This window comes from Oncorhynchus kisutch, linkage group LG9, assembly GCF_002021735.2.
Source record: "Oncorhynchus kisutch isolate 150728-3 linkage group LG9, Okis_V2, whole genome shotgun sequence".
In the NCBI taxonomy this organism is placed as follows: Eukaryota; Metazoa; Chordata; class Actinopteri; order Salmoniformes; family Salmonidae; genus Oncorhynchus; species Oncorhynchus kisutch.
This window is the reverse complement of record NC_034182.2, coordinates 26708114-26780202: the sequence shown is the minus strand read 5'-3', so window position 1 is coordinate 26780202 and position 72089 is coordinate 26708114. Positions and strand designations below refer to the sequence as shown.

The 72089-nt window shown below is 43.1% G+C and overlaps 2 protein-coding genes and 1 pseudogene across 2 annotated transcripts in view; all 3 read right to left on the bottom strand.

The window, feature by feature from the left end:
• Nucleotides 1-12694, bottom strand: part of LOC109879320 (claudin-7-A) — a 13351-nt gene extending 657 nt beyond the window's left edge. The window contains exons 1-4 of the mRNA XM_020471494.2: nucleotides 12030-12694; nucleotides 9503-9667; nucleotides 2816-2900; nucleotides 1-1481 (exon numbers count right to left, since the gene is read on the bottom strand). The exon at nucleotides 1-1481 is cut by the window's left edge and continues 657 nt beyond it. Coding sequence (XP_020327083.1) covers nucleotides 1307-1481; nucleotides 2816-2900; nucleotides 9503-9667; nucleotides 12030-12252 — 648 coding nt within the window. The 5' untranslated portion in view covers nucleotides 12253-12694 and the 3' untranslated portion in view covers nucleotides 1-1306. The remainder of the gene's footprint in view (nucleotides 1482-2815; nucleotides 2901-9502; nucleotides 9668-12029) is intronic.
• Nucleotides 12695-28290: 15596 nt separating this feature from the next.
• On the bottom strand, nucleotides 28291-30762 carry LOC109879304 (acetylcholine receptor subunit beta-like; annotated as a pseudogene).
• Nucleotides 30763-43209: 12447 nt separating this feature from the next.
• On the bottom strand, nucleotides 43210-70018 carry chrnb1 (cholinergic receptor, nicotinic, beta 1 (muscle)). The gene is made up of 11 exons (XM_020471514.2): nucleotides 69958-70018; nucleotides 66707-66840; nucleotides 65957-66001; nucleotides 65284-65393; nucleotides 63716-63824; nucleotides 61913-62057; nucleotides 61473-61661; nucleotides 54787-55010; nucleotides 50567-50742; nucleotides 44324-44471; nucleotides 43210-44002 (listed from the first exon to the last, which is right to left on the bottom strand). The coding sequence occupies exons 1-11, from the start codon at nucleotides 70016-70018 to the stop codon at nucleotides 43856-43858; spliced, it is 1488 nt and encodes a 495-aa protein (XP_020327103.1). The 3' UTR covers nucleotides 43210-43855.
• Between the last annotated feature and the right edge of the window lie 2071 nt (nucleotides 70019-72089).

Sequence of the window (72089 nt, the reverse complement as noted above, 5' to 3'; positions counted from 1 at the left end):
TCAAACACATAAATAAAAACCTGTTTGATGATAATAATATATATTGTGTATTTCAGTAATAAAAACAAACAAACACTCCTTAGTAATAGTCAAGGCACCTGTTAAGAGTGACTGTGGTGAAAGATATTTTATAATGGGATAGAGTATATTGCAGGCCTGTATGAAAAGCCCTCTCCCTTTTGGAGTGCAGTGGGGAATTGCTTGGGGGTTTCACCATAGTGTATGCAGTCACTCACAACTAGTGTGACGTCAACACTTGGCTTGAACGTTGAACGCCCTTGGTGACAGTCATGTCGACAGAAAACTCCATTGTAAAAGAACTGGTGGCGCGCTAGTCCCTTTTGCTATTATACATACATAGCTATCCCCTGAGTATGCCAAAAGTATGCCCTTAGCACCACACAGAGTTTAATTTATTACCTTCAATTACAATGGAAATGCTAAATTAAATGCACAGTGTTTCTTACAGGGGGGTGAGAGTGTTTGCCATGATGCTGCATCTTGGCTGTAATACGAGAAGTGTGTGTGTGTGTGTGTGTGTGTGTGTGTGTGTGTGTGTGTGTGTGTGTGTGTGTGTGTGTGTGTGTGTGTGTGTGTGTGTGTGTGTGTGTGTGTGTGTGTGTGTGTGTGTGTGTGTGTGTGTGTGTGTGTGTGTGTGTGTGCGTGTGTGTGTGTGTGTGTAATACGAGAACATACACCCTAAGACATGGTCTGTTAATATAAGGCGCTTCCAATAACCAATTACAGTGTATTTGTGAGGTCCACTCATAAACTCATAAACAATTGTGGAATGTTGGGAGGGGGTGAGAGACGTCACTCAAAAACAAACTACTGCATGATAGAGTCTTGTTGGGGTGGGGGTCGGGCGGTCTCCTCTGTAAAACTATATTCACATCCAGTAATTCTTTCTTTTTTTGTCATCCTGTCATATTATCCCGATATGCCCCCCAAATGCAAACTTCATGGGCAACATTTACGCTGTCCAAAAGAGCACAGATCTGTGCAAATTTCTTTTACAGTAAATCTCATTATAATCTGGCAGCTGGTTTAATTTGAAACTCATGCGTTACTCTTTATGCATTGCTCAGTTTACTAAACTCTAGTTAAATAACCGCATCCTTAATACACATTGTTGAAGAAAAGTTTCAGATGAAATCACGGTGCCAGAATATAATGAAGTTTACGGTATTTCTTGTACATATCTGTGCTCTTTTGCGCCACAAAAATGTCACCCCATAAGTACAACAGACTAGTCAGGTTCGACTCTGTAACCTCTGTTATTCCGGTTACGGGCAGTAGAGGGCACTCACACATACTCCTTGGTGCTGCTGGGGGGAGAGCGGGCGCTCACGCCACTCATGGCGGGGTATTTGGGCACCGGCTTTTTACTCCTGGGGCAGGAAGATGCCAGCATGGCTCCCCCCAGCACATCCAGGAAAGAACCTCCCCAAGCAATGAAGATGGCTGCTCCAAATTCAAACCTGTGAGTGGGATGAGGGAGAGAAGAGTGAGACATGGTTTTAAAGCAGTGTTCTTACATTCTTCGGTAACACTTTACACCTTAAATTGCCCCTATAGCCTTACAATAATAAAACATAGTTTTGTCCATTATCGCCCTTACGAAAAAAGATAGCAGTCATAGTGCAGTATAACTGCTGTTAAAGTGCAGTTTAACTGCAGTATGCTGCAATTACAGCGCCCGAAATACCAGTTGACTGCAGTTACTACACTTTACTGCAGTTTAAAAACTGCAATCTTTTTTTGTAAGGCTGCAAACAGGTTAATGTAGCCCTAAAAAGATATTCAGAAATTATGTAGGCAGCCAGGGCTGTCTCAGCCTCCAGTATTTATGCTGCAATAGTTTATGTGTCGGGGGGCTAGGGTCAGTCTGTTATATCTGGAGTATTTCTCCTGTCTTATCCGGTGTCCTGTTTGAATTTAAGTATGCTCTCTCTAATTCTCTTTCTTTCTTTCTTTCTTTCTTTCTTTCTTTCTTTCTTTCTTTCTTTCTTTCTTTCTTTCTTTCTTTCTTTCTTTCTTTCTTTTTCTTTCTTTCTTTCTTTCTTTCTTTCTTTCTTTCTTTCTTTCTTTCTTTCTTTCTTTCTTTCTTTCTTTCTTTCTTTCTTTCTTTCTTTCTTTTCTCTCTTTCTTTCTTTCTTTCTTTCTTTCTTTCTTTCTTTCTTTCTTTCTTTCTTTCTTTCTTTCTTTCTTTCTTTCTTTCTTTCTTTCTTTCTTTCTTTCTTTCTGAGGACCTGAGCCATAGGACCATGCCTCAGGACTACCTGGCCTGATGACTCCTTGCTGTCCCCAGTCCACCTGGTCGTGCTGCTGTTTCCAGATTCAACTGTTCTGCCTGCGGCTATGGAACACTGACCTGTTCACCGGACGTGCTACCATGTCCCAGACCTGCTGTTTTCAACTCTCTAGAAACAGCAAGAGCGGTAGAGATACTCTGAATGATCAGCTATGAAAAGCCAACTGACATTTACTCCTGAGGTGCTGACCTGTTGCACCCTCTACAACCACTGTGATTATTATTATTTGACCCTGCTGGTCATCTATGAACATTTGAACATCTTGGCCTTGTTCTGTTATAATCTCCAATCGGCACAGCCAGAAGAGGACTGGCCACCCCTCATAGCCTGGTTCCTCTCTAGGTTTCTTCCTAAACTCCGGCCTTTCTAGGGAGTTTTTCCTAGCCACCGTGCTTCTACACCTGCATTGCTTGCTGTTTGGGGTTTTAGGCTGGGATTCTGTACAGCACTTTGTGACATCAGCTGATGTAAGAAGGGCTTTATAAATACATTTGACTTACTTGGTGTTGACAGGAGTATAAGGGTTATAGAAGGCCCGGATGACATTGTGAGCGAACCACGAACAGGCCACTACTGCACACAGAGCTGAATGAGAAAGAAAAAACATTCACATACAAAAAAAGAGGGATCAGACGGATCAGCATTGTTTTACGTCAGACGGTGTCACTCCTAAGTGACGCTCATCCCTCAACCAATCAGTCTTGTAGGATGTGTAACTCATATTAACATTTTAATATTCCAGAGCATCCACCATTCAAATATGAAAACATATTTCCTAATTTATGATGTCACTGCGCTTTCATTGATCCTCTATGAAATAGGCAGAATAGCTAGCTAAATTATCAATTGCAATGGGAGAAAAAACTAAATGGTGGCTACCTCCTAGTAAAATGATGTGCAAGCACGTTAGCCGCAAGTGCCTTGATCAGCTGCTTAACGTTAGCTGACTCTACCTTACTGACATAATCGGATTTGTAGACATGCTGCCTCAAAAGTAAGAGGGAATGTTATCTGATTCTGGGCACAGACAGAAAAGGTAGCGCATCTGTCTGGTGGAAGCATTCAGCATTGAGTGTGCAGCACAAGGTAGCTGGTTGGTTAGCAGCATCCCATTATTAGTTTTATATGAAGTGACTGGCTCAGCTAGCAAGCTAATGTTGGACAAATTTAACCTCTATTGGCTAGGGGGCAGAATATTCACTTTTGGATAAATAGCGTGCCCAATTTCAACTTCCTGCTACTCATGCCAAGAATATAATATAACATATGCATATCATTCATATATTTGGATAGAAAACACGCTGAAGTTTCTAAAACTGTTTGAGTCATGTCTGTGAGTATAACAGAACTTATGTAGCATGCAAAACCCCAAGGACTAACTGTTCAGAATTTGTTTTTCTTCTCTCTTTTCCCTGACTTGTTATTGCCAAGGGATATTTCTTAGGAACCTGTTCTCAGTTCCTACCTCTTCCACTGGATGTCACCAGTCTTTGGAATTTGGTTGAGGTTATTCCTTTGTGCAATGAAGAAGTAGGCCATCTAGGAACTGGGTACACTTTTGTGAGTTGCGCAAGACGTGAAAAGTGGTGCTGGTTTGTTTTCATTCCTGTATTGAACACAGATTGCCCCGTCTACAATTTGATCGATTATTAACGTTTAAAAATACCTAAAGTTGTAGTACAAAAGTAGTTTGAAATATTTTGGCAAAGTTCATAGGCAACTTTTGAAATATTTTGTAGTGACGTTGCGTTTTTTGTAAGTTGTTTTTTTCTGGATCAAACGCGCTTTATAAATGGACATTTTGGATATATATGGATGGAATTAATCGAACAAAAGGACCAATTGTGATGTTTATGGGACATATTGGAGTGCCAACAAAAGAAGCTCGTCAAAGGTAATGAATGTTTTATATTTTATTTCAGCGTTTTGTGTAGCGCCTGCAGGGTTGAAATATGCTAACTCCTTTGTTTACTGCTGATGCAGATGGTGCAGGCTATCAGATAATAGCTTCTTATGCTTTCGCCGAAAAGCATTTTTAAAATCTGACATGTTGGCTAGATTCACAATGAGTGTAGTTTTAATTGAGTATCTTACATGTGTGATTTAATGAAAGTTTGAATTGTATAGTATTTTATTTGAATCTGGCGCTCTGCATTTTCCCTGGCAATTGGCCAGTTGAGACATTTGCATCCCGCCTATCCCTAACTCAAGCTAGCTTTCGTGCACAGTATTTTGACTTTCAGATGAAAAGCGTACCCAAAGTAAACTGCCTGTTACTCAGGCCCAGAAGCTAGGATATGCATTGGTGGATTTGGATAGAAAACACTCCAAAGTTTCTAAAACTGTTAAAATTAGTTCCTAGGGCTTCCACTATATGTCAACAGTCTTTAGAAAGAGTTTCAGGCTGGTTTTTGGAAAAATTAGCCAGAAATTGAAGTTTTTCTTGGTGGCTCCCATTTTGGCTGTAGTGTTTCCAAGCGTGTGGAAGAGAGCGTGTTCTTTGGTATTTTTCTCCGGTAAAGACAATAACGATTCAACGTCTTAAATTGTATCGTTTATTTATGTATAAGGATACCTAAGGTTTGATTATAAACGTTGTTTGACTTGTTTGGAAAAGTTTATTAGTAATGTTCGGGATTCATTTTGTATGCATTTTGATGGAAGGAATCTGGGTGGATTATTGACTGAAGTGCGCCAGCTAAACTGAGTTTTTATGGATATAAAGAAGGACATTATCGAACAAAAGGACCATTTGTGATGTAACTGGGACCGTTTGGAGTGCCAACAGAAGAAGATCATCAAAGGTAAGGCATTTTAATCCCACACAGTTATACATAAAGAGATCAATGATCAATTCAAACTATTTTACTCTGCGCTATACACCTCTGAATCCCCTCAAGACCCTTTGCTGATTGATTCCTTCTTTAATGGCTTGAATATGCCTTCAATTGATACAGACTCCCATGACTGTCTAGAAGAAGAATTTACACCTGAGGAGATTGCAACAGTAGTATCCACAATGAAAAGTGGTAAATCACAGAGTTCGGACGGTTTTCCAACCAAATTTTACAGGACGTTTTCTGGTCTGCTTTGCCCATTCTTGTCTCGATTATTTACAAGCTGAATCTAGGCAAGAGTGAGCTTTTTCCTGTAAATAAGGCTGCTTTAAAGCGCTCTTTTACAAGTTTTCAGTTTAGGATTGTCCGGGATCAATTCACCTACTTGGGAGTTAAAGTGACAAGGAAATATTCAAATTTATTTCAGGAAAACTTTGTTACTCTAGCAGACAGTTTGAAATAATCTTTTACTTTTTGGAATTTGCTACCTTTTTCTCTTATCGGAAGGATTAATGTCATTAAAATGAATGTGTTGCCCAAATTTGTATATTTATTTCAATGTTTACCCATTTTTATTCCAAAATCTTTTTTAAATTCACTGGATCAAACATTTATGTATTTTATTTGGGATGGCAAGGTACCACGGATTGGTAGAAAACCTTTACAGAAGCCTAAAGCATTGGGGGGATTAGCTCTACCAAATTTTCAGACATACTATTGGGCTGCAAATTTCAGATCCCTTCTATTCTGGCTGCAGACTGATCCTACTGGCCCTTGACCACTCTGGGTCCAGATGGAGTCTGAATCATGTAAACCTGCTACACTTTCTTCTGTGTTGTGCTCGTCTCTCCCAGGGTCCCTAGGCAAAAGGTGTGTCAACCCAATTGTAAAGCAGTCTCTTAAAATTTGGAATCAGTTCCGTTTTGCCTTTAGCCTCCAAGGCTTTTCTCTATCAGGCCCAATCAATCAGAACATTGTATTTCCTCCATCTTTGAATGATGGGGCTTTTGCCATCTGGCACTCACTAGGCCTCTCCTAGCCCAATTATTATTTGATGATACATTTGCCTCTTTTGCTCAGCTACAGGAAAAGTTCAACCTCCGCCAATCCCACTTTTTCCGCTATCCCTAGACTAGGAACTTTGTCAGATCTAACACACCTGAATTTCCCCATAGGCCTGCGAATACAGCTATAGAGAGCATCTTTGAGCTGAACAAGCTTCCTAGGGGCGCAATTTCAGATGTATATGCAACCATTCATGACCTACAGAACCCTTCTTTGGTGCCTTTAAAGCCTCAATGGGAAAATTATTTGGGGGAGGAACTTGGGGAAGACACATGGGAATCTGTGCTGCACAGGGTGCATTCGTCCTCTTTTAGCACGAGACACAGCCTCATTCAATTCAAGGTGTATCCACTGGTCCGGGGCCAAACTTGGAAGAATATTCTCTGATTTTAATCCTACCTGTGTCAGATGTAAAATGGAACCAGGCACACTATTGCATATGTTTTGGGGCTGTCATAAACTGTCAGGTTTCTGGGAATTCATATTTAAATGTTTCTCTGATATATATGACACTGTTATAGATATGTCTCCCCTTACAGCCCTTTTTGGAGTACTGCCCATAGGTACCCCCCTGTCAAGAATCCAGTTGGACACTGTTGCTTATACAACTCTTTTAGCTAGACGGCTAATACTACAGAACTGGAAGATGGCAGCTCCCCAATCTTATAAATATTGGTTGAGAGATGTGTTGTGCTCTCTGAGTTGAATATATTATTTATATCGCTTTGTGTTGTCTTGTGTGTGTAAAACTTAATAAACAGAGTTTTCAAAAAAAGGTAAGACATTTTTTATATTGCTATTTCTGACTTTCGTGCCGCACCTGCCTGGTTGAAATATGTTTTTCATGTGTTTGTATGCTGGGCGCTGTCCCCAGATAATCGCATGGTTTGCTTTCGCCGTAAAGCCTTTTTTGAAATTTGACACCGCGGCTGGATTAAAAAGATGTTAAGTTATATTTTGATGTATTACACTTTAGATTTTATGAATAGTGTAATAATAGTGTAGTTTGAATTTTGCGCTCTGCAATTTCACTGGATGTTGGCCACACAGAACCAATAGAATAGGTAAACTTATGTACTATGGGGATAGTAGATGGACATAGGTTAGTGCTTTTGCTGTTTGTTAGGCCTACTCATCTTGTTGGCTGATGAAAAGTAAATGTGGACAGTTCTTCTAACATCTTGAATATGCTCCTCGGAATGAGATAAGAAGGAAATGCGCAGTTGCGTCCCTGATGTGTCTGTCTTCACTTGTAGCCTACTTCGAAGCTAAGATGCCTGTGAAATGGACCCGATCACGCGACGGGCATTGGCTAATAAGAATTGAGATCTCTGAGAGAGCCATGTGAGTCAGAGGTGCTTAGGAGAACAGCGATTAGCAGCCGGGAGAAGGGAATTAAAATTATTATATTCAGCCCAAGGGCAAAACGGCCACACAAGGATGCTGCCGTGAAATTCAAGGCTTGGTGAGAATATTATCAAGTGCTTGTCAAATTGTGAATGAGAGACTGATGAAGTGTGTGCAGCCTGTGCAAGAAACAAAGCAGAGCTCATGCCTTTTATGAGACTTTTTTTCAAATCATCATTAGAGTCACATCATGCAGCCTTGGAATGTACAGTATGAAAAATCAAAACACATAGCCCAACGTTTGAATCACAACTAAAGGTGCATAAATAAATAACTATTTAGAGAACCTATTTCTTTGTTACCCGCTCAATATAGAATAGCCACATGTGCACACTCCCTCTGAAATCATTTGGAGAAAATATCCTTTCTATTTTATTCAGCTTTTTTCAATTGTGTTCTTCATACTATTTTGCCACAGAATTCTAAGCCAATCTTGTCTGCTAAATGAACTAGTGTATCCCACAGCCATATGGCAGAGCCAGATCAGGGCCTAACATAACGTCAGAGTATGCTATTCTGTTCTTCTGAAATAGACTACATTTTCTTCATATCATGTTTCTTTAGAACTGTCTAAAATAAATAATGGTTTTATTGTGACTATATGTAGGCTATATTAAATTGATTTATTATACTTAATGTTAATGTAGACATTCCAAAGGTCTGCATCAGTGGTTTATAGGCTATGCGTGGAAGCCAGGAGATGCTAAACGTGTTTATGTTAATTAACAGGCAATTACCATGAGACCGGCAGCTATTGGCTTGACAATCAACGGCTGACAAAATGTCATGACTGCAACAGCCCTATTATTGACAGAGTTGTTGTTTTAGCTTAGATTAATTGAGACGGTTTTGAGGCATAAATGGGGTTCAGCAGACAATGTTACCTAGGTAATGGTATGATAGCCCATTGTAGCCGGACTACTTTCGAGCTATCCCATTACGCTTTGCGAGATACGAGACAGATCAGTGCAGGAGGAATTGAAGCACTATCGGACAATGGCAGATCAGTACATTCAGGTAGCATCAATACGTATTTGAGAGAGGGGAGCCAAACACTTCTCAAGAAGTCAATGGGCGGCTAGCTATTAAATCCCCCCCCCCCCCAACCATACTGCCATTGTCCTATAAGAGTTTTCACATGATCTAAGATCGCATGCTAGTTTGTTCATTATAATCTAAATGGCAAAACTGATTCTAGATCAGCACTCCTACTCTGAGACACTTTAGACCTGTAAAATTGCAGGTAGTCTAGTACATATTTTTTTCTACTCTGAGACCGATTAGCTTTTTACTGGCATTGTTCTATGAGAGTTTCTAATGACCTCTTATATAACAGTAACAATCTGTATCCCAAATGACACCTTATTCCCTATATAGTTCCCTACATTTGACCACCAGTGACATTTGACTAGTGAAAAGGAGTGCACTAAATAGGGAATAGTGTCAGAGTAATAGCCACAGTCAGTAAAACGTGCCCATTCTCTCCCTCTTTGATCTCCAGGGGAACCTAGGTAGATGAGTGGGACTTTTATTGTGCAACATTTCGACCCGAAGGCCTTCGCCAGGTTTAGATGAGTGGGAGAGCAGCTGGTGGCCAGACAGAGGAACAAACCCCTCATTTATAATGGTGACCAACTGACTGTGGTGATTCTCTTGATCTCTTTCTATAGCTCCTGGTATGGACCAGAATGATCAAGTGATCTAATGAGCATGGATTTCAGACCAGTTTAGATTTTTTTTTTTTTACAAAAGTAGGGCCCTGAGATTTTCATGACCGGGTCATTTAATAATGTGGGGAAAACTCTGGACCCTAAGAAATAACATGTTTGTGGGGATTCTCCTGATCTCTCTCTCTCTTTCTCTCCCTCCCTCTCTCACCTCCAATCAGTAGGATGATGCCTCCAGTCATGGCGGTCCGAGACTTGCGCACTTTGTTGTTCCCTCCGCAGGTGGTACACTTCATGCCCATAGTGGCCACGCCCAGCCCAGCGATGGATACGATGATGCCAACGATCATCAGGGCACGGGTGGCCTGGAGAGCACCTAAGACACACACACACAAACACCAGGGAGGGGAGCGAGAGAGGGATAAGGGAGAGGAGGGAAAGGAGTAGCAAGATAGTGAGAGAATGAGGGAGGGTGTGTGTGTGTGAGAGAGAGAGAGAGAGATATGGTACAGTTATAGAACGATATTGTATAGAAAGCTTTCATTTATAGGCATGGGGGATATATTGCAAATGTCAATTAATAAACTTTAGTTTTTTATCAGCAAGTAAGCAAAGGTTGTGAACAAATATAAAATATGCATTATCAACACAATCCAACCCCAACCGTGGATCATATACAGTATGGTGTTCACAAAGTATTGGATTTAAAAAAGTGACTGTATAAACACAGCTCAATGGATCACTGGGGTTTAATGTGCGCTGACAGGATACTTTAATGTGTGTTTTTCCTGGATGAGAAACCCTGAGATACACCCTCCCTCTCCCTCCCCCTCTCTGTCTCTCTCTCTCTCTCTTTCATGCTCTCTCTCTTCCATCTGCTTTTGTTGAGAGGAAGGGGGCAGTGAAAGCTACTGTCAGGACACCCTAATCTGTCACCTCCCTCCTAAAACTGACAGAGGGTGGGAGACAGAGAGGGAGAGTACCTCCTTGGTCCACCCTGAACCAGTCTGTGCCAGTCCAGGCCATCCCTGAGCTCACAAACACAACCCTCCATCCATGAGAAAGGGAGGGAGGGAAGGAGAGAGGGGGAGAGTACCTTTCTTTTACTTTTAGATGGGTGTGTATTGATGTGAATTGTTAGATGCTACTGCACTTTTGGGGCTAGGAACACAAGCATTTTTGCTACACCCACAATAACATCTGCTAAATATGTGTATGTGACCAATAAAATAGGATTTGAGGATGGGGGTGGGAGAGAAGGCAACTGTAGGTGGGGAGGAGAGGGAGGAGAGAGGGAGGCAGAGAGGGGAAGAGGGTTATGAGGAGAGAGGAAGGAAGAAATACTCATCTTCTGCTGTACTTTAAACACACAATGAGGGTCCTTTCACCAGCATGCAAATTGGGGCTACCATGGAATATCACCCCATCACCTCTGTACCCCACCCCCTGTACCGTTCCAATAACCCCCAAACCTGCCCTCTGTCAGCAGGTGCAGTTACAACAAGTTAACCCCCCCCCCCCCTCAAGTGTTCTGAATCTGAACAAGCCTCTCTGTTCAATGAAACCCCTCACACCAACAACAATGACCAGAGAAACCAACAGGAGTAGATGGGGAATTATATCAAATCACACCCTGGTTCTCGTCATCATGGCGCCCTAAGGGTTTGGGGCGAACCAAAGTGGGAGGAGGAGGTCAAATTCCTGTACAGGGTACTGTGCTGCTGTCGCCATGGCTACTCCTGTGTTCTGTATTCTTCTGGTTGTTTACCGTTAGGTCGTTAGGACCAAGTCGTCTCTGGCATCTGGAGCCCCAGCCAGCCCCCAGTACCCTCTCTATGCCAGGGAACAGTGGGTGATGAATGGGCAGGGGCCTGCTTAGGGGGTGGAGTGGCCCAGCCATGTGAGAATATACAGCAGAGAGGGGTGGAGGTGGGTGGGGAGGTTGGTGAGAGGGTGCCAGAAGTTAACAATATCCCACTGTATGTTAACACGAAGGGTGCTACTAAAGGATAACCATGAGGGCCAATGACTGACTAACACCTCTGAGCCAACACCTTTATCAGCGGCACCAATGTGCTGTATTGAGGATGCACTACACCATAAAGGGGAGTGTGGGGAACCTCAGCTGACCGTCTCAGGTGTCTGCTCACCTGTATCACCTGTCAATCAATACTATTTACTGGTACAACATGAGACTTCCTGACACAAGTGAAGTCACCAACTTCCCAGAAATCCTCCTTTGATAATTAGTAGTAATAGTGGATATACAACAAAGTGCTGCACAGGATGCACATATAGTCAGACATTGGAAGAAAAAATAAGCATGGCATACATTTTAGATTTTGTTTAAACTGGCAATCTGCAGTTGCTACTTCCCTTTTTGGAATTTATAAATTCATGATATGTACCCATTGATTCTTGAAGACTATAACTTATAACTGCCTCATGAGCTTACTTCAACTGTCCTACCCCATCAGAACCCAAAATATAACATCGTTTTACTCCAGTAATGTAAACAAAGAAAACCTAAACAAACACGGTATAACCTTGAAACATGCTTAAAACCATAATGTTGATATCATGGATGGTCAGTCCTTTGTATCCATAGCTCTGTCTATGAATTTGAGAGTGGGTGTATCTCTCCAGCCACATCGATCAGCTTTTTACCAAAACAGGGGCCGGGATCGCTTTCTTATTGTTTCAACTTCTGATTGCCACTTTAAAGCATCTATACTTACTGTCGAGCTGCAGGATCGAGTCGTATATTTTACATTGGAGCTGCCCTGTGCTCTGAAAAGCGCAAGACATCCATAATCCTTGGTACATGGCAACCGCCGTTATGATGTTGTCTCCTATGTACGCAGACATCTTCCACTGTGGCAGAATAGTCCCCACGATCAGTGCAATAACACCGACGAGTGACAGGGCGAATCCTAAAAGTTGAATTCCCGAGTTTGCCATCTTGAATTTTTCTAAATAAATACGTTTCTGTTGGCGAAAAAACGAAGAATCCTTTGGGTGCGTGTGTCCAAAGGCTACGGTTATCTTGCTGCCCACCCTTTCTCACTACACCTGCTGTCGTTATCCTTCCAATTAGGTCTATCTACCTATGTTTCTTTTACGCGGCAGAATAGCGGAATCAAGTAAACAAAATCTCTGAGTTGTGAAAAGGTTTTGCTTGACTATCTCCTTTCCACCTGTTTTCTGTTATAGTTCGAGTCGCGCCTTGAATACTGTATTAGTGAGAGTGCGGGCGGAATATTTAAATTCTGGATGGTGTGCGCGCGAGAGGTGTCCGGTGCCCGGTCTCTTCTCGCATCCCCTCCTCCGGTGGCAGTTACCGTTATGTCACGCCCATTGATTTGGCTACTCCTGCACTCCGAGGAAGTTGTTCCTCAAGCTCTAGCGGTTCGGTAGTCTGTACTGTAAAAACCACGGTACAGTTCATATCGGGCTGACCTCCCCCAGTGGGTTCATCTTTTACCTTCAACAGTTGTCCAGCTGACAGTAATTGACCTTTTCTTAGAACTTGTTTAACAGTTAGTGATGCCTCTCCTTGTAGTCATAGACGTGCATTTGTTTAAAGAGAGATGGCATTATAGGCCTTGTTAATAACATTATAAAGGCTTATATGTGCTTATAACAAGTTAGACATCAGTGTACGTGAATGCTTTAAGTAAAACGTTACCAAAATATCCACCTGATTCTTTATAATACGTTAGTCTTGTGTTGAATCATATTGCATTGTTCAGTTCAGTAGGTAAACCTGGTTTGTTATGTAATTTAAACACAGGATACACCTCATTAGAATATTATCAATCTTTAATAAAATATTTTTGTCGGAATAATATTTTTTATTGTCTAGACTTTAGAAAAGCGAGCAATTACTAATTATACCGAATAACAATCACATTCCTTTCAATCTTTCACCCAGATTTTAGCAGCGATATAGAGAAGCATTTTTAGTTTCTTTAAAAAAATAGCCTCCATTAAAGCAGGTATGCTTACATATGCAGAAAAATACTTGGTTTAAATGTAATCTGGTACCTTATGATAATATCATGATATTTGTGTATTAATTATAATGCCAGGGTATGTGCCTGTATTGATGATGTGTGTTATGATCCCATGTGCTGTGTTGTAAATTGGATGTAATATCCTAGGCATGTTAGTGACACCGTCATTAAAATGACAATTGGACAGGTAAAGTCGTATGCTTAGATGACCTAAGCAGACAAATGGACATATTTTTTAAACACAGAATTAGGCATAATGATTATGGTTCTAGATTGCAGGAAACAGCTGTTTCAGGTGTTTGAAGAAATGCAAAATTCCAGTCAATTTAGTACACTTAATTGGACAATTCCAATTCTCTTCAATGAGGAACATTTGGAATTGGGTTTACTTTCTGAATTGACTTCAATTGAAATGGAAGCGACTCCAACCCTGGTGGGGCCAGTTGGAATCTGATGGTTTTCAGCATTTTTTCTAAAGGAATCATCTAATCTTTTGCGGACAAATTTGTCTCGATTTGAATCAATTGCAAACACATTTGAGTTCATATTTGATATATTTTGTCATTGGCTACAGTAAAGGAATCATTGCCAATTCTGTTTGGCACTACTTGTTAGAGTAGGCCTATAGTTGAATCAACTGACCCCAAATCTGATCCCTTACCCATCTAGTCCACATATTAATGATCTCCCTACAGTATTTCATTTGCATAATTCAGCAGACGCTCTTATCCAGAGCAAGTTACAATTGTGAGAGCATACATTTTCATACTAGTTCCCCGTGGGATTCGAATCCACAACCCTGGCAGTGCTAGTGCCATGCTCTACCAACTGAGCTACACGGGACTACTCCCAGAGCTGTCATGCTGGCTGAATCAATCAATCATCCAATGAGCACTTCACTTCACTTCCTGGTTGTGATTGGGCAGTAATCGTAGAACAATGACCGCCATTGTCCCAAGAGCAACATGACTGGCGCCACAGTGTGTGTGACTTCACACAGCTAGGAAACCCCGATCCACAGCCGGACACTGGGAGGAAGCTATGATCATAGACTCTCGGGAGGAAATCATATCTGCAGTGCCAGAATACTAAGATTTTTGCAAGCCACCAGTGGATTAAAGGTAAACGAATACATACTTAGAGCTTGATGGGTGTTTCTCACAGAGCATGGTAGGCTACAGGATGTCCCAAGGGCAGTGCTGAGTCCCCTCCCCAATCACCCCTCCTCCGTCCCTTGAATCTCCACCCTGCCCTCCCCTCCTCCACCAGCACCCTTCATCTCCCCACCCTGCAGCCAGTAGCCCTGTTTATACCTGGCTCTAACATGCATCCTTTGTCCTGATCTTCTCCACATTCTGATTGTTTTCAGACAGGTGTAGACGACTAAAAGATGAGTTGTGATCTGCATGTGATCAGATCTTCCCGACCACCTAAGCCAGTAGGCACCCCTTGTGTCTGGATATCTTACAAGTGCAGAGACATATGGACAGTGAAACCATTCAATCATCATTATCCCATCTTCTTAAATCATTGACAGGTTACACCATTGACTTATGGCATCAACATTTGACTTAAAATTTATAAATAAATATTGTAGCTGTCAAATAATTTCCCTAGCCTAAGGGAGTCACAAGGAAATCTGGTCACAATGCAGACACAGTGGACAGATATGAGACACATTTTAATACCATGTATTGACATATTTCATCAAATGTGGGCACAATCAGAATGTGGACAAGATCAGGACAAAGGACCCATGTTAGTGCCACGTATAAACTATGCTAGTGCTCAGCCTCTTCCTAGCTAGGCCCAGAGCCTTGATGCTGGGCTCAGAGGACCAACAAATGGCCCATTGTCACTGGGGAGAAGGTCCCTGTAAGGAATGTCCTCTAGTCCTGTAGCTTGACTCTGAGAAAGCATGGAGGTAGAGGAGGAGAGGGGGAAAAGGAGAGGGGGTATGTAACTTATCCTCAGGGTAACCCCTATAGCTATCTCAGTGCTGATCACCGGTGCCGTTGCTCCTGGTTACAGCATGCGATTCATCTATCGTCCTATTGGCCGGTATTGGAACCAGGGCACCAGAGTTGCCAGGACACACAAAAGAAACTGTTCTCTCCCTCCGTCTCGCCTTCCCGTTCCCTTTAACCCCCCCCCCCCCCCCCCCCGGAAAACTCACATTTGTCTTTTTTTTTTTTGCCGTTGCACTGCTCGATTGGAGAGCAAAAACAGCTAAATCAGCCCTTAAGAAGGGCAAGGCTAACATCTCTGCCTTTCTCCTGCGGGCCCCCTGCCCTCCTCTGGTGTTGGAGAAAGTGAAGCCCAGTGAAAGGCAGTGATTTAAGTCCTGCAAGCTCCCTTGGAAGCCACTGAACCGTTAACAATAAAACATGCTGGGTCCTATGGTTTTCCCTGAAAAGCCAACAGTCCACAACAGGGTACTGGGAAAGACTGACTCCCTCCGCCACTTTTCTTTTCTCCCTCTCTCCCCTGACTCTCTCTTTCTCTCTCCCTAATTTCTCTCTATATTGCTCAGTTACATTCTCTCTCTATTTCTCCCTTAGTCTTCTTTTGCAACAAGGTAAGCCTGTAGTCCATAGATCGCAACATAGTCTGGGGGAAATTGTCTTGATCTTTTGGGTTCATTTCTCAGGTCAAACTACATTAAGAGAGTTGTTCTTTCCATTTAGTATGTGTGTACTCAACTTCATGGCCAATTGACCATCTAACCTGTATGGGAGTGAAAACATGTTTTGATGACTGGTTAAACAGAAGAATACAGTATGTAGCGAATGTCATGGTAGTTTGTACTCGTACCTCAGTTGGTGGTTTGTATTGAACTTTCCTTTACCAGGTTGTCCCATTGAGATCAATATACCTCTCTTTCAAAGGAGACCTGGCAATGAAAAAACATTACCACCAATTGATCCACATCACTCGGTGTCAAGAACCTTATTCATGTTTACATACTGGTTTCCCCACTTCATATGTACAGTTGAAGTCGGAAGTTTACATACACTTCGGCTCGAGTCATTAAAACTTGTTTTTCAACCACTCCACAAATTTCTTGTTAACTAACTATAGTTTGGGCAAGTCGGTTAGGACATCTACTTTGTGCATGACACAAGTCATTTTTCCAACAATTGTTTACAGACTGATTATTTCACTTATAATTCACTGTATCACAATTCCAGTGGGTCAGAAGTTTACATAACCTAAGTTATACAGCTTGGAAAATTTCAGAAAATTATGTCATGGCTTTAGAAACTTCTGATAGGCTAATTTACATCATTTGAGTCCATTGGAGATGTACCTGTGGATATATTTCAAGGCCTACCTTCAAACTCAGTGCCTCTGCTTGACATGGGAAAATCAAAAGAATCAGCCAAGTCTGGTTCATCCTTGGGAGCAATTTCCAAATGCCTGAAGGTACCACGTTCATCTGTACATACAATAGTACGCAAGTATAAACACCATGGGACCATCATACCGCTCAGGAAGGAGACACATTCTGTCTCCTAGAGATGAACATACTTTGGTGCGAAAAGTGCAAATCAATCCCAGAACAACAGCAAAGGACCTTGTGAAGATGCTGGAGGAAACAGGTACACAAGTATCTACATCCACAGTAAAACGAGTCCTACAGTATATCGACATAACCTGAAAGGCCGCTCAGAAAGGAAGAAGCCACTGCTTCAAAACCAGCTTAAAAAAGACAGACTACGGTTTGAAAATGCACATGGGGACTAAGATTGTACTATTTGGAGAAATATCCTCTGGTCTGATAAAACAAAATAACTTTTTGACCATAATGACCATCGTTATGCTTGGAGGAAAAAGGGGGAGGCTTGCAAGCTGAAGAACACCATCCCAACCGTGAAGCACGGGGTGGCAGCATCATGTTGTGGGGGTGTTTTGCTGCAGGAGGGACTGGTGCACTTCACAAAATAGATTGCATCATGAGGGAAGAAAAGTATGTGGATATAGTGAAGCAACATCTCAAGACGTCAGTCAGGAAGTTAAAGCTTGGTCGCAAATGGGTCTTCCAAATGGACAATGACCCCAAGCATACTTCCAAAGTTGTGGCAAAATGGCTTAAGGACAACAAAGTCAAGGTATTGGAGTGGCCATCACAAAGCCCTGACCTCAATCCTATAGAAAATGTGTTGGCAGAACTGAAAAAGTGTGTGTGAGCAAGGAGTCCTACAAACCTGTCTCAGTTACACAAGCACTGTCAGGAGGAATGGGCCCAAATTCACCCAAATTATTGTGGGAAGCTTGTGGAAGGCTACCCAAAACATTTGACCCAAGTTAAACAATTTAAAGGCAATACTACAAATACTAATTGAGTGTATGTACACTTCTGACCCGCCAGGAATTTGACGAAAGAAATAAAATCATTCTCTCTGCTATTATTCTGACATTTCACATTCTTAAAATAACTGATCTTGACATGGAATTTTTACTATGATTAAATGTCAGGAATTGTGAAACCTGAGTTTAAATGTATTTGGCTAATGTGTATGTAAACTTCCAACTTCAACTGTAAGTGGAGAGCCTGTTTACAACTCTAAGTATTTTCCTGCTGCCGCCCCCCAAGGTTACAAAGCACATAGTGTAGTCCTGTGTTTGCTAGGTAGCTGTGCACTTCAAAGTAATCAAGGGGCAGGGCTAGAGATAAGGAGAGGGAGGAAAGAAGGGGGAGCGTTCAATTAGAAGACAATGTTATGTAACAGTTTGAGAGTGTTGAGGACAGTTATCTTTCAACATGGGCAACTTTTTTGGAATTCTTAACAATAGGTGGAAGATTATATGTGAAAATGAAAACAAAGAAATCCTACATAAATAGTTGAAGTGTGAACCACACCATGAACCGAAGTTCATAAATAATCTATTCATTTACAGTATCTCTAGAGCAGGCAGATTTAACCATTATCTTTGTGAAAAGAAAACATACAGTACCTACTCATTTAATTGTTATTTTTTTCATTATTTTACTATTTTCTACATTGTAGAATAATAGTGAAGACATCAAAACTATCACATAACACATATGGAATCATGTAGTAACCAAGAAAGTGTTTAAGTAGCCACCCTTTGCCTTGATGACAGCTTTGCACACTCTTGGCATTCTATCAACCAGCTTCACCTGGAATGCTTTTCCAACCATCTTGAAGGAGTTCCCACATATGCTGAGCACTTGTGGGCTGCTTTTCCTTCACTCTGCGGTCCAACTCATCTCAAACCATCTCAATTGGGTTGTGGTCGGGTGATTGTGGAGGCCAGGTCATCTGATGCAGCACTCCATCACTCTCCTTCTTGGTCAAATAGCCCTTACACAGCCTGGAGGTGTGTTGGGTTGTTAAAAAAAAAAAAAACGACAGTCCCACTAAGTGCAAACCAGATGGGATGGCGTATCTCTGCAGAATGCTGTGGTAGCCATGCTGGTTAAGTATGCCTTGAATTCTAAATAAATCACTGATGGTGTCAACAGCAAAGCGCCCCCACACCATCACACCTCCTCCTCCATGCTTCAAGGTGGGAACCACACATGCAGAGATCATCCGTTCACCTACTCTGTGTCTCACAAAGACACAACGGTTGGAACCCAAAATCTCAAATTTGGACTCAGGGTTAGGGTTAGACTTGGACTTTTACCAAGAAGGGCTTTCTTCTGTATACCAACCCTACCTTGTCACAACACAACTGATTGGCTCAAACGCATTAAGAAGGAAAGAAATTCCACAAATGAACTTTTAACGAGGCATACCTGTAAATTGAAATGCATTCCAGGTGACTACCTCATGAAGCTATTTGAGAGAATGCCAAGAGTGTGCAAAGCTGTCTACTTTGAGCCTACTTTGAAGAATGCCAATTATAAAGTATATTTTGATTTGTTTAACACTTTTTTGGTTACTACATGACTCCATATGTGTTATTTCATAGTTGTGATGTCTTCACTATTATTCTACAATGTAGAAAATAGTAAAAATAAAGAAAAACCCTTGAATGAGTTGGTGTGTCCAAAATGTTGACTGGTACTGTACATATTACATGATGTAAGTAATAAAGAAAAATGTGTTCTACAAAAACTCCTGTTCTGAGGTGTTGGGTGTCTACTCAAGATTTTGGAAATAGCTCAAACTCAAAGTGAAAGCAACAGTCATGCAGTCACATGCTCACAGACCCAGCAGAGTGGTGCTAATACCAGTAGCAGGTGAATATACAGTGCAGTCTGCTGCCCTCCTCTGTCTAAATGACCAACTGCAGGCGATGAGAGGTTAATCACCATTATTTCGCACTCCCAAAACATCTGTTACTTTTTCATTTCAACCTCTATAAATCATTCTAGGGCTGCACCCGAAACAGAACCTTATTCCCGATATAGTGCACCACTTTTGACCACAGGTCTATCACTATATACTGAATAAGGTGCTTCTTTAGATGCAGACTGTTTGAATGGGTCATTGGTATAGCTTGGTATAAGAGGATGTTGAGTTTAATAACGCGGCCAACAATTGAGTCAATCTGCCAATACAAGCATGGGAACTTTACACTCAGACTATAGAAACTACTATACCCTTCTACTATAGCCTGGTCCCAGATCTGTTTGTGATCTTGCCAACTCCCTTTCTGTCATTGCCGAGCCAAACATGGCACAACAATTCCATAAGGAGATTGCAAGATAGCAGATACAGACTGTCATCCAGCAGACTGGCACCAAGCAGACTGGAACCCAGGCTAACCTCTCTACGGAGAATAATTATTCGACAATGGTTGGTACATGGATTCAGTCTTGAAATATCACACGAGGTCAAACCATATATTAAATATATAACATTCATAACTTATGTAAATAATACATTTGCACTATATAAAAAGATGCTAATCTATAAACCGTATATATTAGATTAGAATTGGAGAAGGGGACTATAAAAGTACATGGTACTGTGTCATTCCAAACAATGCAACAGTGACAATTATACATAGGGCCCTGAGTTTTACCAGGGAATACCTCTGGCCCTATTCATACAAAACAATTTGACACTCATTGTAATCCCGTGTGGGCAACAGAGTGGCTGTACTGGGGTGTGTGAATGGACTACTGCCCCAGGGGGAAGGGTTCTTCTGGAGTGTAGTTGAGTCTGGCGTACATAAACATGAGTCCCCAGAGTAGAGATGATGACAAACAGCCACAGGAACAGCCTGTCCACCACGGTGGCTATGTACTGCCAGTCCTGTCTCCTGTAGGGCAAACACACGCAGGCACACACACAAAGAGATGGAGACATACAGTGCCCTCGGAGAGTATTCAGATCCCTACACTTTTTCCACATTTTTGTAGGGTACAACCTTATTCTAAAATGGATTTAAAAAAAATTGTCCCCTCATCAATCTACACACAATACCCCATAATGACAAAGCAAAAACTGATCTTTAGAAATGCAAAAAAAAAAGTACTTAAAAAAAAACTTAAATAGGACATTTGCATAAGTATTCAGACCCTTTACTCAGTACTTTATTGAAGCACCTTTGGCAGTGATTACAGCCTCGAGTGTTCTTGGGTATGACGCTACAAGCTTGGCACACCTGTATTTGATAAGTTTCTCCAATCTTTCTCAGCAGATCCTTTCATGCTCTGTCAGGTTGGATGTGTAGCGTTGCTGCACAGCTATTTTCAGGTCTCTCTAGAGATGTTCAGTGGGGTTCAAGTCCGGGCTCTGGATGGGCATATCAAGGACATTTAGAGACTTGTCCCGAAGCCACTCCTGCATTGACTTGGCTGTGTGCTAAGGGTTGTTGTCCTGTTTTTCTCTTGTTCTCCCATCTCCTCAGGGGAACTCTGGAGCTCTGTCAGAGTGACCAATAAAGATGTAGAAACATATCAAGGATGATCAATGGAAACAGGATGCACCTGAGCTCAATTTTTGAGTCTCACAGCAAAGGGTCTGAATACTTATGTCAATAAGGTATCTCTGTTTTTATTTTTAATACATTTTCTAAAATTTCTAAAAACCTGTTTTCAGCGTTGTCATTATGGGGCATTGTGTGTAGATTGCTGAGAAAATGGTTATATTTAATCAATTTTAGAATAAGGCTGTAACGTAACAAAATGTATAAAAAGGTCAAGGGGTCTGAATACTTTCCGAAGGCACTGTACGCAAGCAATGTAAGTATTGAAGAATGAAGTACAGTATGTCTGCAGTGACACATGGAAATCACTAGAGCATGCTAGGAACACTGACTGTGCTATGGGACAAGAGAATGGAGATGAATGTGATGAGAAGCGAGGGGGAGGTTGTGTGTGTGTGTCTGTGTGTGTGTGTGTGTGTGTGTGTGTGTGTGTGGTGCCAATTGGGGGGGTGCCATCCTGCTTCTTCAGCTGCTCAGCCATGTATGTGACGGCAGCTATGGCTGACTTGAGGTCCGGGGGGAGGATCAGACAGTAGTTGTCACTGTCAAAGAACCCCTGGAGCTGCACTGCATTCTCACTCCTGAGAGGGGGGGGGGGGGGGGTATGGAAAGGAGGAGAGAGAGAGCAACAGCATATGAACACACACACAAACAAATGCACACACACAAGTATTATGTATTTAGGCCCCCCCCCCCCCCCGACCCATCCCCGGGCTGGAGTGACACACTCCTGACACAGAGGAAACATTGGGACAACCATGGAGCAACGTATTGTGGTGCTGGTATGACTTCTGACCCCTATAGGTATTCCTGCCACACACAGCTGATCCATAGCAGTAGTGTTGTCAGAGAATCCATCCCGAACTACTTTACCCTACGATATATCTTTATGTGAGAGCTCAACAAAGGCACTGACCATCACTGTGTGTAACGTGGGGAACTACTATGCATCGAAGTTGACTATTATGTACTCATATAGCATTTAAGTGATCAGTATTTTATATAAACTCTACACTGCATTGTCCAATAGCGCAAAGTGTAAAAACCACACCAGAATATCCACCAATTCACATAGAGAACAGCCAATGAATGTGACATTCATTTTATAGATCATATGAAACTACTCAGCCTGGTCTCATAAACTAGACGTAAGATAGTAAATGTAAATCCGGGACACTGAAATTTGTTTGATATGTAACATTTGGTATGGTTACATAAGACAGAAGGTTACTTCAGGCAAAAACTAAAGTAGGGTAGTTGGTCGGGGTAGATGGGTGGGCGTATAATGCAAGCTCTAGCAACCCAAAGGCTGCGCATTTGAATCGCATCACAGACAACTATACTATTTTAGCAAATTAGCAACTTTACAACTACTTAACATGTTAGCTAAACTTTTGTCTAACCCTAAACTTAACCCTTTAACCTAACTCCTAACCCTAAGCAAGGAGGCCTACAAACCTGACTCAGTTACACCAGCTCTGTCAGGAGGAATGGGCCTACCTGAAACATTTGACCCAAGTTAAACCATTTAAAGGCAATGCTACCAAATACTAATTGAGTGTATGTGAACTTCTGACCCACTGGGAATGTGATGAAAGAAATAAAAGCTGAAATAAATCATTCTCTCTGCTATTATTCTGACATTTCACATTCTTAAAATAAAGTAGTGATCCTAACTGACCTAAGACATGGCATTTTTACTAGGAGTAAATGTCAGGAATTGTGAAAAACTGAGTTTAAATGTATTTGGCTAAGGTGTATGTAAACTTCCGACTTCAACTGTACAAATACTGGATATTTATATCCCGAACTCTGATATGGATCATTCTGATATTTCAAAAGGTCTTTGTTTGAACTTTTTGGATTATGTACATATTTGTTTTGTATTGCTAGGTATTATTACTGAACTGTTGGAGACAGAAACACAAGCATCTTGCTGCACCTGCGATAACATCTGCAAATCTGTGTATGCAACCAATAAACTTTCATTTTATTTGGATTTGATGTGAGAAATTGTGTGATTGAACTGGAAACATAGACCATCTCTCTGTCAAGAACGTTTGTTTCTGGACCCTTCACACATCCGGGCCCAACACTCTGGCCCAGACATCAACACAGCAGAAGTAATATAATATATACCCAATATACTGTAGCTCACCTCACACACACACAGCCATACATACTGTAGCACTCTACAGACCTGCCTCACTGTGGTAGTAGCACAACCATGTTGGTTCAACCTGCTCCACAAACGTGGTGTTGACAGGTGCCTGCCACGCACCCCTGTTCTCTGTCCCCTCAATATGCCTGTAGCACCCAGGTACAGTAACAGGGTCGTCTATCAATATATAACTATATCAATCTATCACTATATCAATAGCAACCACTATATCAATCTGTCACTTTATCAATATATCACTATATCAATCGATCACTATATCAATATATCACTACATCAATCTATCCCTATATCAATATATCACGATATAAATTTCAATATATCACTATATCATTAGCAATATATCACCATATAAATCTATCACTATATCATCAGCATTATAACACTATATCAATCTATCACTATAGCAATAGTCATGTCTTTGGCTATGCCGGATTAAGTGATATGACATGCTATTCTATAAAATAATTTCTCCATAATTAATATTACCCGATTGAGCTAATCATGTAAATGTAATTAACTAGAGAGTCGGGGCACCACAAAATAATATTTATAGAGCTGTTAACTTCCAAATAAACTCTTAAAGACCTATTCATATTTTACATTAATAGCAGTCAATATTAATCTTCACCTTAATTCAGTCTCATCTGAAAGTTGTCAATTCTTGGTTATCTGCACGAACCCTGGCTAAAAAGTTGAATCAGCAATACAAACTTGGGTTTAATTATTTATTTACGAAATACCTAACTAATCACACAGAATTAAACATACACAGAATTAATCATAACTTGATTACAAATGACGTCATAAAGGAAAACATCCCTAGCAGGCGGAACAGATATGACAGCTTGTTACACAAAAGAAAAGGGGCTGGGTTTGAGTGAAAGGCCCAGGTGTGTCCCATGTCGCTGACGACCCTCCCGGCTCCGCCCACCGACATCCTATTAAGGAAAACAAGAGCAAAGAGAAAGAATTCGGCAGACCGAGTGGGAGGGTCGTCACACAATGTAACGGCTTTCTTCTATCTCCTCCTCGGACGAGGAGGTGTAGCAAGGATGGGACCAAAATGCAGCGTGGCTATTTGCAATCCATGTTTATTAAATAATAAAGAAACACGAACTTACAAAAAACAATAAACGTAATGTGAAAACCGAAACAGCCCTATCTGGTGCAAACACAAAGACAGGAACAATCACCCACAAAATATACAGTGAAACCCCGGCTACCTAAATATGGTTCCCAATCAGAGACAACGAGAATCACCTGACTCTGATTGAGAACCGCCTCAGGCAGCCAAACCTATGCTACACCCCTAGTCAGCCCCAATCCCAATGCCTACAAAACCCCAATACGAAACACAACTAAATAAACCCATGTCACACCCTGGCCTGACCAAATATATAAAAAAAAACACAAAATACTATGACCAAGACACACAATACATCTATATATCACTATATCATTAGCAATATATCACCCTATTACTATATCAAAAGCAATATCACTAAATCATAAGCAATATTTCACTATATCAATATATCACTACATCAATAGCAATATATCAATAGCAATATATCACTATATCAATAGCATATCACTATATCATTATCAATGTATCAATATATCATTAGTAATATATCACTATATCAAAAGCAATGCATCACTATCAATATATCACTATATCATTAGCAATATATCACTATATCAATAGCAATATTGATATATTCAATCCAAGATGGCGTAGCAGTAAGACATGGTTGTTTTTGTCCCGTTTTTGTCTGTGTAAATATTATGTGTTTTTTTGTATACATTTCAATCTCTTTATTCCATTCTCGAATTAAATATACCTTCCTGCAACCTGCCTCATCCAATGTGTTATGGATCTGCTATTTTTTTGACTGGACCTTATAACTGGAACCTCCATCAGGAGCTAGCCAAATAATTAGCTACTAGCTATTTATTGCAAAAATCACTGAAGTTGGAGACTTATATCTCCCTCACTAACTTTAAGCATCAGCTATCAGAGCAGTTTACCGATCGCTGCAGCTGTACACAGCACATCTGTAAATAGCCCATCCAACCAACTACCTACCTCATCCCCATATGTTTTTAGTTTTTTCTGCTCTTTTGCACACCAGTATTTCTACTTGCACATCCTCATCTGCACATATATTACTCCAGTGTAAATTGCTATATTGTAGGTACTTTGCCACTACGGCCTATTTATTGCCTTAACTCCTTACTACATTTGCACACACTGTATATAGATTGTACTATTGTGTTATTGACTGTACATTTGTTTATTCCATGTGTAACTCTGTTGTTGTTTTTGTCGCACTGCTTTGCTTTATTTTGGCCACGTCGAGGTTGTAAATGAGTACTTGTTATCAACTGACCTACCTTGTTAAATGAAGGTGAAAAAATATATACAGTGGGACAAAAAAGTATTTAGTCAGCCACCACTAAAGGAGATCTGCATGGAGGAATGGGCCAAAATACCAGCAACAGTGTGTGAAAACCTTGTGAAGACTTAAAGAAAACGTTTGACCTCTGTCATTGTCAACAAAGGGTATATAACAAAGTATTGAGAAACTTTTGTTATTGACCAAATACTTATTTTCCACCATAATTTGCAAATAAATTCATTAAAAAAATCCTACAATGTGATTTTCTGGATTTTTCTTCTCATTTTGTCTGTCATAGTTGAAGTGTACCTATGATGAAAATTACAGGCCTCTCATCTTTTTTAAGTGGGATAAGTTGCACAATTGGTGGCTGACTAAATACTTTTTTGCCCCACTGTAAATATCAAAATATCATTAGCAATATATAACTATATCAAAATATCATTAGCAATATATCACTATATCACTATGTCATTAGCAATATATCACTAGATCACTATCACAATATTACTATATTATTAGCAATATATCCCTATATCATTAGCAATACATCACTATCAATATATCAGGATTGATGCTCATTGAATATTTATTTCACCATACATGTACAGTTGGTTTTATGGAGATACATGTACAAATATTTCAAATGATGTTCTTTCTTTGGCACTATTTTATAGTCACACAGCCGACGAGAGATGTGTGTGTTCATTAGCCAGGCCCAGGTCCATTCAGTATCTACCAGCTATTACCTCTTTAGGGAGGCCAGACTGGCACCAGAGCCCACCGATTAATCACCACCTCCACCATCACGTGGACAACATAACCTCCTGGCAACACAAAGGCTAAGGGAGTGTGTGTGTGAGCTAGGGTGTCACTGAGGGGAGCATGATGTCACCAGGGACACAGGGCGACACCGGATATCTCCCCTTAGACCAGGGAAGTAGGAAACCAGACCAGTTATGGTAAAGAAAGGGGGATTAAGTGTGTGTGTGTGTGTGTACGTACGTATGTGTGTGTGGTATAAAGGGTATCGGGATAGGAGGAATAGAACTACAATGCCAGACTCATATTTTATGGGGGCTGCATATCCCTGAGATGAGCCATCAATTGGTCTAGTGAAGATTATACTACTGCCAAGAACGGGCACACAGTGGACCTAACTGTAATAGCAAGGCTGGCACTGGAGAAAAAGGGCAAAATAAAGTAGCTGTGATCTACTGGTGTGTCTCTGTTCTGTCTGTGCGTCTGTGTGAGAGGGTGTGATATGTATGAGTTCATGAGTATGTGTGCCTCCATTTGTTTACTCTCTAAGTGTGGGTGTCTGTGAGTTTGTAAACTATATCTGTCTCTGTTTATGTGACTGTGTGAGTGTGTGTGAGAAAGAGTGAGTGACAGAGCGAGGCAGGCTCCATCTGTCTGTGGTAATGAATAGAAGCCCTGGAATGCTGTTGTCACGCAGTAGGCAGAACGGAGCATAGCTGGGCCCTGAGGTGGAAAGATCTCTCTCTCTCTCACACACACACACACACACGCGCTTGTTTAATGTGAGCGAGACGCAATCTGAGGGCCACCGATCCCATCTTTGAGCAGTCCCAGACATCCTGAAATGTTCAAACATGTTTGATTTCATGCTTCCTGAGTAGAGTAGCGTTCTAAGTGCTTGAGGCATCACTACTGACCCAGGTTCGATCCCGTGTTGTGTTACAGCCGGACGTGACCAGGAGACCCATGAGGCGGCTCACAATTGGCCCATCGTTGTTCGGGTTAGGGGAGGATTTGGCCGGTCAGGTTGTCCTTGTCTCATCGCGCTCTAGCAACTCCTTGTGGCAGGCAGGGTGCCTGCAAGCTGACTTCGGTCGCCAGTTGCACAGTGTTAGATCCGAAACATATTGGTGCGGCTGGCTTCCAGGTTAAGCGAGCAGCGTGTCAAGAAGCAGTCGTGTTTCAGAGGACGTATGGCTCTCGACCTTCGCCTCTCCCGAGTCGGTACGTGAGTTGCAGCGATGGGACAAGTCTAAGTACCAATTGGATATCACGAAATTGGGGAGAAAAAGGAGTAAAGGATTTTAAAATGTAAAAAAATAAATAAACGTTTGATTTTAACAGCATAAAGTCTGCTATGCTCTGGTAGTGTGAGATGTGCAACATCAAGTTTTGAGAACAGTTATCGGCAATAGCCAATGAGATCTCGCCAGAGAAGAAGCCAGCGAGATGATGACGTTGTTTCGCGTCACCCAGGATGTGTAGACTCTCGAACAGGAGCGATGATTACAACTAAATTAGTATGCATTTGTGCTTGGCTTTAACCAGAGCCAAAGTTCACCACCAATGTTATTCAATTCAAAATGATGGCTAGACATTTCAACTCTGTATGGCAAGAGTGAATTTCTGACTGAAAACAATTATGAGCCCGCTTTGAGGAACAGCTCATTCTAATCACATCATTACATTGATTACATTACATTTACATTACATTTTCGCGAGACAGCATGGTATTGGGAATTCTCACAACCTAGTGAAGAATCTTGTAGTGTGACCATCGTGTGGGCACCACTACGTTGGCTAGAAACAACTACAGAAAAGATGGTCGTCTAATGTGAGAGGCGAAGCAATTAGGATTTTGAACATTGTGCAATGCACACCCGGCATTAGACTGCTGTCCTATGTACACACTCATTGAACACTGGTCACTTGTTCCAGTACCCTGCCCTGAACCTAAGCAGAAGCAGAAGAAGCAGAAGAAAGAAAAAGCAGAATCCTAGAGTCTAAATCTCATGTAGACTCCATAGCGCCGACATGTAGGCTACAGCTCACCTTGTGTGTGGAGGGGGACCAGGGGTGCAGGTTGAGGACCACCACACTGAGGATGACTGAGAAGGTGACCACGATCATGGTGAACATGACATAGTTAACTACAAGAGTGATAGCCAGGGTGTCACGTCCTGACCTTAGTTCCTTTTGTATGTTTCCATTTTAGGTTGGTCAGGGCGTGAGCATTCTATGTTTTGTTCTTGTGTTTCTATTTCTATGTGTTTGGCCTGGTATGGTTCCCAATCAGAGGCAGCTGTCAATCGTTGTCTCTGATTGCGAACTATACTTAGGTAGCCTGTTTTCCCACTCTTGTTTGTGGGTGGTTGTTTTCTGTTTAGTGTATGTCACCTTGCAGAACTGTTTCGTTTCTTCCATTCACTTCGTTATTTTGTTTTTGCGTGTTTAGTTAATAAATTAACATGGGCACTTACTACGCTGCGCATTGGTCCGATCCTTCCTACTCCTCCTCAGACGAAGAGGAGAAGCGTTACACAGGGAGGTCTCAGGGACCTTGTCAGTCAGCAGAAGCATGGGCACAGTGCCAGTGATGAGGACAGTGATGGTCAGGGTCATCTCTACAGCTAAGAGAGAAAGGGAAACACAGGGTTAAAAAATGGTGACTATTGATCTACTGTTGTTTGGCAAGTGATAAAGACTGGGCTTAAACATTATGAACCAGCTAAAGACAAATAGTTTATTTTACAACTACGGGCCACATTAAAATCAGTTCACGGGCCGCATCTGGCCCACAGGCCGCCAGTTTGAGACCCATGCTCTAAAAAATAAATAAAGAATAAACAGACTAGATAAACATCTTCCCCGGAGCACAACATATATTCTTAATGATACTTCCTTGCTTTGTAATAAACAATGGCAAACTACCCATCTCAAGTTATCATAGAGATGGAAAGAGGGTACACATCATGTCTTTGTGCTGCCCATGCTAAAGCATGCTTTGTGGCAAGTGTGCCCTGTATCCATCTCTATGCAAGTTACGCATGCCAATGAGACAATGTGCATGTTTGGCATGGTGTGCCTGCATGGGACGGACATGCGTCAGGTGTTAGATAGAAGACAAAGATGCCCAGGACCATGTTGAGGATGTAGGGCACGATGATGAGGTGAGTGTTATGTTAGAGAGAGGAAGGAGGAGGTGACAGGGAACAGGGGCGTAAAAAAGGGCATTGTGGTGCTAGAAGAGGAGAGCAGAGCAGAGAAGAGCGAGAAAAGAAAAGTAGGAGATACGAAAAGTGAAGCCTGGTGAGATTAGAGAAGACACTAACCAATTAAGGCATTCTCATCTATGTCCTGTATCTCCTCTTCATTCTCATCCATGGCATATTGGAGACCCACCTCTGATGAGTTATAGGTATAGGAGCAAAACACCACAATGCAGCTCTGCCAGTCAAATGGGAAGTACGCCACCTACAGGCAAGGAGGAGTTATTACAGAACCCCCCCATCCATCTGGCACTCCAGGCAGGCTAATGCAAACGCACAAAGTATTTGAGCCTCCCGAGTGGTGCAGTGGGCTAAGGCTGTGCCAGTAGAGATTCTGGGTTCGAGTCCAGGCTGTGTTGCAGCCGGCCGTGACCGGGAGACCCATGGGGTGGCGCTCAATTGACCCAGCATCGTCCGGGTCAGGGGAGGGTTTGGCCAGCAGTCCCATTGCGCACGAGCGATTCCTTGTGCCGGGCCGGGCGCAGTGCACGCTGACACGGTCACCAGGTGTACGGTGTTTCCTCTGACACATTGGTGCAGCTGGCTTCCGGGTTAAGTGGACATTGTGTCAAGAAGCAGTGCGGCTTGGTTGGGTTGTACTTCGGAGGACACACGGCTCTCGACCTTCGCCTCTTCGCCTCTCCCGAGTCCATACAGGAGTTGCAGCGACGAGACAAGACTGTAATTACCAATTGGATACCACGAAATTGGAGAGAAAAATGGGTAAAAAAAATATATAGAAAGGAGGATATGAAAGATCTTAAATAGTATTTGAACCCAGGTTTGGCTATGATGTCCTGGTTTATAGGGCAGCTGCTGCGGTAGATAGCAGGAGGCAGCCAGTTCACGGTCTCGTCGCTGTAGACCAGCACGTTGACACACACCACGACAAGAGAGACAACACAACATAAAGAGAGACCTAAGACAACAACATAGCATGGCAGCAACACATGAAAACACAGCATGGTAGCAGCACAACATGGTAGCAGAACAAACATGGTACAAACATTATTGGGCATAGACAACAGCACAAAGGGCAAGAAGGTAGAGACAACAATACATCACGCAAAGCAGCCACAACCGTCAGTAAGTATCGATGATTGAGTCGTTGAATGAAGAGATGGAGATAAAACTGTCCAGTTTGTGTTTTTTTGCAGCTCGTTCCAGTCGCTAGCTGCAGCGAACTGAAAAGACGAGCGACCCAGGGTTGTGTGTGCTTTTGGGGACCTTTAACAGAATGTGACTGGCAGAATGGATGTTGTATGTGGAGGATGAGGGCTGTATGAGTCATATGGTGCACTTTTTATGTTTTACTTTTATTTAGGCAGGAGAGTCCCATTGAGACCAAGGTCTCCTTATCAAGGGAACCCTGCACGAACTACACACCCAGTATGACAATCTACAAAGCCCTGGTAATTAGCCTCTATAGCTAGAGATTATGGTAGGGCCAAACGTTTTCTCCTGACCACGTGGGCTTGACCAGAAAAAAAATTCAGCTGAGTGGCTGCAGATGCGACTTGTCTGGACCCCTCTCCAAAGCTTCTACGCATGTGCAGGATTTTCTACTTCAGTCTCTGCTCTACACGTTTGGCTGCTCAGAGAACAGGCTCCTAAAGAAATGAAAGAGAGGGAGGGGGTGAAGATCTGCCTGTAATTGATTTAGGATGGCCAACGTTTTCATTGGAATACATGAAACTTGTAGTGGTCTTAAACTTGATAATGCATTGAAATACTGATTGGTCATTGGCTTGCCACTTTTGAAATAATTAAGCTGATGATGAATATTCAGTTGAGTAATTGACACAATGCCTAACATATTTATATGTTTTCCCATTCTGTAGTGCACATGATTTCCAGTGCTCTATTTGTGTACGGGTTGATGGTCACTATACTTGTTACAGAATGTTATGGATTGTTCTCATATCGTTTGATAGTGCTTGACGCCATAAGCTACTGGAGGTACAAGGACTGAGGACACACCGACGGTCATTGTATTGATGACATTATGAACACTGTGATCCTGTAGCAGCTGGCAAAGTCGCAGTCTTTTCATTTTGACTAGAAAGGGCCTGTCTCCAAGAGGCCCGTTAGCCATTTTCTTTGCTTCTGTTCAAGTGTTCTCCCTGAATGATTGTAATAGACCGGATGGATTTTAAAAAATTGATATCAACAACTGCTCTCCTTTTGGTTCACCTGGAAATTCTCTTTACACCAGGATTACTCACAACAATTGAGAGGCAGAGCCCATTTGAAGTGCTCAATTGATCACAGTATTAAGTGGATTGCTAGCTTTTTCTTGTTGTTGTAAAACTATTCTTACATTTTGAATTGAGTCAAAAGCAGCCCTGTCACTTGGTTTGCAATTAAGCTGAGGGATGGGGATGAAGGAATTCAGTGCCAATTGAATTCCTGGCCATCATTGAGTCTTGGGAAGAGGACGGGAGCTGCTGCGAGGACAACACCAGCCAATATCTGTTAATATTTCTGTTAAATGTGGGCCTGGACTGTCTGGTCCTGTCCATGTGTCTACAGATGGACAGAACCATGCGTCTGCACACCTTCATGGGCATCTGTGGCCTCTCAGTATTCCTGGTCGATGTGGTGTTGGCATGCACCGTGTCAACTGTGTGGTTCCTCGGACCCGCCCGCTCCCCATTGTCCATGTGCTTCCTCTTGGCGCATGCCTCGGCCATCTTCAACACGTTGCCTCTGCCCGTACTAGGCCCAGGGCTGCTGGACTACTCCTCCAAGCCACGCTATGCCGCGTGCCACACCACCACCTGCAGGGCCCTGTGGAACTGCACCCTGATGCTGCTGGTATGGGCGCTAGCCGGCGTAGGCTCCTGCTACTCAGCTGTCACCAATCTCATAGAGGTTGAATACGAGCGAGGGAGAAACACTTTAGGGTGCGCGGTGCAGGAGTCTGTGTTTATTTCTCAGTGGGGATCTGCGTAGCCATCGCCTCTGTGCTGCTGCCCCACTACAAGCAACTGTCCTTGTGGCTGAAGGAGGCCAACTGGCTGTCAGAGCAGAGGGACGTCGTCAACCCAACGGTGGCCCCCCCTTTACCTCAGCCTGACTTTGAGCTTCAGCACAACGTAGGCGTCTTACCTGGTCGTGTGTATCGCCTGTGAGCTCTTAAACCATGGGATCCCCGCATACATCGGCATCAACCTCCTGTGCTTTGAGTGAGCAAACAGCTTATTGGTGGGGCTGGTGTTCTGGCTCAAGAGCGATTGGCTGGGGCTGTACAGCGATCTCCCTGATGATCTGCCAGTGGCAGGTTTACTGGCACTTAAGTAGAGATGTTACAGACTCTGAGAAACATCCCAAGGCTGTGTTCAGCCTGTCAGGCAGGGACAGAAACCCACTCCTACATGTCTGAATCAGGACAAATGACAAGCGGACATGACTCATGGGAGATAAGAAAGCAATTATGCTGTTAGACAACCTAGTTAGCAGGCCTAGCCTCTGATTGCCAATAGTTATTGCCCTTGACATAGCCCTTAGTTTAGGCTACCTCATTATTACCACACACGCTATGACATGGGCATAAAAAGGACGTGCAACAGTTTATGTAGCCTACTTTTTACGCTTCCATGTTTGATCAATAAACTCTGACACTCACTACACGCGTTTCATGTTTCTGTGCAACAGTAGGTAGGTCCAGGGTTAGGTTCCTGTGCAACATTAGGTAGGTCCAGGGTTAGGTTCCTGTGCAAAAGTAGGTAGGTCCAGGGTTAGGTTCCTGTGCAACAGTAGGTAGGTCCAGGGTTAGATTCCTGTGCAACATTAGGTAGGTCCAGGGTTAGGTTCCTGTGCAACAGTAGGTAGGTCCAGGGTTAGGTTCCTGTGCAACATTAGGTAGGTCCAGGGTTAGGTTCCTGTGCAACAGTAGGTAGGTCCAGGGTTAGGTTTCTGTGCAACAGTAGGTAGGTCCAGGGTTGTGCTTCTGTGCAACTGTAGGAAGGTCCAGGGTTGTGTTTCTGTGCAACAGTAGGTAGGTCCAGGGTTAGGTTTCTGTGCAACAGTAGGTAGGTCCAGGGTTGTGTTTCTGTACAACAGTAGGTAGGTCCAGGGTTGTGTTTCTGTGCAACAGTAGGTAGGTCCAGGGTTAGGTTTCTGTGCAACAGTAGGAAGGTCCAGGGTTGTGTTTCTGTGCAACAGTAGGTAGGTCCAGGGTTGTGTTTCTGTACAACAGTAGGTAGGTCCAGGGTTGTTTCTGTACAACAGTAGGTAGGTCCAGGGTTGTGTTTCTGTACAACAGTAGGTAGGTCCAGGGTTGTGTTTCTGTACAACAGTAGGTAGGTCCAGGGTTGTGTTTCTGTACAACAGTAGGTAGGTCCAGGGTTGTGTTTCTGTACAACAGTAGGTAGGTCCAGGGTTGTGTTTCTGTACAACAGTAGGTAGGTCCAGGGTTGTGTTTCTGTACAACAGTAGGTAGGTCCAGGGTTGTGTTTCTGTACAACAGTAGGTAGGTCCAGGGTTGTGTTTCTGTACAACAGTAGGTAGGTACACACAACACATGGTTTTTCAATATGCTTCAGAAAAACTAGATTACTGATGTCTATTTTTATTACATTTTTTAGAACAATGGTATGCTTTTTTTCTCTTGTTTTACGTTTTGCGATGTACACTGACTCGCACTGACTACACCGGAAATGTTATGCAAATTAAATGGTACATGACAGCTACCGCTATGCTACATCAACTTGAATCTTTCAATAGAGATTAAGCCTAATGCGTGGGAATAAGATGGACTATCCTATAGCCACAATCATGGCCGCGTGAAGATGTGGTGGGGGTGCTGTCTACGGGGGTATTCACTGCTAACTCAGGAGTAATTTGGTTGGGATTTCTTATGTCAAATTACTCAAGTTGACTTTGTTCACAAAGCTTACAGCTTAATGTATGTGGAATTCATTTTTATGGCCTTGTCATCTAGACTGTGCCTGTTGCCAAGTGTCTAACCGTCACCTGAACTGGCCAATCCTGGTGGCGTAGGCTACATTCTAAATCAACCAATGAGGGGAGACTAGACTGGTACGTTATTCTGGCTTGTCAAATCATTGTGATTTTAACTGACCATGAGAAAAGACAGCTACTGTACAACAGAGTAAATTGAGCCCCTAGTATAGGCATACACTGACCTACACAATTATAAATAAACTTTGTCATCAAATGTGGTGGCAGCCCTTTTGCTGCCAACTATACTTTCTGTGTGTGTCACACGGCCCAAACCAAATTGACAAAAGTTAAGACTCCACATGCTAGTAATGGAAAACGGGGAATATCCTAATGAGTCATAGATGGGTTAGCTGAGAACGTCACGAAAACGATGTGCGCGCTTCAGTGGGGCAGAAGTCCGTGTGGTGTGGTGATTCTGGATGGAAAGACAGCAACAATGACAAACTGCCATGTGGGGAATCATAAGTGTCTCGTTTCAGAAAGTTTTATCTTGTTCTTGATAGTGTCCTGTTTTGAGGTGTTTTGACTGATGTCACATACATGCTAATATACAGTTGAAGTCTACTTACACTTAGGTTGGAGTCATTAAAACTTGTTTTTCAACCACTCCACAAATTTTGTGTTAACAAACTAGAGTTTTGGCAAGTCGGTTAGGACATCAACTTTGTGCATGACAAGTAATTTTTCCAACAATTGTTTAATTCACTGTGTCACAATTCCAGTGGGTCAGAAGTTTACATACACTCTATTGACTGTGCATTTAAACAGCTTGGAAAATTCCAGAAAATGTGTCATGGCTTTAGAAGCTTCTGATAGGCTAATTGACATAATTTGAGTCAATTGGAGGTGTACCTGTGGATGTATTTCAAGGCCTACCTTCAAACTCAGTGCCTCTTTGCTTGACATCATGGGAAAATCAAAAGAAATCAGCCAAGAACTCAGAAAACAAAATTGTAGACCTCCACAAGTCTGGTTCATCATTGGGAGCAATTTCTGAAGGTTCCACGTTCATCTGTACAAACAATAGTACGCAAGTATAAACAGCCGCCAAACCGCTCAGGAAGGAGACGCGTTCTGTCTCCTAGAGATGAACGTACTTTGGTGCAAAAAGTGCAAATCAATCCCAGAACAACAGCAAAGGACCTTGTGAAGATGCTGGAGGAAACCGGTACAAAAGTATCTATATCCACAGTAAAACAAGTCCTATATCGACATAACCTGAAAGGTCGCTCAGCAAGGAAGAAGCCACTGCTCCAAAACCGCCATAAACCAGACTACAGATTGAAACTAAACAAGATTGTACTTTTGGGAGAAATGTCCTCTGGTCTGATAAAACAAAAATATAAATGTTTGGCTATAATGACCATCGTTATGTTTGGAGGATAAAGGGGGGAGACTTGCAAGCCGAAGAGCACCATCCCAACCATGAAGCATGGGGGTGGCAGCCTCATGTTGTGGGGGTGCTTTGCTGCAGGAGGGACTGGTGCACTTCACAAAATAGATGGCATCATGAGGAAGGAAAAGTATGTGGATATATTGAAGAAACATCTCAAGACATCAGTCAGGAAGTTAAAGCTTGTTCACAAATGGACAACGACCCCAAGCATGCTTCCAAAGTTGTGGCAAAATGGCTTAAGGACAACAAAGTCAAGGTATTGGAGTGGCATCACAAAGCCCTGACCTCAATCCTATAGAAAATTTGTGGGCAGAGCTGAAAAAGCGTGTTCAAGCAACGAGGCCTACAAACCTGACTCAGTTACACCAGCTCTGTCAGGAGGAATGGGCCAAAATTCACCCAACTTACTGTGGGAAGCTTGTGGAAGGCTACCTGAAACGTTTGACCCAAGTTAAACCATTTTAAAGACAATGCTACCAAATACTAATTGAGTGTATGTAATCTTCTGACCCACTGGAAATGTGATGAAAGAAATAAAAGCTGAAATCATTCTCTACTATTATTCTGACATTTCACATTCTTCAAATAAAGTGGTGATCCTAACTGACCTAAGACAGGGTATTTTTTACTAGGATTAAATGTCAGGAATTGTGAAAAACTGAGTTAAATATATTTGGCTAAGGTGTATGTAAACTTCCGACTTCAACTGTATAATATCAATTAAAATCTGGACATCGAAGCCAGTGTAGTTCCACTGCTGATTTTCATTCTTCCTCTCTATACAAGGACTGATTTAGACCTGGGACACCAGCGGGGTGTAATTATCAGGTATAACAGAAAACCAGGGTTGTATTCATTAGTTGGATTCTGTTGCAAAATGTTTTGCAATGGAAACTGTTCACTCAAAAAGCTCTTCAACGTGAATTAAAATTGGTTGGGTTCTTAAACGGAAGTTGTAGGTCATTTAAATTGTACTGAGTGGCTGCGGATCCATCTTCTCTGGAACCCTCTGCCCAACAGCTAAAGGTCCAAAGCTTCTGCACATGTGCATGATTCTCTACTTTACACACAGTCTTTGTTCTACTTCAGATGCTCAGAGAACAGACTACTCTGACGAATGGTGCTTGTTGGAACTAACAGAACCGGATATAGTAGCATAGTATAATGCTACTGTAAGACAAACACTTTTTAGAATTATTGTGCGAATGGTCGCATTTCTCTCTCATGCGGGCCAAAACCACATGGCCCCGCACCACTAAGCAAAATATGTGCTTTTATTCAATCAAAACACTGTAGGCTACTTCGAAACACTACTATAGCCTACATAACTCAAGAACATCTAAACGCATGACCCCATGAAACTGATTGAAATCAAATGGTTGGCATGCAGATGCTGCATGGACGTTTTCCCCGGTAAAACTTGAAGAATAGGCTGACGTTAATGGGATTGAGTTTTGTCCTTGAGGCAGAACTGAGAGATTTCCTCTAGTTGGGCTAATAAGCTATATTGTAAAAATGCATAAAAAAAATAAGCATTTTTGTCTTAATTTAAGGTTAGTGTTAGGCATTAGGGCTAGCAGTGTGTTTAAGGTTAGGGTTCAAATCGGATTTTATGACTGTGCCAGCTAGTGACCACTGCCGAGCTGCTTCCAGAACAAGAGTTATGACGAAAAACGCTAACCTGCGAAATGTTCATTCGCGATTCGCGGGACAGGGGCGGTTACCTCCGGGGTTACCTCCGGTTCCGCAAGGCCCCAGTTTTAGGGACATCTAAGGAGTGCAGAGTTGTTCCAGTTCAGTGTCACATAGTCAGAAAAAACGGATGGTCATGGAACAGGGATGGCGTTCTATGCTATTCTAAACTCTTGGTCATGTTCTATGCTATTCTGAACTCTTGGTCGTGTTCTATGAAATTCTATTTCGGAGCGGGACAGGAGTCTGCCACACCTTGTCGGGAGGAATCGTGAGGACTTCTATATTATTCTAATCTTCTGGATTCCATGATAGCCTGTAGTCTGTCCACGCCTAGAGAAAGAGGGAGGGGGGAGAGAGAGAGATTAAGTCACGAAACAAGGAGGAGATAATAGAGAAACGACAGAATGGGAACAGAGATGAAATCATTATTACAGTTCTCTGATGTTGCTGTCATTTCTAACGCTGCTGTGGCGGTCTCATTTACAAAGACACTGCACTGTCTCTCACACACACACACACCTTCTCCAATAACAATTTGCGCTGCAGACCAAGGGAAGAAATGCCAGGTGAAAAGTGAGAAGAGCGAGGCTACACACGAGAGAGATCCAGAAATAATTAATTTAATTTTGAAAAGAGATGAGAAGAGGGGGAAGCTTAGAGGAGAGATGATGAGGAGAAATGTTTGACGCTCACCATATTCATGAGCATCGTTGGTTGTCATCGCCTCGTTCTTCTCATCCTGCCCAGAGAGATAGACATTAGACTGGGGTTGGGGGTGAATCTTCTTGTACATGGCAGCCTGCTATACTCAATCCTGTCCTAGGAAAGCTTAATTAGCCATGCATGATTGGAGGCTCGATGTCGCTGAGACAAGGCTGGCTGGCAGCGCCAAGGGAAGGAGGCCGTGGCTGTGTTTACATATGCATGCGCGAGTGTGTGTGTTTACGAGTGCTTTGACATGTGTATGTTTACAATGAGTATACCAAACATTAGGAACACCTTCCTAAATATTGAGTTGACCCCCCCCCACTCTGAATGGCACAATACACAATCCATGTCTCAAGGCTTAAGAATCCTTCTTTAACCTTTAACCTGTCTCATCCCCTTCATCTACACTGATTGAAGTGGATTTAACAAGTGAGATCAATAAGGGATCATAGCTTTCACCTGGATTAATCTGGTCTGAGCAGGTGTTCTTAATGTTTTGTGTACTCAGCGTGTGTGTGTGTGTTGTACCAGACTGACAATCTGGGAGAAGGATAACCTCACTCTGACCTAGACTTTCTGCTCCCAGTGTTTGGCTGGCTGGGCCTTCAGGTTGTAGTTATGGAAGATCTTCTGGTGAAGCTGCACCTGGGAGGGGAGAGATTTGGACTTCTGATTTACAGTTTTGATTCGATCAACGTTATTTAATTTACCAGCAAACCATCACTCTCCCTCCATCTCTACCCCCCCCCAACAGGTCGTTAGCTTCCTGGTTTCCTGTCCTCTAATCACAGTCACGTCTGGCCGCCTCTCTCCTTCACTCCATTTACCTCTCTGTCTCCCCCTTTCTCCTGCTCCCTTTCCCTCTCTCCCTTTCTCACTTCTCTCCTCCCCCTTCTCTCTTTAGAGGAAATCATAAAATCCCTGATCCATCCATACCTGTCCTGGCTGGTTTTCCTCCCCAAAGAAAGATAGAGGATAGACAATGACACTACACCAGCACTATAGGCACCTAATTGCCCAGAGGTCACTACACCAGCAGTATAGGCACCTAATGGCCCAGAGGTCACTACACCACTGCTGTAGGCACCTAATGGCCCAGAGGTCACTACACCAGCACTATAGGCACCTAAATGCCCAGAGGTCACTACACCAGCACTATAGGCACCTAATTGCCCAGAGGTCACTACACCAGCACTGTAGGCACCTAATGGCCCAGAGGTCACTACACCAGCACTGTAGGCACCTAATGGCCCAGAGGTCACTACACCAGCACTGTAGGCACCTAATTGCCCAGAGGTCACTACACCAGCACTGTAGGCACCTAATGGCCCAGAGGTCACTACACCAGCACTGTAGGCACCTAATTGCCCAGAGGTCACTACACCAGCACTGTAGGCACCTAATGGCCCAGAGGTCACTACACCAGCACTGTAGGCACCTAATGGCCCAGAGGTCACTACACCAGCACTATAGGCACCTAATTGCCCAGAGGTCACTACACCAGCACTGTAGGCACCTAATGGCCCAGAGGTCACTACACCAGCAGTATAGGCACCTAATGGCCCAGAGGTCACTACACCACTGCTGTAGGCACCTAATGGCCCAGAGGTCACTACACCAGCACTGTAGGCACCTAATGGCCCAGAGGTCACTACACCACCACTGTAGGCACCTAATGGCCCAGAGGTCACCAGCTAGCATGGGGGGGGTGTTTGTTTTTCAACACCCCCACTGGGTCACAAGGTCAAATTCAAAGGCATTGTCGTTCAGAAACCTGGGTAGTAGGAACCCAACACGTCTCCGAAACCATTAACCCTCACACACACTCCAACTAACACATGCCTCCACACACACACCCAGGTCCAGAGTGTGAAACAGAGCAGCACAGCCGCTACACCGCCGTATAGCTACACCAACCTGCTTGTGCGTGCAAAACATTTCTCCCTCGCTCTGTCTCTCCTCTCTTTATAGGTAGGCGTCGTTCGCTTGGGGAAGCTCTCGCCTGATTGGCCGGCGGTGCTGGGATTGACAGGATGGAGGAATGGGTTTTGGCCTATGGAAGCCACCGTAGTCAGATACCTGTTGTTGAGGTTTGGTCGGGGTGGGGAGAGGTGGGCATGACAAATGGGGATATTTTTGGGGAGAACAAAGTGGGAGAGGTTCAGAAGATCACCCCCCCCCCCCCCCCCCCCGTAGGAAGGAGGGGGGTATACCGGAGACGCCACACATCAGGTCGCACCATGCTTTTGGTGGAACCCTCATTGCATGCTACCCCCTAATGTCTCTCTCTTTCAATTTTCTGTCTGTCCATCTGTGTCCGTCTCTCTGTCTAGTTAGACTATCCGTTGCTCTCACTCTACTACCCCCCAGACTCAGATTATCTCCCTCTTTCGTTCTCTTCTTCTGTCCTTTGATGGAATGGCAGGTGTTCTCAACTCTGCCCAGTGTGTGATATGCAGATCATTAGAAACCCTGGGGGAACTCCAGCACACACACAAACAAACCATAAAACACCACAGCAGTATTCAACACCTGGTCAACACACTCAAACATCACCATCAACAGAGGTAATCAGGCTAGAAGGCAGCCTCAAGGGCTAAATGCATGTGTAAATCGGAAAAACATAGTGACAGGAGTTTTCATTCATGACAATCCTACAGGAAAACTCTGTCTTGTTGTAGCCTATGGGTGTTTTCATAGAGGAAAACTAGGGCCCAGTGTTTTTTCAGGTCAAGTCAAACAGTCTGTTGATGAGGCTTCCCACTCTGTGTGTGCGTGCGTGCGTGCATTCTCCATTATTATGCGCAGGGATTGCATTTTGACAACAGATGGAGCCTTTGATTTGACTCATCTCAGATCTTTATTTTAAAAAACTAAACAAAAGCACAACAAGCTTAACAGACAGGTGTGTATGTGTGTGTATGGGAGAGAAGAGAGAAACAATGATTGAGAGATAGGTGGTACAGATTTATACAGTAATGGGAATTCCACAGGCGGGTTGGTATAGCTGGTGAATATATATACACACACACCAACCGCCTGTGGAATTCCCATTACTGTATAGTATACATACAGTGGGGCAAAAAAAAGTATTTAGTCAGCCACCAATTGTGCAAGTTCTCCCACTTAAAAAGATGTAATCATAGGTACACTTCAACTATGGCAGACAAAATGAGAAGGAAAAAAATCCAGAAAATCACATTGTAGGATTTTTAATGAATTTATTTGCAAATTATGGTGGAAAATAAGTATTTGGTCACCTACAAACAAGTAAGATTTCTGGCTCTCACAGACCTGTAACATCTTCTTTAAGAGGCTCATCTGTCCTCCACTCGTTACCTGTATTAATGGCACCTGTTTGAACTTGTTATCAGTATAAAAGACACCTGTCCACAACCTCAAACAGTCACACTCCAAACTCCACTATGGCCAAGACCAAAGAGATGTCAAAGGACACCAGAAACAAAATTGTAGACCTGCACCAGGCTGGGAAGACTGAAACAGCAATAGGTAAGCAGCTTGGTTTGAAAAAAATCAACTGTGGGAGCAATTATTAGGAAATGGAAGACATACAAGACCACTGATAATCTCCCTCGATCTGGGGCTCCACGCAAGATCTCACCCCGTGGGGTCAAAATGATCACAAGAACGGTGAGCAAAAATCCCAGAACCACACAGGGGGACCTAGTGAATGACCTGCAGAGATCTGGGACCAAAGTAACAAAGCCTACCATCAGTAACACACTACGCCGCCAGGGACTCAAATCCTGCAGTGCCAGACACGTCCCCCTGCTTAAGCCAGTACATGTCCAGGCCCGTCTGAAGTTTGCTAGAGAGCATTTGGATGATCCAGAAGAAGATTGGGAGAATGTCGTATGGTCAGATGAAACCAAAATAAAACTTTTTGGTAAAAACTCAACTTGTTTGGAGGACAAAGAATGTTGAGTTGCATCCAAAGAACACCATACCTACTGTGACGCATGGGGGTGGAAATATCATGCTTTGGGGCTGTTTTTCTGCAAAGGGACCAGGACGACTGATCGGTGTAAAGGAAAGAATGAAAGTGGCCATGTATCGTGAGATTTTGAGTGAAAACCTTCCATCAGCAAGGGCATTGAAGATGAAACGTGGCTGGGTCTTTCAGCATGACAATGATCCCAAACACACCGCCCAGGCAACGAAGGAGTGGCTTCGTAAGAAGCATTTCAAGGTCCTGGAGTGGCCTAGCCAGTCTCCAGATCTCAACCCCATAGAAAGTCTTTGGAGGGAGTTGAAAGTCCGTGTTGTCCAGCAACAGCCCCAAAACATCACCGCTCTAGAGGAGATCTGTATGGAGGAATGGGCCAAAATACCAGCAACAGTGTGTGAAAACCTTGTGAAGACTTACAGAAAACATTTGACCTCTGTCATTGCCAACAAAGGGTATATAACAAAGTATTGAGATAAACTTTTGTTATTGACCAAATACTTATTTTCCACCATAATTTGCTAATAAATTCATTAAAAATCCTACAATGTGATTTTCTGGATTTTTTCTCATTTTGTCTGTCATAGTTGAAGTGTACCTATGATGAAAATTACAGGCCTCTCTCATCTTTTTAAGTGGGAGAACTTGCACAATTGGTGGCTGACTAAATACTTTTTTGCCCCACTGTACATATATATGTGTGTGTGTGCTATTCTACTCCTGAATACAAGAATAAACTTCACACACACTAAAATACACAACGGATGACCAGAGGTACATATAGTATATATGCCAAACACACATTCTCACTCTGGTAAATTAAATGTATACACATGGTATTTTATAGTATCTGGTTTTCACTGTCTTTATCCTCCCAACAAACATATAGCAATCAATAAATATATTTTAGTAAAACCAGGGCCCGTATTCAGAAAGCATCTCACAAAGGAAGTGCTGATCTAGGATCAGTTTAGCCTTTTAGAACATAATGAATAAGATTCCATCGACTGTGGGCTGATCCTAGATCAGCACTCCTACTCTGAGATGCTTGATTCCTACTGCCCCAGAACTACAGCAATGTCACACTTCAGCACAGCAGATATAGAAAAAGAAACCCTTCCATGTACAGTATAGAGTAGCTATGTCCAAGGCATGTAGAGGATCTCGCTATGCATGTCTGTTTTGGAGGCTGGGGAAACTGTCAAGGCTTCTGGGTTTTCAGTGAGGTAAAGTTTGGGATCTTGTGTGTGTGTGTGTGTTCATGCATACGTGGAGTGTGTGTCCCACGTTAGGGGTACTTAAAGGGGTCGCTGGGGGTGTGGTTGAAGCTGGCGTCGGCGAAGATGCCCAGGGTTCCCACAGTAGTGAAGACCACAAAGATCCACAGGAACATGCGATCCACTACCATGGCTACATACTGCCAGTCCTCCTTCAGCTGGAGGGGGAGGGAGAGAAACAAAGAAGAGACAAAAGTCAGGAAAGTAAAGGGATAGAGAGAGAAAAGGAATCCATAACAGGAATAAATAGGTACGAGTGAAGGAAGAGAAATAGACGGAGCTATGGGGAAATGTACAGGCTAGAAGCTATAGACATCTAGACTTTCCCTTTCCTCTTGGACCCCTCTCCATCCACTCAGCCCATGCCCAGACCCTATATAGATCTTCAATATTTTTCAGAAGCTGGAGAAATTGTAAGGGAAACTAAAGACTTCAAATGAGAACGCTCAACCCAGGCAGGTCCCCCACACAGCACTCACAGCAGCAAAGTCCTTCTCAGCCTGTAGCTGCTCAGCGATGTAGATGATGGCCTCGATGGCAGTCTTGAGCTCCGGAGGCAGAGTGAGGTAGTGGCTGGGTCCGTCAATGAACTTCCTCAGGTCAGTACACATGCCCTCAGACTGGTACCTAGACATAAACAAGATACAAATGTCCAATCCCGAATAACTACTACTACCACCTCCTATTCCCTATACGCCTAGGCCGTTTCGTGGCTCTGGGCCTGTATTCATTGCGTCTCAGAGTGCTGGTATAGGACCAGTGTGCATTTCTGATCCTAGATCGGCACCCATTTAAGCTGATACGCTTTATGAATAAGGGCCCTGAAGGCAATGATAGGTGTAGGCAAAACAGGGTACATTTCTGCCTCGCTACTGTATCAGGGATTGCAAAGTGGACCTAAAACTTCAATCTTCTTATCTTTTCATATCTACAGAACTGCATAGTGGGTACAGGGGTTGATTTGAGAGAAAGGATGGGTAAGGGAGATAGAAGGGGTTAAAACTAGTCCAGATGTCACCACAGAACAAGCAGGCAGAGATGTGCAGACAGGCCCAAACCCCACAAGGCTCATCACTAATTAACCAGCCAGCTAACAACAGTCTGCACTTCCTTTCCCTGTATGTTGAGAGAGAGAGAGAGAGGAGAAGGTCAGATAAACTTCCTTTCAGCTTCTCCCTCAGCTCTTTAGCTAGACTGGGCCTTTTCCTGCTGAGCGAAGGTCAGAAAAACTCCCACTCTTCTCTTCTCTCAGCTCTTTAGCTAGACTGGGCCTTTTTCTGCTGAGATAAGGTCAGAGAAGCTCCCTCTCCACTCCTCCTCACATTTTCTCCCTCAGGTCTTTAGCTAGACCGGAGTAGTTTTTGCTGACAAAGCTGTTCTGAAGAAGTGGGGTTGCCATGTGTTATGATGGGGTGCCGTGGGTTACAGAAGGTTACTAGCTATAACGATGGGTCAACACAGCTTTACTGCGAGTTGCCTTGAGCAAAGTGGGCCCTATGGGCCCTGGTCAAAAGTAGCACAATATCTAGTAAATAGGGGCCATTTTAAACCTCTAATCCTGGACATAGAGATTATTCTACTAGTGGACCAGATGTAGTCTCTTCTCTCAGGTGGCGGCATCCTAGCATCTGTTTTGTCTGAAACAGCCCTCTCTGTTGCTGTAGCCCTGTGGAGACTGGAAACTGTTAGTGTTGCAGTCCTCTGTAGCTACCACCAGGAGTCAGCATGGTGCTGTGTCTTTTAGCCTGGCTATGGTGTGGTCCTAAAGCATCTCCCGGGCAAACAGGCAGGTCTTCTATCGCTCTCTGTAGTCTATCTACTTGGTATTCCAGGCAAATCCTGGCTTTACAATGCAGTGGTGTGTGTGTGTCTCCCGGGCCGGCGAGGCGAGCAAATCACCACTGACCTCAGCAGCTCGTCTCCCGTTTTTCTGGGATGAGCTACCTGACTGAGGGGGATAGACTCCTCTCTTCTCCTCCCTCCTCTTGGTCCCCCTCTCACAGCGTCACTTCATCAGGGAGATGTAGATGAGTAATCAGCGAGACTAATTAAACTAAGACCGGCCACCAACGGTGCCAAGACACACACTAAAACCAATTAAGAAGGCCAGGGGGGGCACAGGCTGTGTAGGGGGGGCGGAGGCAGAGAGATATTGCTGCCTCATCGAATCGCTCTAGTAGTCACCCCACTCTCCTCCATCTCCGAATCGCAGAGTCCCCCCCCCCCCACACACACACACCCACGCACACCAGGTCTAATGTGTTAGAGGCGATTTGCGCTGATCATCATTATTTTAGCAATGATTTTCGCACTCTCTCTCTCACGGCCTCAAACTTCAATTCCCCTGTGAGTTGATTTAGAGCGGCGGGAGAACGTGCCTGTGGTTAATAAAGCTGTAGGTGCCTGCCTGCTTTTCAATGTGTGAGTGTGTGTGTGCGCTTGCGTGCGTGACTATGCGTGTGCGCTTGCGTGCATGGCTCTGCGTGTGTGTCTGTGTAAATGACCTCCAGGGAGGGTTAAAACATGTTCTCAGACACTAAGTTATCCATTAGGTCCTCATGGCAGGAATCCCTGGGGGGCTGCTCTTCCTCAGAACTGAATGAGTTAACAGTAAATGATGGTAGTTCACCTTAGGGGACACTAGGGAAAGTCAATGACCCCAGAGGTGAGTCGTCCCCAACAGACCCATGAGTAGAGGCTGTGGCTAAGTCTCAATTGGCACCCTATTCCCTACATAGTGCACTACTCACGCTGGTCAAACGTAGTGCCCTATGCAGGGAATAGGGCGCCCTTTGGTAGTCAACCCAGGTCAGTACTTTCACCAAGTAATCTGTGATAGATGTTGCACCCCTATCTCACAGCCATCTTGACAATTATAATATATTTTTTTAAATCATTGAATTGGTGCAAGCATTGGCTGGAGGGAGTTTCCACCATTGTTAAATCCACGATGGGGAGAATAGGTACACTTAATATGGCCGCTGGTCCCATCTATCACATCACAGACACAGGAAATCGAATGGGAATGTATATTCTAGAATGACCTTCAAATTACCATAGAGCTAGTTAGAGGATTCAACTGGGATATAACCCACTTTAGCATGGACATTGCCATTGAGGGCTTCCATCATTTTAAAGTAGTCAACTGGGTGGAGATTCCTATGGGTTGGGCGCGATCACCCAATGAGCAGAGCATTGTTTTCTTTAAATAGGGTGCTATCACAGAGTTTCTAAACCCAGAAGCGCAACATCGTGAGACTTCCAGAAAGGCTTGCGAAACAGACCAGGCCGTGGCTTGGGGTTTGAGAAGTCAATGAAAGTTAAAAATTCTTCATTAGTTGTTAATTTTCTCAAAATCTAAAAGCCACGACCTAGATTCGAAACACTGTCTTAAAGATGCACTATGCAGAAATTGCTCAACCATTTCCTGGTTGCTAAAATTCTCATAGCCTAATTTCAGTTCATGTGACAAAACAAGCAAGTATAATGTAGAGCAGTGGTCATCAAACGGTCGATCGCGGGTCGATCTCCATGGCATTCCTAGTCGATCACCAATTATTTCTGTAAAAAAAAAAAAAATGATAAAGCCTTGCGTTCCTATTTAAATGTATTGCCCTGTTGACAGTAGGTGCACTTGATTCAGCAGCCCTAGCGCCGGGGAAGTCAGTGTTCCCATTTTATGAAGGTAGAACTCCAGCTACTCGGCAGGCCCAGAGAGCAAATCAAGTGAACCTATAGGCCTACCGCTGACCAACCAGTTAGCTTAGATCACTGTGTCTGTAGTTTCCTAGAGCCACAGACTTTAAAAAGAAACCTCAACTGCACAGCAAAGTTGATACTGTGAGATTTCAAAACCATGACTAGAGAGACTCAACGAATAGAGCAAAGAGCAGCTGTTTTTTATGAGTAAGTTCAATGTTGAAGTTGTTTCCAGCACTGTCAACACTCTGTTAAAGCCATAAAATGCGTGTTCTCCCTACTTCCACTCCTACTACAACCAGCACTGTAATAGGAGTAACCACCATGAATTGGTGCATGAGGCAGAAATAATGCAGTGCAACTTGAGATTTGCTACCAGCTGGAAGACTGCGTCACCTTTTCTCAGCGGAGGGAGGGAGAGCGGAGGGACGGTGTCAGTGAGGTGAGAGGTAGCCTTACCGCTGCTCCTTCCCTTAGTGATGGGCCATTCGCAATTTGCATATTGCTATGACTTTTTTTTATAGCTCAATGTTATTCTGCAAATAAGTTACAAAATAATTATCTGAAGAGGGTGAATGTTCACTGCAGAAACAATACATAGCGGGGAAAGCACATCTGGTCCACAGTGATTATTTCCCACTGCGTAAAAACAAAAGAAATGTACAGATCTAATATTTTGGCCAGGTAAAAATGTATTTCAATACACATTTCACGATCTGACATAATGGTAGCCTGCCTTTTGGGATTTACATTGGAGATGTGACATTTTTTTCATGGTTCTAGATTGATTTTAAAACCTCTTGGTGTTAGGGGGCAGTATTTTCATTTTTGGAAAAATATCCTGTTTAAAACGGGAACGTTTTTTGTCAGGAAAAGATGCTAGAATATGCATATAATTGACAGCTTTGGATAGAAAACACTCTATCCAAAACTGTAAAGATATTGTCTGTGAGTATAACAGAACTGATGTTGCAGGCGAAAGCCTGAGAAAAATCCAATCCGGAAGTGCCCCAGGTTTTGAAAGTGCTGCGTTCCAATGACTCCCTATTCAGCTGTGAATGTACCATCAACGAGCTTACGCTTTCTACGTATTCCCCAAGGTGTCTACAGCATTGTGACGTAGTTTTACGCATTTCTGTTGAAGAATAGCCATAGGCCACATTGCGTAAGTGGTCACATGGTGGCTCCGAGAGAGATTCTCGCGTAAAATACAGAGGTAGCCATTATTCCAATCGGTCCTAGTGAAAAACTAATTGTCCCAACGAATATATTATCGAATAGATATTAGAAAAACACCTTGAGGATGGGTTCTAAACAACGTTTGCCATGTTTCTGTCGATATTATGGAGCTAATTTGGAATATTTTTCGGCGTTGTGGTGACCGCAATTTCCAGGCGATTTCTCAGCCAAACGTGAAGAACAAACGGAGCTATTTCGCCTACAAAAATAATATTTTGGGGAAAAAATTAACTTTGGCTGTCTACCTGGGAGTCTCGTGAGTGAAAACATCCAAAGTTCATCAAAGGTAAACGATTTAATTTGATTGCTTTTCTGATTTCCGTGACAAGGTTGCCTGCTGCTAGCAAGGCATAATGCTATGGTAGGCTATGATAAACTTACACAAATGCTTGTCTAGCGTTGGCTGTAAAGCATATTTTGAAAATCTGAGATGACAGGGTGATTAACAAAAGGCTAAGCTGTGTTCCAATATATTTCACTTGTGATTTTCATGAATAGGAAGATTTTCTAGGAAGATTTATGTCCGTTGCGTTATGCTAATTAGTGTCAGATGATGACAACGGTCCCGTTCACGGGATGGGGTGTCACTACAGGTTAAGCATTTTGAACGAAGAGCCATATGGGAGCCTGCTCAATGAAAATACTCTGAAAGATCATCACTAACCTCCCTCCCCTCACACTGACCATCATATGCAGTCCAGTAAAAAAAAAAGTCTCTCAGCTGTGCCTCACAAGTAATACAACAAATGATCTACTACCAGTGTGATCATATACATACATTTTTTAAATATCATATCAAAATGGTCTGAGAAGAACATTGGCAGGGCAATTCAAGCGTAGCCAATATGCAGTTATAATGGATTGGGCCTATAGTCTACTGCACAAACCTCATTGCTACAGCACTGTTTTTAATTGGTTAGTGTTGCATAGGCTCATTTTAAGTCATGTTTTAAAACAAATCTGAGCGGTAGATCTCGGCTTGCATTTGGACTCAAAGTGATCTGGACTCAGAAAAGGTTGGTGACCACTGGTGTAGAGAATAATTCATTGTACCCTCTAAACCGCTGAGAAATATATTTTCAGCTGTTTGAAGTTGCTGTACAAAACCTAAAGTAAACGATGCAAAAAAGAAACTTAAGAACAGGAAGCATTGAAATAGTACACATAGAAGAGATCTACCGCTTCTTAGACTTGCTTTCAACGAGAAATGTATATATATATATATAGTTCTCGTTGAAAGCAAGTCTAAGAAGCGGTAGATCTCTTCTATGTGTACTATTTCTATGCTTCCTGTTACTATGTTTATTTTTTGCAACGTTTACTTTAGGTTTTGTACAGCAACTTCAAACAGCTTTTATATATATATATATATATATAAAATACACATTTCTATGTGAATTTGGTCAGGTCACTATCGAGGGAGTGCCTTGATTTGACGGCCTGCACATGCACAGTTCGACGAGAGACGACTGTTAGAGCCAATGACGTGTTTCTACACATGAGCCAACGTTGCCATGACATAGCCTACAAGTGGGATTGGGGACTGATATTGGATTTACTGCTACTACAGGTGGTGGTAAATCACCAATATTAGCATTACACTGTTTTCAAGAACCAAATAAGAAAATTGATTACTTTAAAATGAAGATTGCCTCAATGGCACCACCCATGCTGTTACAGATGCCATAATGGCACAGATACAAAATGAGACCTCTTTTCATCTCTTTGGTGTTGGGTTAACATTTGACCCCCTCCCCAGTGACCTGTAACCCCTGACCTCTCACCTGTTGGGTTTGGGGAACAGGAAGCAGGTGTTGGGCTTGCGTATGAAATACTCGTCAGCAGCGCGGCTGATAGCCATATTGTTCTTCTCCCTCCTGGGGGGCTGGTCCAAGGAGAGGGGCATCTCCACCTTGGGCCGCAGCATGCCCAGGTAGGGGGGCAGCATGTGGATGAAGATCTGGGAGGGGAGGAAAGGAAAGGGAGGAAGGAGGGAGGGGAGAAGGGAGGGCTCAGCACGGCAGGCAGCGTAACATTGATTGAACTACAGAAAAATGCCTTGTTTTTTTACTGCATGGGGGTAATCATTCAAAATATTATTCAGTGATATTCATGGATTTGAACAACCTTCATGGCTTTCCAGAGACCCACTGTCAGTAATGAATGTTTCAGTGGATATGTCTGTAGAAATACCTTCAGAAATACCATGAATCAGCATGTTATTATCAGCAAGGCTGTTGACCAGCTGTTGCTTCCGCTAACTATACTTGTATCTCGTGTGTGTGTGTCCGTGTATGTGTTCGCTTCTCTTTCTGAATGGCGGCAGGTAGCTGGTTCAAATACCTGAGCTGACAAGGTGAAAAATCTGCCGATGTACCCTTGAGCAAGGTACTTCACCCTAATTTGCTCCAGTGGCACCGTACTACTATGGCTGACCCTGTAAAACGTTCGGCAAACTCATTCCACGGAGGGCCAAGTGTGGGTTCTCTCCTCCCTTGTACTCGATTTATAAATTAAGGTCCCTGATTAGTAAGGAACTGCCCTCACCTGGTTCTCTGGGTCTTAATTGAAAGGAAAAACCTAAAAGCAGCAGACACTAGGCCCTCCACGGAATGAGTGACACCCCTGGTCTAAAACAACACATTTCACTGCACCTATCCGGTGTATGTGACAAGAAAACATCTACATACACTGTGTACAAAACATTAGGAACCCCTGGTGACTGTCGAGGTGAAAGCTATGATCCCTTATTGATGTCACCCGTTAAATCCACTTCAATTAGTGTAGATGAAGGGGAGGAGACAGGTTAAAGGATGATTTTTAAGCCTTGAGACAATTGAGACATGGATTGTGTATGTGTGCCATTCAGAGGGTGAATGGGCAAGACAAAATAGTTACGTGCCTTTGAACGGGGTATGGTAGTAGGTGCCAGGCGCACTGGTTTCAGTGTGTCAAGAACTGCAACTCTGCTGAGTTTAACCCTAAACTGTTTTCTGTGGGTATCAAGAACGGTCCCACCACCCAAAAGACATCCAGTCAACTGTGGGAAGCATTGGAGTCTACATTGGCCAGCATCCCTGTGGAACGCTTTCGACACCTTGCAAAGTCCATGCCCCGACCAATTGAAGCTGTTACGAGAGCAAAAGGGGGTACAACTCAATATTAGGAATGCCAAGAGAGTGCAAAGCTGTCAAGGCAAAGGGTGGCTACAAAAATATATTTGTTGGACACTTTTTTGGGTTACTACATTATTCCATGTGTCATTTCATAGTTGTGATGTCTTCACTATTCTTCTACAATGTAACACTATATAGTTGGAAGGCTACTGTCCACCAGTCCAGTGTCAGATATACACTCATTGAGTTTGCACTAAAGCCGACCTTCCCGTTCTGTGTGTGTGTGTGAACGTGTGCTTGCATTTGTGCGCGCTTGTGTGTCCACTCAATCACTCCGACACACAAGCCAGCGCTGCATGTGTGTGTGTCTGAGTGAACACACCGTAGAAAACTATTTTTTGCATGACTGAGTCTCAATGCCTCAACCCTCTCATTCTCAAAAGTAGTCGTATCAGGGAGGAAAATTCAATCAGGTGCCAGTAGAAAAGCTATTGGGGCAACGGACTGGGAGCGTCTACATGCGTCTGTTTGCAGATAATGGGGCTTAGATATAAGAGAGAGAGAGAGACCGTGTACGAATACCCGTTTTTGGTATGCGAAAATGGAACATTTTATAGTATATGACATTTCTAAAACATAGTATACTTTAAATGCCAGGATGTCACTCATTTTCGTCAAAGCTGCCAAGCGCCGACATCAGAGCGAGAACTATCAGACAAGCAGCGCCTTCCAGCACACACACACGGACGAGCACACACACACACACACACACACACACACACACACACACACACACACACACACACACACACACACACGCGCCAGAGGAACACACCCAATAATACTCTCCCAGCTCGAGATAACACACTTCAACTAGACGAGCAGTAGGTTAAGAAGAAGGAGGATGTAGTATGTACTGTTTGTACTGTTTGTTTTGTCTCTCTTGTTTTTCCTCAATCCATGGCCTTAAACAACCCCGGATCTCACTCATCGGTGTTCTTTTACATCATGCACAGTCCGGGGCTATGTTCCCCAAATGTTCCACTGAGGTCACCCGTTAAAGTTCCCATGTATTAGTCCACCGTGGTCAGTGTATATCAGAGGTGGCTGGCGGGAGGAGAAATCAGAGGACAGGCTCACTGCTATGCCTGAGATTGATGAATGGAAAGGGTTTGATACAATTATATTTATTCCATTCCAGTCATTACAATGAGCCTGTCCTCCGATATCTCCTCCCAACAGCCACCTCTGATGTGTATCTAAAGAAGGGGACTGAGCCTCATAGACTACATACTTTCTGGAAACGGCTACCGTTTCAGAATGAGGGGGTACTGTAGATCTGCTGGTGTCTGTCTGTCTGTCTGTCGGTCGCATGGGCTCAGGGACATAGAGGTGTCCAAGAGAATGACATCACTCAACAAGGTCACAGAACCGAAGCTAGAGACAACCCCAACCTGACGGCTGAGCTGAGAGACATGGGTTTGGAACAGAGAGTGGAGCTGAGGTACATGGAGGCCAAACTGACAGCCGGTGAGATGGAGGAACTGAAGAGAGAATGCCGTGTTAGTGAACAAGGTGGTCGAGCAAGGAGTGGTCTGAGCGTCACCAAGACTGAACTGCAGAGCCACAAGAACCCAGTGGATCAACTGAGAGGAGAGGTGGAGGAGCTGAAGAGAGAGAGAGAGAGAGAGAGAGAACGCAGGCCTTCTCTGCTGCTTTAGGCCACCCAGTGGGACCCTTCAATGCTGACCTCTCTGGTCTACACCAATGTCCTCACTAACATTAGTAACGCCTACAGCCCTGATACAGGGCCTTCACAGCACCAGTGAGAGGGGTCTACTAGATCAGATTCATTGGTATGGACAACCGTATAATGGCGGCAAATAACTACAATGATGGACACAACCAGTACTGTATGTATCCAATGCAGTGATTCTGTTGCTGGAGAAAGGAGACGTGGTCTCCATACGCCGGGACTCTGTATGTTTATTGAAATCAGCCTGTCTTCAGTGGCTTCCTGCTGTTTCCTATGTGATGGGAACACCATATCTGAGGTTTAACTGATTTCGGTGGAAGTCACATTGAAACTAAGTGCATTCCTGAATTTGACAATAAAGGCTTTTTAAAATCACTCTCTCTTCTTCACATAAACAGACAACGAAGTGTGGACTAACCCACAATGGTCATAACCAATTAAGGCTAACTGTCATCTTTGATCCAATGTGTGATGTCACAGTGAGTAACAAGCATATCTGGCATTGATCTCTGATCTCTGCTATATCCAATTTCATTTAAATACAGTCAGCTCAGGAAGTAAACTGACATTCCAATTACATTATTTCTCAGTGCTTGCTACTCACTGTGACATCAATACTTTTCAAATTGTATAATATATATATATATATTTTGGGGGGGGGGATTTTGAATTTTTGTTTACTTCCTGTATAGGCTGAATTTAAATGGAATTTACCACAACCCTGTATATCGCATTTCACTCTGTCCTATGTGGCATTCCCCATTCACTGCGAGTACACTGATATGCTAACCAGCTAATGAATAGATCCTGTCAATGGGTCTCTCTGCTCAGGAAGGAGAACTCCTCAGTTGAATATCTTCTAGTTGTTGATGTACACGCACTTTTAGGGGAGGGAAAAAAGGAGAAGGAACAGAGGGACAGGCACGTATGGACACACACACACACCTTCCCGCCTGCCTGAGACTCCCTTTAGAAATATTTTTCTTCTATCGTTTTCTTCTGCATTCCTCCTCCGACCATCATAAATATTTTTTGTGTTTTCATCGTATCCGTTTCTATGAGGAAAGGAAGGGAGAGAGGAAGGCATTTTTTTGGGGGGGGGGGGTCCTACAACAGGGATGCCCAATCTCACCTTGCGGACCCACATGGGCATGTGGTGTGTGGAGGGGGACCGGTGGTGCAGGTTGAGGACCACCACACTGAGGATGACTGAGACGGTGACCAGGATCATGGTGAACATGAGGTAGTTGACAATGATGGGGACACCCAGGGAGGTCTCGGGGACCTTGTCAGCCAGCAGCAGCAGGAACACAGTCAGGGTGAGCAGAACGTTGATGGACAGACCCATCTTCTCACCTGGAGAGAGAAAGGAGGACACAGAGAGATAAATAGATGAACAACATACAGAACAAACACACACACACGAGCGAGAGATCTATATATACACACTGACATTATACAGAATTGATATTATACGATTTAGATATGGATACACACACCCCCATCTCCTCCACCCTCCTCCCGTCCCCAGTTGCTACCAACACAGATGACACACAGCGTGAGTCCTCCCGTGGTCAGGTTAATGCGGTGCACAGCGGATATATAAAGCCTAATAGGATATTAACAGAGGAATTATCCCCCTTTAAATAATTTGTAACATGTCCTTAGTCTGGCCTACTGAGCTTGTGTGTGCAAACGAACGTGCGTGTGTGTAGTTAGTGAGAGGAAGGGAGAAGACAAAGGGGATTGATTCTGTGTGTTAACAGTAGCTGGCCCATTATGTAATCCATCAGCTAATGACTTTCTGGAGGCAGGGAGCCCTAAAATAGCATATCATCAAAATCAATCAATTGCAGCACATTTTTGGACTCATTCAGCGATTTTTAACCTGATTAAGCACAATACCATTTTGAAATTTTATGTTGAAAGTTCCATTTATATTCCTAAAATGTATGTGGAAAAATGTTGCTGTCACCGCTTCCTGTTGACAAGACATATTGTTAAAAAGCCCAATGTCAAAACACAGTTTTAAAGTGTCAAAAATCAATAGCCAATATTCAGAAACAGTTTGTGATATATTGAAAATCTCAACATAAAATGTACAATCTACACACACATGTGCAACAATAGTAATCAAATTACCGAGCACCTTGTAAAGTGCACACGCACCAAAAACCCTGTTGCTTTGACAAGTGGCAATAAATCACTCATCGATTGAAACCAACTCAAAAAACTCACATGGAAACTGGATATATTTTTACATCAGTTGTTAGAGGACTACCTGCAGAACACAGTCCACTCAGCTACATTATGGAACGTAGCATTCTGATACTGGGGTCACCAAAACAGAAAGAGAAGTGCAACACTGTTTTGTCAATCACTCATTGATTATCACGTTGAAATCAATAACGCAAGAGGGGAGAGGAAGTTCCACATCCTGATAAAACTAACACAGCTCAAAAACCCACACGGAATCTGGGAATAATGGGTACATCACTGGTTAGAGGACACTTTGTGGAAGACGGCTAGCTCCATTTTGAAGTGTTGCATTTTGATTCAAGTGGGTCGCCAACACCATAAGTGTAACGCAATCCTTTTTTTATGAATCCCTTCCATGGATATCACGCTGAAATCGATAGTTTAAACGTTTGCCCCCTGTTCTAACACCATTCAAAAGCCACACGGAAACTTAATAACCTACACATGATTGGTTAGATGAGAACTTGTAGAAGGCTTATATCTACAGTTGAAGTCGGAGGTTTACATACACTTAGGTTGGAGTCATTAAAACTAATTTAGACAAGCAAATTTCTTGTTAATAAACAATCGTTTTGAGAAGTCAGTTAGGAAATCTACCTTGTGCATGACACAAGTCATTTTTCCAACAATTGTTTACAGACAGATTATTTCACTGTATCACAATTCCAGTGGGTCAGAAGTTTACATACACTAAGTTGACTGTGCCTTTAACTTCACTAGGGTAGGGGGCAGCATTCGGAATTTTGGATGAAAAGCGTGCCCAAATTAAACTGACTGCAACTTGTCCCAGAAGATTTGGATAGAAACACTAAAATAATGTCTGTGAGTATAACAGAACTGATATGGCAGTTCACGAGCTCTATGGCTTCCTCAACATGTGACCAGTCTTTAGGCATTGTTTCAGGCTTTTACTCTGAAAAATTAGGGAGATACAGCACTTTCAATCAGTGGCCAGTGGAAATCTCCATTCATCAGCCATGCCCCCTGATCGTGAACGCGCCTTTCTTGTTTCTCCTTTCCTATTGACAAAGCTTTTGTCCGGTTGAAATATTTTGTATTATTTATGACAAAAACAACCGGAGGATTGATTTTAAACATAGTTTGGCATGTTTCTACTAACTTTTATTGTACTTTTTAAAAACCTTTCATCTGGAATTAGTGCACGCGCCTTCTGCAGTCGGATTACTGGACAAAAAGCGAACAAAGGACGTTTTTGCTCATAAAGAGGGACATTATCGAACAAAACAAACATTTATTGTCTAACATGGAGACCTGGGAGTGGCACCAGATGAAGATCAAAGTTAAGTGATTCATTGGAATGCTATCTGTGACACCTCTCCTTGTTTGGAAAATGGCTGTATGGGTTTCTGTAGCTAGGAGCTATCCTAACATAATCACAAAGTGTGCTTTCGCCGTAAAGCATTTTTAAAATCTGACTCAGCGGTTGCATTAAGGAGAAGTTTATCTATAATTACATGCTTAACACTTGTATCGTTTATCAATGTTTATGATGAGTATTTCTGTTATTTGATGTGGCTCTCTGCACTTTCACCGGATGTTTGTTTGAGAATGCATTTCGGACCATAACGCGCCAAAGTAAACTGAGATTTTTGGATATAAATATGAACTTTATCGAACAAAACATACATGCATTTTGTAACATGAAGTCCTATGAGTGCTATCTGATGAAGATCATCAAAGGTTAGTGATGAATTTAATCTCTTTCTGCTTTTTGTGACTCCTCTCTTCGGCTGGATGGCTGTATTTTTCTGTGATTAGGTAGGGACCCAACATAATCATTTGGGTGTGCTTTCGCAGTAAATCCGTTTTGAAATCGGACACTGGTTGGATTTACAAGAAGTTTATCTTTAAAATGGTGGATAATACTTGTATGTTTGAGAAATTCTAATTATGGGATTTCTGTTGTTTTGAATTTGGTGCCCTGCAATTTCACTGGCTGTTGTCGAGGTGGGAAGCTAGCATTAAACAGCTTGGAGGTTAAACAGCTTGGAAAATTCCAGAAAATGTCATTGCTCAAAAAGCTTCTGGTAGGCTAATTGACATAATTTGAGTCAATTGGAGGTGTACCTGTGGATGTATTTCAAGGCCTACCTTCAAACTCAGTGACTCTTTGCTTGACATCATGGGAAAATCAATAGAAATCAGCCAAGCCCTCTGAAAAAAATTGTAGACCTCCACAAGTCTGGTTGATCCTTGGGAGCAATTTCCAAACGCCTGAAGGTACCACGTTCATCTGTACAAACAACAGTACGCAAGTATAAACACCATGGGACCACGCAGCCATCATACCACTCAGGAAAGAGACCCGTTCTGTCTCCTAGAGATGAACGTACTTTGGTGCAAAAAGTGCAAATCAATCCCAGAACAGCAAAGGACCTTACTTCCAAAGTTGTGGCAAAATGGCTTAAGAACAACAAAGTCAAGGTATTGGAGTGGCCAACACAAAGCCCTGACATCAATCCTATAGAAAATGTGTGGGCAGAACTGAAAAAGTGTGTGTGAGCAAGGAGGCCTACAAATCTGACTCGGTTACACCAGCTCTGTCAGGAGGAATTGGCCAAAATTCACCCAACTTATTGTGGAAAGCTTGTAGAAGGGTTCCCAAATCGTTTTACCAAGTTAAACAATTTAAAGGCAATGCTACCAAATACTAATTGAGTGTATGTAAACTTCTGACCCACTGAGAATGTGATGAAAGAAATAAAAGCTGAAATGAATTTCAAATTTTAAAAATAAAGTGGTGATCCTAACTGACCTACGACAGGGAATTATTACTAGGATTAAATGTCAGGAATTGTGTAAATGTATTTGGCTAAGGTGTATGTAAATTTCCAACTTCAACTGTATATTTTGGAATGACGGGTGTTGATTTCGGGAGGCTGCCATCACAGAGCAGGAACCATAACCCTTTTTCTGTTAACTTCAAGGAATCACGACCCGTCATAGGATATCAACACCGTCAACGGTTGGCTGCCATTTAAGTGATAGTATGACTGTCAAATCAGTGAATTGGTATATGGTCAGCAACTTTTACAGAGAGACCAACCCACATTTTCAGTGCCATTTGAGAAAGAGACTTACAGCTGCATTTTAAGTCACATATACTTCTCACCAATTTAACCATCTAGAGATAAAATAAAAACAGGCCCTCTATAATAGAGCGTCCATTGGGACAGTGAACATTTAACGTCCAGACTAAAATTGATATAAGCAAGTGACGTAACAAAGTTGCTTAAAGGACACCATTTTTCACACCTTAAGGAGTGGGTTTGTGGCCTTTGTCATCTCTGCAAACAGGAAGTACACATGCATGTGTGTATGAGACCTTGAGGAGGGGGGAGGCATAGAGAAGCTGAGAGCTGAACAGAGACAGAGAGAAAGAGACTGTCTTTACATACAGAGCCACAGGGACCCGTGCTTAAACGTATCCTTGTACTGTCTGTGTGTTGTGCTGCTACGCTACAGTGCTATCACAGTGGGGTCTCCAACTCCCCTCCTACAGAAGCCTTGGGTCCATAAAGAGAAACATGTTCACAGGTAGGTGGGTTTTAACAAGCTTTTTTAGTGTTGAAGTGTGTGTGTGCTTGCGTGTGTCTTGGAGCCTGAAGGAACATTCTGTGCTCGTGGTCACCCATGAGAGGTTGTGTGTGTGTAGGAAGACGAAGGTCATAGGAAAAACACACAATTTCTGCACAATGAGAGACTCTGTGATAGTTAGCCTGGTCTTCCACTGTGCCATAATATACATTAGAAATTGGGTGATTCAAGCACTGAATGCTGATTGGCTGAAAGACGTGATATATCAGACTGTATACCATGGGTATAGCAAAACATTTATTTTTACTGCTCTAATTATGTTGGTAACCAGTTTATAATAGCAATAAGGCACCTCTGGGTTTGTGATATGTGGCCAATGTACCACGGCTAAGGTCTGTGCCCAGGCACTCCGCATTGCGCGCAAGAGAAGCCCTTAGCCGTGGTATATTGGCCATATACCACATCACCTCGTAGCTTATTGCTTAAGAATGCCAGACCCGTAGCACTCATGTCTGTAGCCATGAAGTGGTTTGAAAGGCTGGTAATGGCACACATTAACACCATTATCCCAGGAACCCTAGACCCACTCAAATTTGCATACCGCTCAAACAGATCCACAGATGATGCAATCTGTATTGCACTCCACACTGCCCTTTCCCACCTGGACAAAGGGAACACCTACGTGAGAATGCTGTTTATTGACTACAGCTCAGCGTTCAACACCATAGTGCCCTCAAAGCTCATCACTAAGCTAAGGATTCTGGGACTAAACACCTCCCTCTGCAACTGGATCCTGGACTTCGTGACGGGCCGCCCCAGGTGGTGAGGGTAGGTAGCAACACATCTGCCACGCTGATCCTCAACACTGGAGCCCCTCAGTGCGTACAGCCCAGTACATCACTGGTGCCAAGCTCCCCGCCATCCAGGACCTCTATACCAGGCGGTGTCAGAGGAAGGCCCTAAAAATTGTCAAAGACCCCAGCTACCCCAGTCATAGACTGTTCTCTCTGCTACCACTTGGCAAGCAGTACCGAAGCACCAAGTCTAGGACCAAAAGGCTTCAACAGTTTTTACCCCTAAGCCATAAGATTCCTGAACAGGTAATCAAATGGCTACCAGGACTATTTGCATTGTCCCCCCCCCCCCCCCAACCCCTGTTTTACACTGCTGCTACTCTCTGTTTATCATCTATGCATAGTCACTTTAACTATACCTACATGTACATATTACCTCAATTAGCCCAACTAACCGGTGCCCCTGCACAATGACTCTGTACCGGTACCACCTGTTTATAACCTCGTTACTGTTATTTTCACAGTTTTTTTTCTTTCTCTTTACATAGGTATTAGGTAAAACAATAGAGATTTTTTAAACTTAAATTGCACTGTTGGTTAGGGCTTGTAAGTAAAGCATTTCACTGTAAGGTCTACACCGGTTGTATTCAGCGCACGTGACAAATAAACTTTGACTTGATTTAGCAGACGCTTTTATTTGACTTATGGGTGGTCGCACTACCCTGGCGCTACAAGCACCATGCTCTACCAACTGAGCTTCAGTTGAACATACTACAACAGCAGGCTAATTTTAAAACATGTATTACCGATCTATATGGTTCTATAAATGAACACTAATGTATTTATATAATCTGTTCAACCTACTATTAAATACCGGCAATCCTGTTTTAGGATGCATATCATGATGAACACGGCAATGTCAACATAGACATCCACATACTCCTTAAATGTATTCATTTCACTCATTCTATAACACACTGTTCTCTCTGCTATATTAGAAGGAGTTGCACCTAATGTCTGTCTTGCATTACACCCCTAATAGTTAAGGTTAGTATTAGAGGAGGCTAAACTGATCCTGAATCTGTGCCTCACCAGTGTCAAGGCTAGGGTTATGCTTAGGGTCGATGAGGCTAAACTGATGTGTGGTGAGCGCTCTGGTACATAAATCCATTATTATTACACTGATCCTAGACCTGTGCCATCTCACCAGCGTCGGGCGGCAGGTAGAAGTTGAAGATGGCTATGCAGGTGAGGAGGATACAGGGGATGATGATGTTGAAGACATAGTAGAGAGGCTTCCTCTCGATGATCAGGTAGAAGGTGATGTCTTCATACAGGTCCTCACGGATCTCATTCTTCCTGCTGGGCTGGTGGCGGATGTACCATTCACCACTCTCTGGGGACAGTGGGTGTTTGGCAACATAATGAAAACGTATCCAAAACAAAGTCTTTTTTTTAAGTGAACATACACAGCAATGAAGATTGTTTTAATCATCAGTGTTCTAATCTCTTCTTCAGCCCTAGTCTCAAATAGTGTTTGTGTTCTTTTAACACACACATTCGATTGTTTCCATTGTGCCAGCAGGACAACTCCATCTAAGTGCAGCTGAAGTAGTTGCACGTTTGTGTGAGCGTGCGTCCCCTCACCACTGAAGCCCCCGTCGTATTGGATCTCTTTGATCTCGTTGCCCTGGTCATCCAGAGCGTGCTGCAGGTCCACCTCTGATGAGTCGTAGGTGTAAGACTTGAACACCATGGTGCAGTTCTGCCAGTCAAATGGGAAGTACGTCACCTGGACAAATGAAACAGGAAGAGGGGATGTTAGGGTCACGGCTAGGAGGGATCCAGCTTTGTCAAATTAACGTCAGATGTAACTTTTGGTAGCAGGTTAGGATAACTTATGCAACAGGTTAGGATCATTTACATAGCAGGTTAGGAGAATTAGGTTAAGGTTAGAAAAATTCAACTTGAGGTTAGTTTGACAAAAGGATCCCTTCTAGCCATGACCGTGTGATGACAAAAGGAGAGAACAGACACACAGAGAGGGTAAAAGTAACCTCAACAAACGTGTGTGTTTATATGCATTCGTGTCTGCACGCGCACATGTGTGAATGTGTGCGCACCTGCATTCAGTGTGTGTGTCAGTGTTTTCGCTGCAGTCACTTAGCTGTGGCGCTGCGCCACGTCAAATCATTGCCAACAATGACCCCAAAATATGGAACATGAAAGAAGAAACGGTTTCTGCCGAGGCGCACTTTGAAGATGCTAGAACTCTCCATATTTACTTTTCCTCTGCAAACAAGTAATGAATAGAAAAATCAGACAACCTCAGAATAGATCTATTTACCTAGTCGGCACGTTGTTGGTTGTTCTACGCAGCAGAAATATTCCTCTCCAGATGCGGGGTAAAACGCCACCCTACCTCAAGATAATTTTTCTGGAGTGACTTAAATTGTGATGAGACAGAATATGTTTGTTGTTGGGCAAGAGTAGTGGCAAGCAGGGAAAGTGTTGGGGGGGGGGTGACAAGTGGTTTCTGTGAGAAGTACAGCAGGCATGTATTACCCAGGCAGGGGTTACCCCAAGTTACCCTAACAGGTAGACCTATATTATATTCACTTTGCTCATGCAAGTTATTTGGGACATGAAATGAATCAATAGGATGCTAACTAGTTAAAGGATGCAGATGGGCAACCCCATGCTTCAGCCTATTCATTTATAGCCACTATGCTGCATCAGTTGGGCTGTGATAATGCTTATACCTGATAATATGGACCCTGCATGGTCCAATATGTTACAATTATTTTAACAATTAATAATATCTGGAGGTGAAAATCATATTTTAAATGGAGTATGATGTCATTTTAAAAAGTCACCAGAAAGGAGTTTCTCAGTCCTTCTACATAATAATGGGGGGGGGGGGGGGGGACACCTACTGCTACACAATTTTTACCCCTTTTTCATGATATCCAATTTGGTAGTTACAGTCTTGTTGCTGCATCTGTTGGGCGAAGGTGCTTCTTGACACAATGCCCGCTTAACCCGGAAGCCAGCCGCACCAATGCGTTGGAGGAAACTCCGTACACCTGGCGACCCTGTCAGAGTGTATTACACCCAGCCCGCCCCACAGGAGTCGCTAGTGTGCGATGGGACAAGGACATCGCTGCCGGCCAAACCCTCCACTAACCCGGACGACGCTGGGCCAATTGTGTGCAGCCCCATGGGTCTCCCGGTTGCGGCCGGCTGCGACAGAGCCTGGACTCGAACCAGGATCTCTAGTGGCACAGCTAGCACTGCAGCGCCTTAGACCGCTGTGCCACTCGGGAGGCCTGCTACACATCTTTAAGGAAACACTGGTGTGTGTGTGTGTCTTCGCATCCATGTATGAATGTGTGCGCACCTGCATTTGGTGTGTGTGTGTACGTCCATGTGTGTGCATGTGCGTGTCACCTTGACCCCACAGGAACTACAGAAGAGGGCAGGGGGAGACCAGGTCACCCTCCCACTACTATAGGCCTGGACAGCAACATGGAGGGCCACATCAAACACACCATCATTACTGCAGAGAGAGAGAGGGGGGGGGGGTGCAGAGAGAGCGACAGAGACAGAGACAAAGAGAGAGACAGAAAAATACCATTCTCACTGTAGATTAAGTATCCTGTCTAAAGGGCTGTAAGAAATAAGGTTGCAGTTCCAATTAAACTCATAATGCCAAGATACAACAGAGACATCACCACAATTAGACAGGCAGATTGAGCACGCAGTACTGCAGTCTACACGGCATGGTTTTATAGGCTTGGCAATATGCTATTGAAAGCTTGTCCTTATGGCTAGGGCCCCTCTAAAACCCTCTCCCTGTTTTCAGAGGTAATATGAGAAACATTGAGCACCCTCTCTCACACACACACAGATGAGTGCACACACTTGCACGCACACACACACAAACAGGTGGAGCTAAACTCTTGTAAAAAAGGGTTCCAAAAGGGTTCTTTAGCTGTCCCCATAGCAGAACCCTTTTTGGTTTTAGTTACAACCCTTTTTGGTTCCAGGTAGAACCCTCTGTGGAAAAGGTTCTACGTGGAACCCAAAGGAGTTCTACCTGGTACCAAAAAGGTTCTACCTGGAACCAAAAAGGGCTCTGCTATGGGGACAGCCGAAGAACGTTTTTAGGTTCTACGTAGATCGCACCTTTTTTTCTAAGAGTGTTGGAGAGTGTGTGTGTGTGCTTGCTTGTATGTGCGTCCAGCTCCACTCCCCACTCCTCTGTGGTTCTGTGTGAGTAGGTTCCCAGCTGGAGCATTGTCTGAGCGGTGCGGTGCCACTGGCTCTGTTATTGGGGAGCCGCGCTGCCTAATTGCCTATAAAGCAGTGATGAATGAATGGAGCAGAGGGGATATTTACAGCACAGTTAATGGGAGCCTCCACACTGACTGAGCGAGTGTGTGTGTGTGTGTGTACGCTGTCCTGACTGACCCATCCAGGTTCTGCCAAAACTATTGCAGTTAACTTAAAAGACATGGTGTTGAATGATAATGGCCAGGAGCAGAAGCCATCAAAATAGCCAAAATTCTCAAAAAAGCTTTTGGACACAACCCTTAGCTTTTTAGTATCTAAATTGTATCTTTATTTAACGAGGCAAGTCAGTTAAGAACACATTCTTATTTTCAATGACGGCCTGGGAACAGTGGGTTAACTGCCTGTTCAGGGGCAGAATGACAGATTTGTACCTTGTCAGCTCAGGGGTTTGAACTCGCAACCTTCCGGTTACTAGTCCAATGCTCTAACCACTAGGCTACGCTGCCGCTAACCTTATGTTATTCCTTTTGGAATTGGAACGCCAGTATACTTCCTGAATTTAAATGGACACCCGGGTAACAATATATACCATTTCAAATATGCTTTTATCCCAAAGTGGCTTTTGTATGGGTGGCCCCAGCGGGAATCAAACCCATGTCCCTGCTGTTGCTAGTGCAATACTCTACCAACTGAGCTACACTGGAGGAATAACAGGTTCTTACTTGTTGATGAGGACGATGTCAGGCAGCCAGACCTTCCCAGCAGGAAGTCGCATCACCTCGATCCCGTCATTGTCTTTAGGTTTCCAGGAGAGACGGTGGTCTGTCCACTCCTGATATCACAGCGATGTGTGTGTGTGTGAGACAGACAGACAGACAGACAGAGGAATTGTCCATGTTGGGTGTTGGGTTTAAGTTTCAATGATTTAAAACAGATGGAAATATCCCAAGAAAGACAGGACAGAAAAAAGGAGGGAAAAATATGCGTGTGAGCGGGAGAAACAGAGAGACGGAAGAGATAACTTTCTGATTTGAAATCTAACCACTTCATCATTTGATCAATTTATTTCACATTTTCCAGCTAGTGTCATTAACTATAGGGAGCACAATATTGCAGTGCATTTGGCCATGAATAATATCAATAACATTTGCATAAGTTTTTCATTTTGCATAAACTGTGTATTATTATTTCAAGTGTTCTCACTGGGTGCATGATTTGTATTGCGGTGTTGTGTGTGTTGACATTTTAGCTTTATAAAGCCCTGCTGATGCACGGAGAAATGTTTTACATGCAAATAAAGTTATTGAATTGGAGCCTGGGTCAAGGTAGAGTGAATAGTAACATTAAAGAAAGAGAGAAAGAGAGAGAGAGAGCACAGTTTGTACACACACTTACCAGGTTCATGATAACAATTGTGCTCATCTCTTCTGCTTTCATGTTCTAGGGAGAAAGAGCACACAGTAAGGTCGTGGTGCATTATGGGAAGGCCCTCCCCTACAAGACAGTGTGGATGTCTGCACTCCTTCTCTCTCTATACCTGAAACCAGAGAGGGGTAATGTTTGGAAACAGGGGTACAGTGGGGATAAAAGGGGTGAGTTGTTGGGGTTTGGTGGTACAGTACGTAGAAGTCACCTAACTACAGATTCAAGGTCAGATATTTTTTTATCTCCCTAATGATTAGAATGCCGGTAATCTGATTTTAGATCTGTGGTGAAAAGCAGCAGTGAATGGGGTTGGAGTGATTGTCTCTGACCAGGGGCACATAGTTGCACTGAGCACAGAGAACCGACCGGCCAGGCGCTGCTATTTAAAACCTGCAGAGGAATGTCAGCTAGACAGCTGTCCTGACCTAGCAGAGAGAGGAAAGGAGATGAGAGTGGGAGAGAGGGGGTCTAGCTAGACAGCTGTCCTGACCTAGCAGAGAGAGGAGAGAAGAAGAGGGGTGGGGGGGTGGGAAGGAGGGGTGAACCATGTAACTCTCCCTCTATCACCTGATCTCTACATAGGGCTATCACTTACTCATTCACTTCCTGTAACACTTTGGATGTGTCATGTTCACTGGTATGTTGATGGAATGTTGCCAGTAATGTAGTGGTTAGTTGTTTGTGTGTGAGTGCGTGTGTGTGTGTTGCGGCACCCCTTACCAGGCTGACGAAGGAGGAGAGGATCATGCCAATCCGGACCACCACCTTGGCGCCAGGTGAGGCCGTAGGGCGAACCTTCAGGTTGTAGTTGTTGAACAGGGCTTTCATCAGCTGCTTCTCCCCCTCCGACGCACCTGAAGGGGGAGGGAGGGAGGATGGGACCATAGAATGACATAAAATGCTATAATATAGTATACAGTTGAAGCCGGAAGTTTACATACACTTAGGTTGGAGTCATTAAAACTCTTTTTCAACCACTCCACAAATTTCTTGTTAACAAACTACAGTTTTGGCAAGTCAGTTAGGACATTACTTTGTGCATGACAAGTCATTTTTCCCAAAATTGTTTCCAGACAGATTATTTCACTATCATAATTCCAGTGGGTCAGAAGTTTACATACACCAAATTGACTGTGCCTTTAAATAGCTTGGAAAATTCAAGAAAATGATGTCATGGCTTTAGAAACTTCTGATAGGCTAATTGACATCATTTGAGTCAGTTGGAGGTGTATTTCAAGGCCTACCTTCAAACTCAGTGCCTCTTTGCTTGACATCATGGGGAAATCAGCTAAGACCTCCCAAAAAAATTGTAGACCTTCACAAGTCTGGTTCATCCTTGGGAGCAATTTCCAAATGCCTGAAGGTACCACGTTCATCAACAATAGTACGCAAGTATAAACACCATGGGACCACGCAGCCGTCATACCGCTCAGCAAGGAGACGCATTCTGTCTCCTAAACGTACTTTGGTGCAAAAAGTAGAAATCAATCCCAGAACAACAGCAAAGGACCTTGTGAAGATGCTGGAGGAAACAGGTACAAAAGTATCTATATCCACAGTAAAACGAGTCCAATATCGACATAACCTGAAAGGCCGCTCAGCAAAGGAAGAAGCCACTGCTCCAAAACCGCCATAAAAAAGCCAGACTATGGATTGCAACTACACAAATATCGTACTTTTTGGAGAAATGTGCTCTGGTCTGATGAAACAAAAATAGAACTGTTTGGCCATAATGACCATCGTTATATTTGGAGGAAAAAGGGGGAGGCTTGCAAGCCGAAGAACACCATCACAACTGTGAAACACGGGGCTGGAAGCATCATTTGGGGATGCTTTGCTGCAGGAGGGACTGGTGCACTCCACAAAATAGATAGCATCATGGGGGAGGAAAAGTATGTGGATATATTGAAGCAGCATCATGGGGGAGGAAAAGTATGTGGATATATTGAAGCAACATCAAGACATCAGTCAGGAAGTTAAAGCTTGGCCGCAAATGGGTCTCCCATTGGACAATGACCCCAAACATACTTCCAAAGTTGTGGAAAATGGCTTAAGGACAACAAAGTTAAAAGGTATTGGAGTGGCCATCACAAAGCCCTGACCTCAATCCTATAGAAAGGTTGTGGGCAGAACTTAAAAAGTGTGTGCGAGCAAGGAGGCCTACAAAACTGACTCAGTTACACCAGCTCTGTCAGGAAGAATGGGCCAAAATTCACCCAACTTATTGTGGGAAGCTTGTGGAAGGGTACCCGAAACATTTGACCCAAATTAAACAATTTAAAGGCAATGCTTCCAAATACTAATTGCGTGTATGTAAACTTCTGACCCACTGGGAATGTGATGAAAGAAATAAAAACTGAAATAAATCATACTCTACTATTATTCTGACTTTTCACATTCTTAAAATAAAGTGGTGATCCTAACTTTTTACTAGGATTAAATGTCAGGAATTGTGAAAAACTGAGTTTAAATGTATTTGGCTAAGGTGTATGTAAACGTCAGACTTCAATTGTATCTGGATTGGTTAATTGATTGTGCTGGAATATAAGCCTATACTTTGGTGGCTCGTCAGGAACAGCCACTCCTGGCATAAAGCATGTTGTGGAACAGTGCATCCTTAACCTTCTGCACCTCACTCCTCTGAAATATTCTTATACATTTTTTGTCTACCAAAAAAGAGACATGTACAAATAATATTAGAAATCCTTGCCAACAGACAAGCTCAATCAAGTGCAGATGAAGTGTTTGAAAAGATTTCAAATCTGAATTGAACCCAGGTCTGGAGAGAGTGCAATCCCCTGTATAACCAGCCCGGTGGCCTTGTAAGCGTCTAACCCTTAGCCCCGCCAAACTGTCCAATATTGCCGCAGGGTAGCACTTCCATGCATAACTACTGTTTTCCCCTCTTCCTCTGAAGGTTTCACAGCATTTATAAAATGGCCAGCTTTGGAGGCAGCAGCATTCATCATGTGGCCCTACGAACCAGTTGCCCAGCAGGACCGCCTCTGACAGGGACAAATTACAGCCATCACACAACCAGGCACCTCCATTAGCCAAGCACAGGAAGGGACAGACAGATGGGGAGCCAGGAGGGACTCAGACAGTTGTTAAGCATTTAGTGCCTTTACCTCTCCCATTTAGGCTACACCACGTAGGCCTCGAAATCAGGTAGGATGTGTGAGTATAACTTATTTGGAATAAAAGTATACACCAGATTTCTATGTGAGCTCATGACAAAGGCCACAGTCACTTGTTATTCAGTGGCCTTTTAACTGTACAGAAATGATAGATAGATAGATAGATAGATAGATAGATAGATAGATAGATAGATAGATAGATAGATAGATAGATAGATAGATAGATAGATAGATAGGATAGATAGCTGAGAGTAGAGGCAGTAATGAGTCCTTCTGTATAGATGCCAGATGCCACACACACACCTCCCTTCAAACGAACTACAGACAGCTGGGTGGTAAATAAACAGAAGAAAGAAATTACTTTAAAAAAAAAATTAAACCATCATTATGGACCTCTCCTAATTATAAAACTCAATCATACTGATATGGTCTGGGGTGGTTTCTCCTGGGGAGTTTCTGAAGACAGGATTCCCTGTCAGGATTTCACATTGGAAATAGGTTGTGACTCATATGCATGCAGTAGCCGAGGCCTAAATAATGCAGTTGGTCTGTTTTTTTTGTTGCTCCAAGTACTTCTCCTATTGATATATCTTGTAATAATCTTGTAATTTAAATCATATCTGTATGATGTCATCACGTCAGACTGATTTTATGGTTCACTCACTGCTTGAGTTGCGCAAAACTGCACATAGTAAAGTGCATGTTTTAGGGGAACGCGCATAAAATAGCTGGACCATCAACACTTGACAACAATTGAAATAAGTAGGTATTTTCAAACTACATCGACCGTGAGTTACCATACCTCCACAACTCTGTTTCTGAAGTCCCACTTACCTCCCACCGCGTATAGGCCACACAAGCAAAATAACAGCAGGAGCAAGTCCAGGGCCCTCATGTCGACCCACAAACCGACAGGCCTTCAAAACAGTGAGTATTTATACTCTTTTACACGACAAATATCAGTTATTATACAGTTTGTGCGGTGTAGTTCCTCGGTCTCCGTGTAAATCCAGAGTGTTGCTGTCTGTCAGTCAGGCAGCTCGAGTTAACTGCTGTCTGCTCAAATTACCTCCACGTGAGCGGGGGCACAGTGTCCACGGGGAGAGACCGTAGACGACTTGCACTGGAGACGCGCGGATTTGATTCAGATTCTCATATTAAGTACCAGTCAAACACCTCATTCAAGTGTTTTTCTTTATTTTTTACTATGTTCTACATTGTAGAATAATAGTGATGACATCAAAACTATGAAATAGCACATATGGAATCATGTAGTAACAAAAAAAGTGTTAAATGAGATTCTTCAAAGTAGCCACCCTTTGCCTTGATGACAGCTTTGCATACTCTTGGCATTCTGTCAACCAACTTCACCTGGAATGCTTTTCCAACAGTCTTGAAGGAGTTCCCACATATGCTGAGCATTTGTTTGTTGTTTTTCCTTCACTCTGCTGTCTCACAAAGACACAGAGGTTGGAACCAGAAATCTCACATTTGGACTCATCTGACCAAAGGACAGATTTCCACCGGTCTAATGTCTATTGCTCGTGTGTCTTGGCCCAAGCAAGTCTCTTCTTATCATTGGTGTCCTTTGGTATTGGTTTCTTTGCAGAAATTCAACAATGAAGGCCTGATTCACACAGTCTCCTCTGAACAGTTGATGTTGAGATGTGTCTGTTACTTGACCTCTGTGAAGCATTTATTTGGGCTACAATCTCTGAGTCTGGTAACTCTAATGAACTTATCCTCTGCCTCCTCTGAGGTAACTCTGGCTCTTCCTTTCCTGTGTTGGTCCTCATGAGATCATGTTTCATCATAGTGCTTGATGGTTTTTGAGACTGCACTTGAAGGAACTTTCAAAGTTCTTCACATTTTCTGAATTGACTGTCTTAATGTAATGATGGACTAATGGTGGACTGTTGTTTCTCTTTGCTTTTTTGAGCTGTTCTTGCTATAATATGGACTTGGTCTTTTACCAAATAGGGCTATCTTCTGTATACCAGCCCTACCTTATCACAACACAACTGATTGGCTCAAATAAATTAAGAAGGAAAGTAATTACACAAATGAGCGTTTAACAATGCACACCTGTTAATTGAAATGCATTCCAAATAGAGGTCGACCGATTATGATTTTTCAACGCCGATACCGATTATTGGAGGACCCAAAAAAGCCGATGCCGATTTGTTTTAAATTTATTTGTAATAATGACAATTACAACAATACTGAATGAACACGTATTTTAACTTAATATAATACATCAATAAAATCAATGTAGCCTAAAAATAATGAAACATGTTCAATTTGGTTTAAATAATGCAAAAACAAAGTGTTGGAGAAGAAAGTAAAAGTGCAATATGTGCCATGTAAGAAAGCTAACGTTTAAGTTCCTTGCTCAGAACATGAGAACATATGAAAGCCGGTGGTTCCTTTTAACATGAGTCTTCAATATTCCCAGGTAAGAAGTTTTAGGTTGTAGTTATTATAGGAATTATAGGACTATTTCCCTCTATACCATTTGTATTTCATTAACCTTTGACTATTGGATGTTCTCATAGGCACTTTAGTATTGCCAGTGTAACAGTATAGCTTCCGTCCCTCTCCTCGCTCCTCCCTGGGCTCGAACCAGGAACACAACGACAACAGCCACCCTCGAAGCAGCGTTACCCATGCAGAGCAAGGGGAACAACCACTCCAAGTCTCAGAGCGAGTGACGTTTGAAACGCTATTAGCGCGCACCCCGCTAACTAGCTAGCCATTTCACATCGGTTACACCAGCCTCATCTCGGGAATTGATAGGCTTGAAGTCATAAACAGTGCAATGCTTGACGCACAACGAAGAGCTGCTGGCAAAACGCACAAAAGGGCTGTTTGAATGAATGCTTACGAGCCTGCTGCTGCCTATCACTGCTCAGTCAGATGCTTGTATGCTCAGTCAGATTATATGCAACGCAGGACACGCTAGATAA

Bases quoted from the DNA above. Each gene is read 5' to 3' on its own strand.
- chrnb1 (XM_020471514.2), bottom strand. From the start codon at position 70,018: ATGAGGGCCCTGGACTTGCTCCTGCTGTTATTTTGCTTGTGTGGCCTA. The intron at 66,841-69,957 runs GTAAGTGGGACT...CTCCCCCTTCAG, and splicing joins TGGCCTATACGCGGTGGGAG to GTGCGTCGGAGGGGGAGAAG. The intron at 50,743-54,786 runs GTGAGATTGGGC...CTCCCCTCCCAG, and splicing joins TGCCCATGTGGGTCCGCAAG to ATCTTCATCCACATGCTGCC.